General features: G+C 37.1%; 9 protein-coding genes across 10 annotated transcripts; 3 read left to right on the top strand and 6 right to left on the bottom strand.

Annotated features, from left to right (window-relative positions):
* Positions 1-1211: 1211 nt before the first annotated feature.
* On the bottom strand, positions 1212-2979 carry LOC128858499 (pleiotropic regulator 1). Its single transcript, XM_054094850.1, has 3 exons — positions 2732-2979; positions 2306-2670; positions 1212-2219 (listed from the first exon to the last, which is right to left on the bottom strand). Exons 1-3 carry the CDS (start codon positions 2842-2844, stop codon positions 1279-1281), a joined length of 1419 nt encoding a protein of 472 aa, XP_053950825.1. The 5' UTR covers positions 2845-2979; the 3' UTR covers positions 1212-1278.
* A 486-nt stretch (positions 2980-3465) lies between these two features.
* On the bottom strand, positions 3466-6896 carry LOC128858502 (LSM12 homolog A). The gene is made up of 5 exons (XM_054094854.1): positions 6045-6896; positions 4221-4354; positions 4024-4140; positions 3773-3904; positions 3466-3689 (listed from the first exon to the last, which is right to left on the bottom strand). Exons 1-5 carry the CDS (start codon positions 6163-6165, stop codon positions 3519-3521), a joined length of 675 nt encoding a protein of 224 aa, XP_053950829.1. The 5' UTR covers positions 6166-6896; the 3' UTR covers positions 3466-3518.
* Positions 6897-7038: 142 nt separating this feature from the next.
* On the top strand, positions 7039-8772 carry LOC128858500 (uncharacterized). Its single transcript, XM_054094852.1, has 3 exons — positions 7039-7899; positions 7961-8051; positions 8117-8772. The coding sequence occupies exons 1-3, from the start codon at positions 7502-7504 to the stop codon at positions 8480-8482; spliced, it is 855 nt and encodes a 284-aa protein (XP_053950827.1). The 5' UTR covers positions 7039-7501; the 3' UTR covers positions 8483-8772.
* On the bottom strand, positions 8684-9880 carry LOC128858501 (rhythmically expressed gene 2 protein). Its single transcript, XM_054094853.1, has one exon. It carries the CDS (start codon positions 9685-9687, stop codon positions 8923-8925), a length of 765 nt encoding a protein of 254 aa, XP_053950828.1. The 5' UTR covers positions 9688-9880; the 3' UTR covers positions 8684-8922.
* Positions 9881-10580: 700 nt separating this feature from the next.
* Positions 10581-11826, top strand: LOC128858503 (INO80 complex subunit C). Its single transcript, XM_054094855.1, has 2 exons — positions 10581-10878; positions 11082-11826. The coding sequence occupies exons 1-2, from the start codon at positions 10734-10736 to the stop codon at positions 11279-11281; spliced, it is 345 nt and encodes a 114-aa protein (XP_053950830.1). The 5' UTR covers positions 10581-10733; the 3' UTR covers positions 11282-11826.
* A 5826-nt stretch (positions 11827-17652) lies between these two features.
* On the top strand, positions 17653-20847 carry LOC128858504 (uncharacterized). The gene has a single exon (XM_054094856.1). The coding sequence runs from the start codon at positions 17937-17939 to the stop codon at positions 20400-20402; it is 2466 nt and encodes an 821-aa protein (XP_053950831.1). The 5' UTR covers positions 17653-17936; the 3' UTR covers positions 20403-20847.
* A 6528-nt stretch (positions 20848-27375) lies between these two features.
* LOC128856632 (NADH dehydrogenase [ubiquinone] 1 beta subcomplex subunit 1) lies at positions 27376-27657 on the bottom strand. The gene has a single exon (XM_054091943.1). It carries the CDS (start codon positions 27655-27657, stop codon positions 27490-27492), a length of 168 nt encoding a protein of 55 aa, XP_053947918.1. The 3' UTR covers positions 27376-27489.
* Positions 27658-27681: 24 nt separating this feature from the next.
* Positions 27682-28125, bottom strand: LOC128856633 (uncharacterized). 2 transcript variants are annotated; one of them, XM_054091944.1, is made up of 2 exons: positions 28022-28125; positions 27682-27839 (listed from the first exon to the last, which is right to left on the bottom strand). In XM_054091944.1, the coding sequence occupies exon 2, from the start codon at positions 27832-27834 to the stop codon at positions 27682-27684; it is 153 nt and encodes a 50-aa protein (XP_053947919.1). In that variant the 5' UTR covers positions 27835-27839; positions 28022-28125. The 2 variants fall into 2 exon arrangements, with proteins under 2 accessions (XP_053947919.1, XP_053947921.1); XM_054091946.1 differs by having other exon boundaries at positions 28012-28068.
* Positions 28126-32739: 4614 nt separating this feature from the next.
* On the bottom strand, positions 32740-47815 carry LOC128858505 (very-long-chain 3-oxoacyl-CoA reductase). The gene is made up of 5 exons (XM_054094857.1): positions 47147-47815; positions 45138-45184; positions 35414-35489; positions 33281-33621; positions 32740-33214 (listed from the first exon to the last, which is right to left on the bottom strand). Exons 1-5 carry the CDS (start codon positions 47301-47303, stop codon positions 32879-32881), a joined length of 957 nt encoding a protein of 318 aa, XP_053950832.1. The 5' UTR covers positions 47304-47815; the 3' UTR covers positions 32740-32878.
* Positions 47816-71062: the final 23247 nt, after the last annotated feature.

A 71062-nucleotide genomic window follows, 5' to 3' on the forward strand; every position in this document is an offset into this window, starting at 1 on the left:
TAAAAATATCTGCCGTTCGGAGTCGGCTTGGAACTGTAGGTCCCTCCATTTGTGGAACAACATCAAGACGCACACCATAAATAGGAGGAGGAGCCTGGCCAAACACCTAACAGAAGTGTACGCGCCAATTATTTATTTTTGTTTTTTTTTATATCCCGAGCCTATACAGATGGCTGCGCAATCAGCAGTAACCTTGAGTATATCATCTCAAGTGGGAGCCTGAGTCAAGTGAGTCTGCAGTCAACGATTCCGTATTCTTGAATAAGATCACTTTTTGTTTACCAAAAGCTTTGCTAGTCATATTAAGCAGTGTCAGCTCGAACACCAGCTCCATCGCAGCTGTTGAGCAAGGTTAAAACCATAGGATTTTCGTACTAAATTTTTGCACCATGAAGGGCTTAGTTGCTAGATTCTTAATGCGAATATCGAGCAAACAATTTGTGAGATACAATGCTTAAACAGATTTATCTGGAAACTACTTACTTCATCACGGCGAGAGGAAACTACTATTCATGCGAATAATATTAAATTTAAATTCATATGTTTTTCAGTTCACGAGTAGCTATGACCGATATCGCAAAAAAAAACATTTTATTTTATTAATAAATTACTTTTCCCCCAATGGAAAATAGTCTGTTCGGTATTCATAGTTGAAGAACGCTATTCTGTGGCACTTTTCTCTTTCTACACTCATGTACTCGTATAAAAGATTAATATTGTTTTATTTTCCAGATACGTGAGATGTTATCTTCATTTTAAGTATTCTAATGTAGCTACAAAGATTAAATAAGTTTAATTAATTTTGTGTATCTTCAATCAGAACAAATCATATAAATCCCTTAAATCCATGGGTGTGAAGTGAATGGATCTCCTTAAGAGTAACATCTTCAATATGAGGATGTAATGCCCTCGGCGAATGACTAAGAGATTATCCCAACTTCTACCTGACTATCAGCGCAACGCCACTGTACCACTTAAGGAGGCATCTCAGCCAACTGGTGAGAGACATAAGGCAGCACTTTAAAACTTGCCGAGCGGCTAATCATATCTAGAGATAATGACAAATACTAGTCGCAAGACGCCATTTACGTAATTCGATAGAAAAATTCCTAATCCGCTCTGCACTTTACTTTACCAGAGCCCAACAAGCGTTTTGTTTTTCTTTTTCCTTCATAGTCGGTTCCATTAATGAAAAACATGACTTTAGTCCATTTGCTTAACATAAAATTTCTTTACTTCATATCTGCTCATAAAACCAAAAATAATAACAGATTTTCTTTAGAATTTTCTGCGCTTTAGTATCTCAGGTCGCCAATTGACCGGATGTGTCTCTTCGCTTGCCTCTTCATCTTCCTTGTAAATTTTGATTGTTTTATCTGCTTCGGCGGTAATCAATCGCGAACCGGACTGATCAAAGCACATAGCAAAAATACCAGCTTCACTGTCCATTGAGCCGGGTTGTACAGGAGCTTGGAAACGTTGGAAATTGTAGCCAGTGCGCCAGTCCCAAAAGAACATTGTACCATTGTCACCACCGGACACCAATACTCCATCCGCGTTTACAGCCATGCAGTTAACGATAGCATTGTGACCAGAGATGTTTTGAACAAAATTGCCCTCCGGACAGCGCCATTGTTTAATATTATCTGGCGATGCAGAGGCAAACATATAGAGCGTGGGATGTAGCACAATGCTGCGCACAGATTTTTTGTGATTCGTCAGCGTACAAACACTTTTGCCTGCGGCCAAATCCCACAAGCGCACCGTCGAGTCATGTGAACCGGTTATAATCTGCGGATTGACAGCTTGCGCAACTACACTAGCCACAGTGTTTGTGTGTCCGGTGAGTGTATGTATGTTCGCCTTAGTACGCATATCCCAAATACGAGCGGTGGAGTCACGGCCACAAGTAGCAAGTACATCAATTGTTGGATGCAGCGCCATAGAGTACACAGCTGACAAGTGACCGTGATAATGGCGTATAACTTTATTGTATTCGAGATCCCAGCATTTTACCTGACGGTCTTCGCCACAACTGAATAGGTATGGATGTTTAGCGCTCACCGCTAGGCCGCGTACTGTGCTTACATGGCCAGTAAGTGAGAGCTTCAGCTTGCCACTGGCCAGATCCCAGATTTTTATAACGCGATCACCGGCGCCCGTTGCGAACCATTCGTTGCCTGGTTCTACAGCTATGCAACGTACCCAACCCAAGTGACCTAAAAAATTAAAACAAAAGAAAAAAGTGAAAGTACTTGGAAGGCGTAAATTATTTTTAAGATGCTCACTAATGCGTGACACTTACCGGAAATAACACGTGACAACTTCCAGGGAGCGTGCCAACTCGGTTTGGGGATAGTAGGCGCTTTCTTTGGTATCAGTTGAACATTACTGCCGGTTGTGCCAGTGCGTACACCTGAGCCGACCACGAGAGATGTACTACCATTGGCCTGTTCCATTCCAACACCTCCATCTTTGTCATTTGCCATCACCATAGCGTTGTGCTCTCCAACTAAGCTTCCATCTGTAATGGCAAGTGGACGCTCTGGTCCTTCTAGCGCGCCAACTGCCAATGCTGCTGCTAGTTTCTTTGTCTCAGCAGCTTTAGAGACGCGGTCAAACACGAGTCCGTATGTGTCTTTTGCCTTGATGGATTTTCGTATTTTCAGCCTGAAATGCATTCAGTATATAGTATTGCAGTGGAATTAAATGTTTATTATTATTTATTTACAGCTTCTCGTCAATTTCCGGCAATGCGCTTTGGTTCGAAACAAACATGTCGTGCGTACGCTTTAACGATCGAAATATAAGTGTGTGCACACTGTGACGTTGTACTTCCTCCATGATTAAGCTTACTCTTAAGTCGTTAGAAGTACTATTTATTTAAAGACACAGTTTCTTATTATAATAAATAATTATTTCAGATAAAAAGAAATCACACAACTTTCAATGCATTGCATGGGAAAATACACAAATATTTGAGAGGGGCTGCAAAAGGAAATGTCAAAAATAAATTCAGACAGGGTTGCACCTAACATACGTTTGTTGATTTAACCCTTGGAAGCATTGAAAAAAATTTAATTTACTAAACACGCCATCTTAAACGTAGTTCTGATCTCGTTAACAAACTATTTATAAGCATATATAGGAATTTCTTACATAGTTCGAAAACTATCCCGAAAATCATAAACATACTTTAACGAAATTTGTTAAAACCCGATAAAAAAACCGACTTTCCACACATTTTATTCGAAATTACCCATAGTATTCAAGATCTCGAAATTCCAAATTAAACTTTAAATAAATCTACATTGACTAAGAAATACTATTACCAAATACTAATTAATAAAGGCAACAAACCAAAATTATATAACAGAATATAGTACATCGTAACTGTAGTTCCAAAGGATTCACTCCACCCCAATATTATCATGAAGGTATCCAAGACAAAAAAACGAAAGGGAATTTAGTGATTTTTTAGTATATATATTTTTTAAACGATTTTGTGGTCTTTTCTATTAATTTGCTGGCACAGGTGAACCTGCAGCCGCATTACTCGACGAAGATGTGCCTACTGAAGCTGAGGGTGCTGACGATGACAACGACGAAGATGTGGACGAAGAAGCTGATGATGTACCCGCAGCAGCTGAGCTGTTGTCCTGTGATGCGCTCTCGAAGAATTTTTCGATCTTAACAAGTATGAAAGGAGAACGAGCATATACAATTTAGTGAATAATTAGCGCCACTTTTTCCAATATAAAGAAATTCTTACCATTTTCTTGATGTAATTGCATAAAGTCTTGTTATTAGAAGTAGTAATGACATTTTCCACTCGATACGGTGGGGAAACAGTGACTTCATTAAATATTTGAATGTTAGTTCCCTGCCAGGATACTTCATTAGACTGGAAAACAAGAACGAAACATGCATGTTGTTCATTAATCAATTTTAAAGCATAGCATATTCTGCAGAACTACAAAAAAGCAAATACTTCATACGACTTGTGTAAGTTATATAATATACCTTGAATTGCTTTGCAATTGTTCTGTAGAGCTCTTGTGCCTCCAGGCTAACGTCTGCATTTCTCGACTTCAGATACGTCTGTCGCTGCTGAACTGTATTGCGTAGTCGAATTTTTATCTGAAATGTGTTCGATTTTCAATGTTTCTTATTCATACTCTAGTATTTTTTTCAACAAAGTAGTTGTCTGGCATTTATACCTGCTCCAAATTCAACTTTTGTGGATCCTCAACGAAGTTGCCATTACACTCCTTGATTACTTGAACATTGCTGCATAGCGACAAATTCAACACGTACACATCATTTAGTTGCTCTGAGTTTTTTGAACGACATTCTGTTTTAAATAGTTATTACATTTATAGGAAAACTTTTGGGCTGGAACTAATTTAACAAATTAACGCTATTATTGTAAAATATTTAGCAATTCTGCCTGATAGGCAGCCCTTGTCCCTAACAAGATCAGGCCATTCAGTGAACGAAGTTTTACTGTTATGAACGAAACACAAGGAAACCTATGTTAAACACATCTCATAAACTTAATGCATCGGCAGTTTGTGGCATCAAGAGCAAGCAAAGGAAACTCAGCTAAGTAAAAATTATTGCTATTATTATTACGTTAACAATTTTTTCATTAAATTCAATGAAATTAATAATTATTTTAATTATACGTAGCCCATATGCATTTAGGATTTTTCATAAAATTTAATTATAAAACATTAAAAGTTTTTGTATTTACTTATTGTTAACCCCCATAATTTGTTATAATAAAAAACAATAATGACCTAAGCTGTTTGTACTCTATTTCATCCATTAAGCACTGTATTTTATACTGTTTAATAAATAATAATAATAAAAAAGAAAACAATAAACATTCAATAAAAGCAACCGCATTTTTTCTTAATTTCTTTCGACCGCCACTGTACATTTTGCAGTTATTAAAACAATTTGAATATTATTATTAATCTTACCACAACAGACAATAGTCTAGAGTCGTGTTAGATTTGGATAATATTGATCTTGCCCTACATATAAGGTACCTACATATACTACAGCTTTATACATGTAATTTGTCCTGTTCAAGTAGTTTAAAACCTTGATATTGCAAGACACTAACCACTCCTTAATAACATTTTGAATACGTTTAATTATTTTCAGTATTACTCGTACTAAGACCGTTTCCAAATGATTGTACGTAGCTACCATTCGGTTGGACACAGTGGACTTTCCTCGACAGGCAATGGCGAACCTGGATGACCATTTCTGGCACTAAAAAGGCCTCGCAACCTCTCAAAGCCCCTATATTTTTATGATAATATCCAGGAACACATCACATATTGAAGGAATATATATATATATATATATCCTTCATATATATATATATTATATTTATACATATGTAAACGTTACGTTAAACGTATATAAATGTCATAACGAGGACTGAGTAGCTTAACTTAGTTTTAATATAACTTTTAGTACGAGCAAGAACTAAACAGGTGTTTATGTAAACAACTATACCAATACCAACATAACACATACTTAAGTATTCATTTTACTCAAAAGTTGCATCGGATGATTGACCTCAACAAAATTATAAGCGATGCAGCTTTCTCTTATTCTGCGACAGTTTGATTCTCAAGCTGAGCGAATGCAGCAGAAATTACGACAAATGAAGTTAAAAGATAAACCAAATAGTTTTAATAAAGTCTATACATTTAACGGGTTCTATTTCTTAAGTACTGCTCTATTTTCAAAATAAACTCTCAAATCATCGTGGAAACAATTGAAAGGATATACAACTGCTCTTAGCTGCCGTTTGTTTTACGAGACAAATTTATTTTTTCTGTTTAAACAGAATACCTGCTTGTTGAAAACATATCATCTGCCCATTGCTGATTGATTTGGAAATTACACTTTACATATACCTAAATGTAAATAATAAACAATATACTTTTGTTTATGATATATAAACATTTTTAAATTTAATGTTTTCCAAAGGTTTGTAATAATTATCTTGAAAAGGATACTTAGTATGAGCATTTTTGTGTTGTGATCAAATGCGAGCACTTCGCCTTCCACCTCCTCATTGAAACAGGTCGTGCAAAGCACAGATGATCCAATACTGAAGCAATCATTTACCGCAGCCATTTTTAACGAAAGCCGCCACACAACGCAGCAATGATAACGCGAATTTATAAAAACTCTATTCTTTTGTTTTGTCAATTACAAATTAACAGTATTATATATACTCTGTCGATAGGTTTGTGAATTGTAATATTTAATTATAAACAATTCGCAGATGCTTTTTCTAATGCAACAAATTGTGGTCGTGTCGCTTTTTTGACTTCTTGCTGGTGTTCCGTTGCATACGTTGATTCGCGGAAGTATTTGTCTTTTGTTATTTCTGCCAGCCGTTTAGATTATTGGCACTTTTTTAGAGCGCACGCCGCCAGCAAAATTTCAACAATAATTGAGCATCAATTCGCAACAAAAGTACGAAAAGTGTTAACGGTGGCCGTAATTTTCTATGTGTTTCTTTTTATAATTATTTTATGTACTTTTTACCGACACTACTACTGCTGGCGCCGCTGCTCCTATTACTGCCGCGCTGCACTATTGCCTTTTTCCACTTTACTTATGAAGTAATTTTATTGGTTCTTGCTTTTGCGATTCCACTAATTAATTGCTCGCGCACTTTATGCAACTTTCCTATTTGTAAGTTAAATGCAATCTGCAGTGTAATTTGCGAAAGTTATTTTGTTTTTCACACAGTGAAAAATAATAGTAAACAGCAAACGCAGACGTTATCCAAAAATTTTTTGGTTAAAGCACTAAAAAACGAGCGGATCAAAAGGAAGGAGATGGCAAATCGAAAAACTCAATCCAAGTTTTCTTTGTGCAGCATATTCTTCCACATACACACACACGTACACCAGCGCGTGGCGAATGACCAAAAAGAGAACTGTCAGAGTGACAGTTAACCTCCGTTCGAAATTAATATTGGTTTAAAAAAAAAACTAATAATTTTAAGTTATATGATTAGAATGTGTTCTAATAATAAAAATTATTTCTTATATAAAATTTAAAAACTTTTACTGCAATCCTTAAAACATTAATTCCAGTCGAATATTTCGAAAAGTAAAAAGATAACCTAATAGCAACTCTGTGATCAAATACAAATGTAAACAAAAAACCCGCCGGCTGGTTATAAACAACACACCGTCGAAATCGTTATCAAGTAGGGAACCTTCGTTTGCGTTCCTATCGTTAAATAATCAAACTTGACGGTTCAATTACCACCGATGGCTAGCAGCCAAACAACCAAATACATTTTCTACAGATATACGCGAGAAAGTTCCAAATGTTCTGAAATTAAATAGACTTACCAGTCAGCAGTGCCTTTTAATTGTTGTAAGTGGTTACCACGCCCTAACTAGTTTCTCATGAGCAGTAGATTTTCTCAGCTTGAAGTACTTTGCCATTAATGTACCTGCAACGCCAAAGATCAATGTTTGTACTAGTGCTGCACTTGCTTCTGCATCACATATCCATTTCAGTATATGGCATTAATCATTGGATTGTGCAGAATGATGGCCGTATTACACAAAAAATTGATTCGCCTTTTCTACTGCGTGAACCGCATAATCTAGTAGCATTTCTAGACCAGATACGACGCAACGATTACGTAGAGCAATCTTATCTAAAACTTAGACGTCAACGTGAATTAATTGCAGAGCATTTGCGTTATTCGAAACAATTCAGTGAAGATCTGGTTGTGCAGGCGGAGCGCTTGCAACCACATTTAGGGGCTCAGACTCAACCAATGCAAAACTTGATAAACTCGTTGGAAGCTCTCACAAAGCAAACAGCCAAAATGTATAGGTAGGTAAATTTAGAATAACTGTGTCTAAATATATGCCTGAATATTTGTATATATTATCAGCTATCTGGAGTTTGTAAAAGATGAATTGAAAGAGTTCAGAAAATTGAAAATGCAAATAACACAACATCATGAAAAGCTAATACAACAACAGGTTAAACATAAAAACTATATTTTTTATTATTGAATAGTTCGCTAAATGGCTAACTTATACTGCAGGTCCCACTTGCGTCTCGCCAATTAGATGAAAAGACTAATAACGAGGATTTACTCAAGCGGGGTCAATACTGCAGTACGCGGACACTTTCTAGCACTGAAGATCCGGTTTTATTTTGTGACTTTTACTCTGATATGCAAATGCGTTTAGAAGACAAGGATGTTGATCCTGAAGCATTAGAGCGTGACTGGCAGCTGACGAGTGAGTCTGTGCTAAATCACGTGACTAATCTTAATATACAACAACGCATGAATCTGGAGCAAATAAAAACAATGCGATCACAAAAGCCTACAGCTGCATCAAGCGTCAAGAATAAAAAAACACAAGCATCGTCCATAACTTCAGATGGTACTGGTAAAGATACATGATTCAGATACTTTTGTGAAAAGTTTGGTGTCTTCGGTTAGGTCTCTTGTATAAGGTTTTGTTTTTAATCTTTGCTTAGCAATAAATCATAAAGTATTTCTGAAGTTTCAAGCAGTTTTTAGGCTTATCGTCATACTTACTATTATGTGTGCATGTCGTTGAACTTAAGACTAAATATTTAAGAAAACTCCCTTTGTATTTTTCGATAAGATATTTCGAAATTTTACAAGTTTCTTTTATGTTTACATTTTTTACATTATACAAATAAAAAATGCATAAGATTTTATACTATCATTGAAACAAAAAATGTAAAAATGTTGTTTCGTGTTTTTAACAATAAGATTACAATTTCAACAAAATCCAAAGTTGATATACATAGATACATTTTCCACTTAACTTCAGTCTCAAGATTTTCAGCTTAGGCACACTTTCCCTATTATGTTTACCACTGGATGTCGGTTGTTTCTAGTGCAGTATGCATTTCTTTTAAACTGGCATACACATGAGTAGGTTTCGCTCGTTTCATTTCAGTGAGCGACTGTGTTATTAGTAAACTGCTCCAACCAGCATTAATGGCGCCTAAATAATCCTTATCATATAGATTGCCAATATGCAACGCTTCATGGGGATACACATTACATTTCTCCAGCGGTTTTTCAAATGCAGCTTGATGGGGTTTTTCAACACCTAGATCATATGAGGTGTACACGAAGTCAAAGTTTTGTCTAATATTCATATCACTCAATACACGTTCCAATCCTGGATCACTATTGGAGATGACACCAACATATTTGCAACTGCCGCGTATCTTTTCCAATAATTCTAAGTTACCGTCAATATGCACATAACATTCATTAGAACGGTATTGCTCAAAGAGTTTTTCACTAATGCGACGTATTTGAGGATGCGGCAATTTATCGTCTATTCGTTTAAATACATTGTCCACCAACTGCACCCACCACTCTTGCCAAGTTATTTCTTTAGAATTGCTGCCGTAATTTGGGTACTTCCTTGCCATAGCTTTGAATTCATCACGAAATATATTTTGTAAACGAACTGGGTCAAGATTCTTTACACCCATCAACGCCGCCGTCTCAGCATATTGTACTCCTGGAGACTTGCGAAACTTTAGCAAAGTATCTGTGATATCAAATGTCACTAGTCGAAAACGTTTCAAATTTTTAACAAGCTGAGCTTGTCGTGGCATTATACCAAAGGTAGACTCACTGTTAATGATGTTTGTGTGTCTGATTTTGCTTTTATTTTGTTTGGTTGATAAGTCAATGGAAGAAAGGTACACCTTGCCTTGGATGGTAGCAATTGCTACTTATGTTTGCTTATTGATAAACTGAAAGATTATCTAATGGATAAAAGATAAGAGCATATTGCAGTATTTTAAGCAATTCGCCATGGTTTTAAGTGTGAAATGCACCAGTCAAGGCGAATTTATATAAGGTGGTGGCATTCGAGCAATAACAACAGTTTTAATATTAGAAATGTGAAAAGAAAGATAATAGAAGACAAATAGATAATATTAGTTTCGCTCAGTCTGCTGCGCTTAGTCGCGCACTCACAACACAACAACAGCTTCCCGTCATTTCGTTTTACTAGCATTATTAAATTAAAAGCGAATTGAAAAAGAACAAATAAAGCCTTCTTAGACATGGCTTATGCCGACAGTTACTTTATTTTTTGCGATTTTGTCAAGTCTAAAGTTAGGCTCCTTTCCAACACAAAACAAACAAACAAAAGGAGGAGAAGTTACATGTTTGTGAAAATTCAGTCACGCAAGCTATAACATTGTGATTTGTGAGGTTTACACTACACGAAGTGGCGTGAGTTAAATTGTGAAAGCTCAAATTAATATAAAGCCTCCAAATGCTTTTTTATTTGATGATTGATTTTCTGACACAAGAATGTAATATTTGTATTCATTTTATTGTTTGCAATTTTTATTAGTCCCACGATTGTCACTATCTTGTAATCTTTTATTCTTGGTACATGTATATAATTTTTGCAGTTTGGAAGCTTGATTGTCAACATCTCAATAAGAATGTAAACAAAAAATAAGCAAAACAAAGAAGTAGCCCACCCTGGTATTCAAAATCAGCTGTTATAGCGAAGTCACCTTGTGTGGATTCGCCTTCTAGAAACATATGTAATATTTAGTGCTCTTTCAAATCATCTATCTATAAACCAGAAAAATTGTAAACTTGTTGTAACTAATTGTAAATATGCCCTGAATGCGTCGATATGTCCGAAGAACCGCCAAAAATACGTTTTAAAAATACGCAATATAGCTATATTGAGCTAGGTGGAAAGAAACACATATTCAAATCACTGAAACAAATACTTTCTGTGGAGAAGACACAACAGTGGCCAGAGGGAACAATGTCTTGTAAGTACAATCGTGCGTTTTTTTATCTTCAAGTTATTATTCTAGGCTACGATGTAGAGACGTGTAGCTTTCAAATAAATCATAACGATAAATGAACTGATAAAAATCAAAACGCCGCGAAAGTTTAATTTGGTGTTATAATTCCAGAATCTTTTTTGTTTGTTTGTTATTTATACATATTAACTTTTTCTTATTTCGTTTAGATTCGTCGTTTAATGCTCCACCCTCTTTGCGGCCACCTAAAAAGTATTCGGACATTTCCGGTTTGATTGCACCGTACACTGATCCGCACACCAAACTACGCTACGCCAACTCCGAAGAATATACCATTGTAAAAACACTACCATCTGATATTGTCGCAGGTTACTTAGCATTGCGCGGTGCGAGCAGTATTGTGGGCTAAAATTTATAGAATTTAAATATATTTGCATAATGATTAGATTAAATAGAAATGTTAAGCTACTGTTTAAGAAACAATCATACGTATTTTCAAAACTATAATGTATCTGAATACGACAGATCGAAGCTAAGAATATTCCAAAATACATACATTTGCTACTATCAAAATCAAATCAACTTTTGCAAGATAAGTAAAAATCAATTTATTGTTATTGATTTTCGCAAGCTTTATTATTTTTATATGAGTTACATATGTGTGCAATGTGTAATAGTGATATGAACGTCTGCCGGAGCACTCTGCGATAGAGGTTTGCGGGATGGTTACAAATATGGCAAATGACAAAGAGAAAATAATAGTATGCCACCATTGTATACATATTGACGAATTTCGACCATTACTATTCGTAACTATTTATCCATATCACACTGATCAGTAGAATCATCTGTTTCGATCAATATAATATAATGGGACTCCTCAAGGATCACCTTTATCTGTGATCCTCTTCACTATAGCGTTTGATGAGTTGAGTATGATTTTATCGAAATTTAGCACTGTTGAAGACCAGCTTACGCTGACGACGTACTCATATTTTCAAAAAAGTCTAATAATACAGATATCATAAGAACGTACACAGAAATTCTACATCAAATTGATACCTAGTCCAAAACTTCAGGCGCTTCAATTTCTCCCGATAAGTGCAAATTACTACATATATGTAAAAAATTAAATTGCGATGTACCCTCACTTACTTTTTACAACATTAATATAAACTGTACCAATAGCCTTAAGTTCTTAGGTTTAATATTAGATAAAAAGTACACTTTTACAGAACACTGTCATTATATAAGAAGTAAACTAAGTTCTAGATTAGAAGTTATTAAGTACCTGTCCACAAAGCGCTCATTTATCGGCTCGGCATTGTTGATAAACGTCACAAAGGCTCTTATCACGTCAACTTATCAGTACGGCTTGGAGATTTACGGACATAATGCTAAAATTAAATTAAAGCTACTCTCGGCTCCCTACCATACAGCCCTGAGAAGATCTCTACGAGCATTTCCAACAACTCCTCTGAAGAATATTTTTGCGGAAACTGGACTAACTTCTATCGCAGATAACGCAGAAGACTGTATTGGTAAACTTTACGCTAAACTTATAACAACATCGAACAACGCACTTCGAAAAGATGTACAGCTTGCTACACTTCGAAAGCGTATTCCTAAGATACCGTCAACCATCCACCTCTGTCTAAAATTTGCTAAAGATAGCAACCTACCGCTGCAAAGGGTTCACATCAGTAAACATCGAAACCCACCCTGGCTACTTAAAGAGGCGTCCTTTATTAACAATTTAGCACTAAAACGTAAAGCGAATATATCTCGTGAAGAATATAAATCCTTTTTTTCTGAAATCGCAGCGAATTACAGAGCCATGGGCTGGAAGCTGATCTATAGCGACGGGTCTAAGACAGAACAGACTTCATATGCTGTCGTAAAAGAGCAAAAAGAAATAATAACTTATGGTCTCTTATTCCCATTCTGCTCGATATTTACAGCGGAAGCAGTTGCAATTTCTAACGCTTTTTTGTATGCAATCCAAAACAAGGGCAAATTCATAGTGTGCACTGATAGCTTATTGTGCTTTTCGGCCATCCAGAACTACAACAACTCTAACTACATAATTGATTTCATAAGAGAGGCACTAACTACCAAACCTCAAAAAATCAAAATTATGTGGATTCCTGGCCACGCAGATATTAATGGTAATACACATGCTGACCAAATTGCTAAACAAATGAGGATCACCCCTACCATTACAACCAATATCATCTTTAAACATGACATCTACAGTTTCATAAAACACCAAAGGCAAAGTGACCTCCTACGCGAGTGGAGTAATTATAACCATCCCTACTCCTTAGTTAATCCTAAGCGTGTAAAACCAGGTTTTAGTGAGTCAATCCCAACGAACATGGTCACACCACACATACGCCTTCGACTAGGCCACACAATACTTACACACGCCCATATACTTCAAAGCATTCCACCCAATCTATGCCCGTTTTGCAACTCCACTCTGAGTATAAATCACCTTCTGTCTTCATGCCCTAACCTTGCATCGACTAAACATCATTACTTTCGGAGCATTGACCCTCTTGAAATATTAAAAAACCCAACTGAAGCCAACATATCTATATTATATATATTAACTATCTCAAAGATACTGATCTACTTCGTCGGATCTAATCGAGCCATAATCAACCTGCCTGCCGAAAGCCTCCGATGCTAGCGCTGCACTACTTTCAGTTTGTATAATAATTTTATTGTTATGTAAACCTTTATAAAATAAAATAAAAAAAAAAAAAATTTTGAAATTCCTAAATATTCGAAATAACAATTCTTTACTACATAAATATTTATATGTAATTTGCTAACGGCTAGATTTTTATAACGCCAAGATTTTCTTGTGAGATTGATTGATATATCATTGATGGATTTCGGCAATTGATCTCTTTCGTACCGTATGATTGTATATCATCTCAATTCTCCCATAGCCATAGTCGGCTATGAGGGATAACCATGCCTCCAAAAATGTGCAATATACGCGGTTCATTGTAATTTTGCAGCTCTGCTTTGCAAGGGGGTAATACTGCTCCATCAAAATATTTTGCGTTGGTCCGGAAGATTTCGTCACTCTAATTTAAGTTATATGTTTTCATAAAAACAGCTACATGAAACTCATTGACTTCATCCACATACCTATATGATAAATTGATTTTCCCATCATCTCCTAGATAAAACGTCAGTTTTTTTTGTACAGTTTGATTAACTACTTCATATTTATAAAAATACCTAAAGTTTAAGTACATAATTTTTTTCTCAATAAACGGTAAGTAGCTGATAGATTGATGATGATTCAATATTTAATGCTCTGTAAGAATTCCTGTGATGATTCTGAAATTATTCTTATATAATTCCATACAATATGTAAATCGGTTTAGGTTGATGCTACCTATAATTGATTTTGATTGCGAAAACTCGGGTAGATTGCCCCAGTATGGTCTTTACTTCTGCTCCTCTACTTCCTGAATAAGGGAGAAGAGGTTACCTTTCGCCCTTTCTTGGCTAATTTATCTGCGATTTCGTTCCCATTAATTGCTATGTGCCCTGGAATCCATAGGATACGTACTGTTCTCTTCTATGAAATGGTTGGATATATTTTTTGATATATACGTGATGATGTTGATTGTCCCTTGGTTCTCAACAGGATTTTCTTTAATTTCCTTACCATATGGGGAGCGAGTAGCGATTATAAGCACGTCAAATTATCATATACAAATTGCTTATAGTATCCTTTTGGATATATATACAGTGAAACCTCCCACAAGCGGACACTTACGGTTCCACAATTTTCGTCCGCTTATGGGGGTTGAAAAAAAACTCTAAGTTAAAATTACTATCCCACCTCTTTAAACAATTTTTTTATGTTTTTTTATGGTACGTTCAGTTTTTTTCATATTTATTGAAAAATATATATGTATGTATGTACATTTTTATATTGAGAACAATGAATATATTTACGCATTTGAATATACATACGTATTTCATTGACCATATTTATATTTTAGGCTTCAAAAATTCATATACCGTAGTCTGTCGTAGATTTTCCCGTTTATGTTTCAGAAAAAGGTTTTCAAGATGACATTCTAAAGTCTTGGCGTATTGGAATCCAGTAATATCGTCTCTTAGAAATTGTTTAATGCGACGCAGTTGTTCTAATGCTTCAGGATATGACTTGATCTGACATTCATCCTGGACACATACATGATTTGAGCCTTCGCTTTTTCCGTCAGATAATTCTTCAGCATTAATTTCGTCAATGACAACGTAACTATTATTGTCTTCTGTATTAACAACTTCGTCGATTAACAAAAACTCTTCTGTATACTGCCCTTGCTGATTTTCATTTAAAATCTTTATCAAAGCCGCTAGTGTCGATATGGGAATATCATCCTCTGCCTCGAAGTCCGAACATTCAAGTGGAGCTTTTTGAAACCCGGCTTTCGAAAAACAATTCTTAATTGTTTCTGCCGTTACGTTGTCCCATGAAGATTCAATAAAAAAAACAGCCTCCAAAATGTCAAAAGTTTTTGAAAGTCTGTCCATTGGAATGTCTCCTAATTTTGTCAAAATATGTTTGATTATATGGCATCTGTAATGTCACTTAAAATTTTGTATTATACCCTGATCGAGGGGCTGACAAACGGATGTTGTATTAGCAGGTAAAAAGATCAACTTTATGTTACCTAGTTTAATATCTCGAGGTTAAATTCTCTTCTGGCAGCCCATTTTGTATCAAGCATTTCTAGCCACTCACACATAATTTCACGAGACTTCCAAGCTTTCCGGTTTGACTTCCATTCCACTGGCAAACTTCCGATATTGCCTCTTTTAAAGGCGTGTGGGCATGCTGCTTTTCCGATAACCAATGGCTTTTCTTTATCTCCAACCATATTGGCACACAATAGCACAGTTAATCTTTCTTTTGATAACGTACCGCCCACGCATTTTTCATTCTTCAGAGCAAGAGTTTTATTGGGCAAAGTACTGAAAAATAGTCCAGTTTCATCCGCGTTGTAAATATCTTTTGGGCTGTAGCCTAATAAAGTATTTGGTAGTTTTTGTTTAAATTGCTGCACATCCTCGAAATTAACCTCGGAAGATTCCCCACATATTCTTTTGAAAGTCACATTATGACGCCTACGCCATTTCTCCAACCATCCATTTGACTCACAAAAGTGTTTTGCCTTTGCTTTTGACTAGTATTGGAGTATAAAGACAGTGCAGTTCACTTGATTAGAGACAAGCTGTTTAATATTTCGTATGAGACCATTATTTTTGGGAACAGCCTTTAAGCGTCTCGGCATTGATTTTACCAACTGTGGACGAAATCCGGTGGGTATTTTCTCCCATTCCTTGCAGCGCAGCCTTACTTTTAAATGAAATTTTGTTTTCCCGTACTTTATCCTCGAGATAAGTTAAAATATTTTCAATATATTTTATGCCAGGACGTTGGGGAGATGTTTGCAAATACTGTTAAAAAGTATCCACATTTTAACATCATATGCTGTATGTGTGGGATCGGTATAGGGTTGAAATAAAAATTCGTTCCTTGACATACCCATTTTTTGTGATCTGGAATGTATATTTTCTTTGAGAATAGGGATATAAAGATGCTCATCCATTTTGGTATGTATAAAAACTAGTTTTCCGACTCCCTGAGCTGACATACAAACCCAAAGTATGACAGAACCTCTTCCGTTTATTGAAGGTTTTTATTTTGCCGTTCTTCACTAGCCTGCGCCATACGATACGACGATCATCCAAGCCTACCGTTAGATGAGTTAGACGAGTACGATCGGTGAGTCCACTGCACTGACAGGGTCTAGTAAACTGCTACAACACCAACAGCCATCCAATCCAAAAATTCCAAAATTCAAGCTTTTGTTTCATTGGTGTTGGCGAATAAAAGTCGCTTTTCTTTATTTATTTTTATATGACCGGCTTTTTCCGTGCTACGCGACCGAGTATGTTGTTACTCCCGAGTATACTGCTACAATAGTCGTCATCAGATATTTATTAATATTTATTAATATTAATTTAATATTTGGCGTACTTCTCTGACTGTCAGTAACTTTGATCGACCACTACGTGTTTTATTTTCTAAATGATCATTTCCTTTGCACCGTTTCATTACTGACTACTTATGCTCAACCATCACAATGAGCATTTAAAAAAGTAAATTCATATACTTGATACATATAAGAAATGTAAAACGTGTGCATACAAGGGACTATGCAAAATATTTCTGTAAGCCACTGTACATTCATATGTACATTTACACATAATATATACTGACCGCAAACAAGAAAAACAACTACATTCATACCTACATATATTGTCAACAGTAATTAGGTTTCGAAAGCAAGTAAATAAAGAAATGTGGAAAATTGATATACCAATCCCAGCATAACAATTTATTGCTATCCCACACCATGCTAATTGAAAAGGCAGGCGTGCTGTGCCCAATTGCTGAAAGATCACGTCCAACGGTTTATGTTTTGTACACAAAAACCATGCATGTTATATCCAAAATGGAAATTGAGAATGCACGAAATGATCCGCAAAGAGATTGAGTGAACAGCATTAACACTCTTTAGTTTGAACAGGAAATTTGTGTACCTGCTGCCTGAGCGCACAAAAATACTTCCACAAACTCACCTACACAAGAGTTGACAGGACGCCATACATGCGATGCAAATCTTCCGGGAAGTTGTCTGTGTTTGTTACACGATTATGGCAAGATTAGTGCACGCAGCAGCAAAATTCTGCCTACAATGTGAACATGTATCTGTTGTAGAAGCGTTGAAGCTGAGATTTCCAAACCCGTTTGCCAACATACATACGTTTGTGGGTTTTTGAGCAGCGAGTGCTCTTGCACAGGTCGTTGAGCACTGATCAATTGATGATATCCACAGTCCTCAATAAGTCTCACATTCGAATGCTTCTTGTGCGCGAAGCGGTGTGCAATTCGGAGAATCTTAAAATAAGCAATAACCGTTTTAACGCTTTAAAACGCAGGCAATATTAGCACAAACATGTCTGCAACAACAAGTAGTGGCGGCAGTAGCGCGAGTGACGATTCGGTAACGGATGGCGATGCCAGTTTTAAGTTTGCTAATAAAACTTTGCAAGATTATGAAGTTGTGTCGGTCATTGGCAACGGAACCTTTGGTACGTGCTTCAAAGTTCGCGACAAGCAAACCGGTGAGCTGTATGCGTGGAAGGGTATTGACTATGATGAGTTGAGTGAGTCTAAAAAAGCTTCGTTGGTGTCGGAGATACGGGTGCTGCGCCAGCTGCAACATCCTAATATCGTGCAATACTTTCATCATTTGGTCAATCATGAGGCTAAGTCGATATTTATTGTCATGGAGTGCTGTGAAGGTGGCGATCTGGCGCAGCTTATAAATCGCGCACACACGGAACGTAAGCGCTTCGAAGAGCGTTATATATGGCGCGTACTCTTTCAGGTGTGTAAAGCGCTGCAGGTGTGTCACAACAAGATAAGAAAGGGGACTATTTTACATCGCGATATTAAGCCAGCAAACATATTTCTTGATGCACAAGGTAATGCTAAGCTAGGAGATTTTGGCTTGGCGCGTATTCTGCGCAAGAATCAGGATTTCACTGCCACTTTTGTCGGCACGCCGTACTATATGAGTCCGGAAATCGTTAAGGGCTCGAAGTATGATCGCAAGTCGGATGTATGGGCTATGGGTTGCCTTGCCTACGAAATGTGCGCCTTGCGTACACCCTTTCAGGCACCAAAATTCGATGAGCTTTCTTCAAATATTTCCAATGGAAAATTCAGTCATCTACCTTTTGTGTACTCTAGCGATCTACAGGAGATTATTGCGTATATGCTCTCGGTGGATTCTGAGCAGCGTCCCAGCATTGAAGTGATAACACGTCACCCAACCGTTGTGCGTAACATAACCGAACTAGGTAACGAATTTCCAACGTTGATAAAAGCTGAGCCCGATTTTTTTGTTTATGAAGAAAAACCCGATGTCTGTTGTAAGCTACAATACAGCCCCTTTATAGATCTTTCCAGCACTATGTATACGGAACAAAACAGTTTTAATGTCGAATATGGACAACGCCGTTTAAGCGGTGGCTTTACACCTGACTTACGCGCCGAACTCTTTTCTTCTGTCAAACGTCCTTTGCATCCTACATGTATGCTACAGCGATCGGATCCTGAGCTCTATGAAAGTATAAAGCACGAATACTATATGGGCGTAAATGATGAGACAACACTGAGACCACCAATACCACCTCCGAAGCCATATTCACATACGCGGGTGCCAGCCAAATCGACCATGGATGAGCTCAAATGTCCTGCCATGATAACGGAGAATGTCTTTAATGAGGCTCTACAAGAACGCTTACGTGCAATACGTGCACAGGAGTCTCTGTTGCAACAAAGAGGGCTCAGCTTAGATACGCGCACGCAGGAATTAAATGAGAGAGAAAAGCGGTTGCAACAGTTAGAAATTACGTTACATAAACGAGAACTGGAATTGGAAGTGAAGGAAAAAGCCGTGACCGCTGAAGCGACTCGTATTGCAGCAGAAAGTCGAAGCGCTCAAATCTCTGCGCCTCCTCCGATACCGCCCCGAAAGTCCAGCATTAACAAACATGACGGAACTTATTGCAGCATCGATGACACCCAATTGGAATCACCTACAATAGCAAAGCTAAGTTTGCCCTTCGCCAAGTCGCTTCCTACCCTTCGTCGGGTTACCTTCCAGTCACCGAAAAAGTTTATAAATTATAATATCGAAAATATTCCTATCGACACTGCTCAAGTGATGAATGTGAAATCGACAAAGGTGAACACTAAAGACCAGCCTACACAACTTCAAAGCAGCGTTTCCAGCAAGGATAGTCGGGATTCAGTTGATAGTGGGATCGTCACCAACTCTACAACAAAAGCGGTAGCAAAACCTACACAAACACGACGCCGCTCAATATTATCCACCATATTTGGTCTACATCGGAGTAGCAAAGACTCATCAAAGCCAGACAGCAGCAACCATATTGGAAATGCTAGTGATTCAATAATAAACAAAAACAGTAACCAACTTCCGCATCCATGTTTATCCACAGGCAAAGCCCACACGCCATTCGCACCACGTGACGGCCAGGTACTGGCCAAGTGCGAGACATCCGAGCTTAGTAATATTTGGACTATGGAACACAAACGCGCAGCCTTTGACATGTTGGCCGCAATGAATGCCGGTCAAAACGGCGCTGGTGCAGCGCAAACAGGTGTTGTGCAATACACTAGGCTCTCCTCAAACACTGTCACCACCGTTGGACGCCAAAAATTCAGACAATCCACTCGTGAACGCCATAGCGCCACTTTGCGACGTCATCATCAGATCCGGCGTTCGTTAATGGTACCTTCGCAGTCAAGCGTGCATGCGGCAGCAGCCAGTGCCGGTGCGGTTTCCACTACACGCAGCAATGGCAGTCGCGAGAAAATGCTTGTTTAGAAAATAATTCTCAGTGTTGCTTAAGCGGTAATGAAGAATTCTGAAACTATTTCCAGAATTTATTCAAAACGTTGTATACCATATGTGCATATGTGTATAGGCTGCCGTGACGGGCACTCTGTCTAAGCGACAAATACAAATGTATATGTAAACGTGCAAGTAGTCCGGAGGTCGTGGCACTTCGGATATTAAAGATTAGAATGAAGCAATAAATGTTTCCTTCCCCAAGGAAAATGAAGATGCGCACCATAAAATGTCGAAACTTATCAGAAACCTGCCGAGATTGGTTTAATCCTATTATAAGAAATTTAGAAATTGTGATGCGGAATAAGTTCCCTTTGTCTTTAAGATTTGTAAAATTTGTTTAATGTACATATGTAAATAAATTATTGTAATTAGCGGTTAAATAAATACTTTCAATATTGCATAAAAAAAGCAAAGTTTACATTTTCCAAATAATAAAAATAAATGAATAAATACTTTTTTCTAAAGTAAACTTCCAGAAAAGAATTTAGGTTTAAATAAAAAGGTATCACCAGCTGCAAAAATGTACGTTTAGTATGAATATTAATCTCTTCTGAAAGCTTCGAAACATTTATATATACAAGGCGCATACTTTGATCTTGACTTAAGCGCGGTATGAGCGAAAAATTTTAGAGGTACCTAAACTCGTGATTTGTCTTTTTGGCTACGTATGTATGTACATGTGATTGTACGTATAAACAAGTATCTAAAGTAAAATATGCTCATCTTTCTCATCCTTTGAACCATCGTCACGAATTCTAAACAATTATTTTGCGTTGTTATTATTGTTGCACTTTCGACCTATTCTCTCAATACCAACTGTGTAGTTCACGTTTCAACACAAGGGAAGCGAACGTTACTTGTCGAAGAGGACGAGGCTCGTTAGGAAATCCAATTCGAAATTGAATATGCACACATAGATGTCTACATTTATATATACATATGTATAGGTATGTGGACATATACAGTGTTGGCCAGTACTTTAGCACCCCATCAGGAAATATTTTTCATGGACCAAAAATAACAGTTAACTCGATATTACAAATTGAAAACTATCCCAAATTCTGAATTTTAACGAAGAAGTTGTTTCATTATAGTTATTAGATGAAAAATACTTTTTCCGTTACCAATAAGAGTTATTTTCCAACATTTACTTTTTACGTTGCCAATGTACATCCATTCGTTCGATTGTCAATTTCGAACTTTGCGAGCGAGTGGTACATTGAGTGCTGAGATTGTGGCTCCATGATATTGTTATTCCATGGTTCAAGTAAGAGATAAAATTAAATGAAACTGAATAAGAGAGTAAAATATGCTAAGTGATAAACATCTGTGTTATAGAGACAAGGGGATTATATAAAGATTACATAGTTTACTACTAATTTACTACTATTTCCAAAGCTTCTCACTCCATGTTGATTTTCAAGAGGTCAGGAAATTGGGTAGGCTAATAAAGAACTTTTTTTATTGCTCTGAAGCTAGGCTTTCCACACTTTACAGACATTTTTTTGGATAGTTGTCCTGTTGGAGTCTCTCTTTTAAAATATATTTCTTCATCTACATACATTAAATTTTTAATGATATGTGGCACACAATAACATTTTTTAAGCAAGAGCTATTGCATTCGAGAGAAAAGCTATGAATTACTCAGTTTTATAATAGACTAAAATACTTGCTCTTTCCATTGTTCTTATCTTATAGAAAACTTTAAGGCAATTTGTGGCTCGAAAACTTATAAGAATAAAAACGAAAATTGCCTACATCAAATGATACCGCACATATGCATATCCTTACATATCCTTTTCAAGTTTCTTCAGTAAAATATATGTATATGTATATTAGGGCGGGTCGATTTGAAAATCGCTCATTGCTCTGTGAAAATCGTATTCTAGGGATCAAAATAAGAAACTTTGCCGAGGGAACCATACCTCTAAAACGAATTCTGATGTCCCCCAATTTGGGTCGAACGATAAATCCCACTTTGACCCATTTAGAGTGCTACAATCGAATCCAAATGTATGACCGACCTCCACTAACTTTGGGCGGCCGATCCCCCCATGCCAGTGGCACACCCCCTGGAACTCCCCTGGGGGGTTCCCCATACAATCATTTCAAAATATCACCATTTTTGGCCTTTACATGAGAAAAGAAACTAAAAAGTTCGACCCAAATTGGGGGACATCAGAATTCGTTTTAAAGGTATGGTTCCTTCGGCAAAGTTTCTTATTTTGATCTCTAGAATATGATTTTCACAGAGCAATAGGCGATTTTTTTGCCTCCCCACAAATCAACCCGGCCTAATGTATATAATTAGTGCTTACTTAGTAAAGGGTTATTGCATGTTTGGCGGTGTGCGTCTTGATGTTGGAGGGACCTGCAGTTTCAAGCCGACTTCTAACGTCAGATGGTTTTTTATGAGGAGCTGTTTCATGGGAGAAATACACTCCGAGGTTTGCCATTGCCTGCCGAGGGCCGACCGCTATTAGAAAAAAACTTTCTATCATTTGGTGATTCATGCTCGGAATTTCGAGACTGTGCACTACCGGATGATAGTCACAACCAACCCATTCGGGTACTGCGGCCGTCGTAAATTGCTCCGGAAAAATACCGAGTGTCAACCTGACATTTACTATATGCATGAAATCCTTATATTAACCTCTGCTTTAGCTTCTACCAGTAACGTACATACATATGTATGGCTGTAAGCAGTAGTCTTGAAAAAATTTTATTTGCCAATAGCAATCATTTGGTTAAGGGGTTACATGGGTTTCGTTGGATCAAAAAATCGATAGATTTTTCTTTGGCTTAGAAATTAATCTACAACATCTCAGGTATATTACAATATCTTAAATTTTCAAGTCGATCCGAATAATAAATTCGGAGATGCAGCCTTTGGAAGGTGTGCGCTCCAAGCCATATTTATTGTTACTCAAAACTTTAAACGCGTTTTTCTCGGAACTGTGTTTTCAAAGTCGGTTGTCAAATGTTCGAAAACTACTAAACCGATCTTGATGAAATTTTACACAGGTGTTCGAAATACAATTTACTCGTGCTTGAACGAAGGATTTTTTTTTTTTTTTTCAAATAAAACTATTTAAAAAAAACAAAATGTCAAGCAAATTTGACCGAGATTTTAATTTTTTTGGAAAAATGTCTACCAAAACTCCAATTTTTACTTTTTTTTCTTTTTTATTTCGTTCAAGCACGAGTTTATGGCCTTAACTAAAGCACTTATTTTTGTTTTTTTCATTTTTGATGATCCTGTCAGGAGTTATGCTGACAACGCGGACGAACCTTTTTTCGAGCGGTCACCGGAAATGACGTCACAATGGAGGAGGTTTAAGTTTTTTTTTGAAAATTTCAGAAATTATTCTTTAAATATGTATCTATAAGAGAGAAAAAAGTTTGAATTAAATAAATAATTTTTTACATAGAGAAAAAAATATTGAAAATAGGCCTTTTTTACCCGACGAAACCCATGGAACCCCATAAAAAATTTAGTACATATAATTTAATAACATACATAGATTTCATTTAGAATTTTCTACATACATATGTTTGTATGATATGTTGAAAAAATTTCTAAAGGGGTTCTTAAGTATTGGCCAGTACTGCCAATACACATATATTCGTATATTCATGCACACATGCATATATATACGCACAAACAAGTTTTATTTGAGGCACTAACGGCTGGTTTGCGGGCTGCAGGTCATAAATCAGAAGGCACTTGTGAAAGGTTGAGACGAAAGAATTTGGATGCTCTGGTCAAAATTGCAATGCGCTTGTGGCAATGGTCCAGCTTATGACCGTATAACAACGCTGCAGCAGCGCTACATCTCTATATTATAGTTTTACATATGTGCCCATATACACATTCACACATACATATGTAATATGGATTAAAGCAGTGTTATAAACTAAACAAAATCTTGGTATTTTCTATAACTTTGACCACAGATAAGTAACCAGTGCGTGCTATATCCAAAATATTTGTGTATGGGTTCTTAACCTTTTAAGCACATATTTATGTCCAACGGGTAATACATTTATGTACTTATATACTTACATATTTGTTTAATTCTTCTCTTGCTGCTACTTTTCCTAATTTTCGTCACTTGTAACACCTTCTTAACATATTATGGAAAGCTGAAGTAAAAAGGAAATCAAATATTCACAAGTCCTGATATTCTGAACAAAAGGGTTTTAAGAAAAGTCGTTAAGAGTTGTGTTAAAATGCCAATTTGAATGGTACTTCTCCTTAGTTTGATTGGTTAGGAAGGAAATAATGGATCTTAGGTGATATGTTTACATATTTATATATTTGCAATCAGTCATATTTATATATTATATTTGCAATTAGTCTCAAAACTAATTCTAAAATTACGTTCACATATGCAGTAATTAGCAATAAATCCACAAAATTAATCTACCCGTTCACATATGGCAGATTAACTCCAAAATTGACAATCAGCTGCTAATACTGCTTTGAAATGTTTTTCTTCATAGAAATAGCTTTGCTGGAATATTTTGGTTTGTTTAATTATTATTAACGATATGAAGAAAAGGACAAGGAGAAGAAATAGTTAATTTAATTGCGGAATTGGCTACCACTAATAAACAGTTGGAGAAAATCCGTAAATGACGTTTACTGAGGTTTCAAAAAATTAGGGCAGCAATACGCATGCGAAATACGATATTACATTTTATAATAAGTAATAAGGGGACAAAGCGTTTATGGACACCCGCTTTTTTCTGTTATATTAATGCATAATTAATAATACCTAAAAAAATTTTTATTAGAATTATGTCTCCAAACCTGTTTTCTTTGCCGACATCCAAATTTTTTAGTTTTTACTTTGACGCTCCTCTTTACGATCGTAAAAATAATTATCTATAATACGGAAAATACAGGGTTGTATGTAAACAAGTTGGTGACAATCTAGGATTATTTTATAATCTCAGATTTCGGGAGAGAAATTTTGTATGGGTAATCTCGCTTTTTAATTACGGATTGGGAGTTAAGCACGAACAAGTAGATAATCTACTTATATGTATTATAAAGGCTTACTTACGCCGTATGCTGAAATTAGTATAATCGATGCCAAAAATCTGCTTTGATATGTTTTCAGGTCCCATTAAAGCATTAAAATTCTATTTAAAAAAATCATCTGACGGACTACACAGCCAGCTATTTGTCTGCGATGGATGGTGTATTGTATTCTGTATATCGTGCAAACAATATTTATGTAAAGAGCAATCTCCCACAGAATCATTTGATATATTAATTTAACTTAAACCTCTCCGTTTATTTAAATATGCGTTTTATTCTTTTATCTGTTTTACTGGTTATTTTATAGTACATGCACATTTAGCAAAAATTGTAATGTTCTAACAAACATTTAATGTTCACATACGTATTTGGTTTAATAAGTTCAAAATTGGATTTTGTATTACAGTACACTATTACTACTACTACTTTTTCTAAAATTTCTACAGTAAACCTTTGGTTTTTATAATATCATTTAAAAAAATACTTCAAATAATGAATTTTATCTCTTAACTTCATAAGAAGTTATTGGATCAAAATTTTTGGTTCAACGATATTGAAATAGAGTAATCTTAAAGATTGTTTAAAGTAAAATCAAAGTTTCGAAGATCGGGGAAAAAGGGTTTTTTGCTAAAACCTCGGAGAGTTTCTTTCATAGTTTTGCATATTCTTTAGGGGCATTATCCAGGAAACGGCCGCAATTCCAAAACAATTTTTACCGACTCGTTTAGCCGCATTTCTTTTGTTTCTAATTCCTCGATGCTCTTGCTTCTGTTAGAATATTTTTAACAAAATTGGTGACATAAAAAAGAGTGTTCAATCAATTACTCCATCGTGTTGGCACTAGGTTTGGTAGCAAGGGCCATTAACCATAATTTCTTTATAAATGAAAATTCTGGCAACAGATTTTAGCAATGCCATTTTCATTGCAAAACTAAATTTGTTCACTTCTCTGCAAACGGGCAGATTTTTTATGGAACTCTTTGGATAAAATTTGGATGAAACATGTAAAATAGATTCAAATAATTCGCTAAATACATGCAAATACGCACATATGTCTCCTTTATTTTCCATGAAACGGGTTTCTGTCCCATACGTCTTGGATGATAACCAAAAATATCCAATTTCAAAGAATTTCGATGTCTAATAATAACTACCAAAGAAATTCCTGCTGCTCATTTTATTAAGCACACTAAATCTTCGTTCCAAAGAATTTATGGACATATAAATTTGTGAGCTAATAATGATTTATATGAAAGCTTTATATATCCTGGCACTTATATATATGTTTATGTTGTTGTTATAGCAGTATAAATATATAAGGTTTGGCAATGTTGCTGAAGGGCAGTCCTAGATCGGATATAATTCCGGGTCGTTCGGGTGACGTAGAACCAACTCTCACTTGTATATAACTGATCAAGTGCGCCTTCTTAAAGTCTTTGGAAACTATTCAAAAAGAGCTGTTGCTTACGGATTTTATAAACCCCAAATTTAATTTCGTTCTCGGAAAATTGGCTTTAGTGCCTCAACTTAACTTTTTCTATCTAACGAGGTTTTGATAACGTCTAACAAAAGGGACACGAAGGTGCAGAAGTGCAAAGAAGTCCCAGTAAGAGAAACACATAACTTCAACCGTACTGCTTAAGCCTGTACATGCGAACAAACAAACAGTCAATGCTTTCATTGAATTTACAGCGTAAACTAACTTAATTTACCCCTGTAAATTTGCTTTTTTTAATCTTTAATATTTTTAGGAATTCCAATATTAGTAAATGACCTTAGCTTTAGCTTTAACGCCATTGCTCAATATATGCGTATCATTTTTTAGCAAATATAATTATGATGGCATTTTTCTCCAATTTCAACCGGCTCCATTTAGCATTGATAACAGTGCACGTGTTTCGTTTATACCATTTGTATTTATTTACCATACAAGTTCGCTTATTTCACATTATTTTAAATGGTACCTCAAATAGACATTCTTCACTTATATTCCATTAAAAAAAAAAATCATTACCAAGATGGGGCCCTGCCCTCGGAGCCTTCCGGGCGGCCGAAGAGCGCGCTTTTATCTCGAAACAAAGTCATACGTTCGGTTTCCTTTTTATCAAGGAAATGCCCAATTGCAAAACCAATAATGGGTAGCACACCCAGAATGTAGTTTTTGCCTGAGCCAAGCATCTTGCTGTTGGTTATGCTGTATTTCTAATCCGTTAACAATTCACTTTCCTTCGCAAGTTTGCGTTGTTGTTTTTTCCAGGCTTGAGTGTGCGTCCAGTCGGCCAAAATTGTTGTCACAGTAAATGTGGGGAAGAATATAACAGCTCCGTACTTTCTCGCAAAGCGGGCAACAGTCATAACACCTGAAAGGAAAGATGTCAGCAATGAAAATTACGTAAGTCCGTTCACAAAGAGTTTTTAGAGCTTGACTGCAAATGTTTGCTGTATTTTACAGGACAGATTTAATAATGAATTGCTATTATTTAAAAAGCAACATTAAAAATAAGGTTTATGTATATATTAAAAGATTTTTACAATTGCTTACACTTTATTAGATGCTGCTTGCGCTACACATGAACAGAAAACAGAAACATGAAATGTCAGTTGGGTGTCTGAAGTGAAGTAATCAGCTGTGTGTACAGTTGATCCGAACTGTTTTCATACAATTTTTTAGTACAACCAGAAAATCTAAGCAAAGGAAGAAACATAATGTTTGCTCTTTGCAAATAGATTATAAGTAATAAAGAAACATAAATGAACTTATTTGTTACTTGTAAACTACTTGTACAATTACAATTACTTGTAAACTATGAAATTCTATATAAATATTATATAAAACATATATGAAGTTTTCATTTTGGAAGGAATACTCATCTATTAACGCTTAACCAAACGACAAAAATTTATAAATTAAGTGCAAATTCTGCTGATTATATTTTATGACATCAGAAGTACTGAAAGGCTCGACAAAGTTGAGGTTTTTTAAAAATAAATGCAAATATATGGGCATATTTAAAAGTATTTTCGTTTGCCCTGAAGTTGTACTAATTCAGCACCTCGGCATCGAGTTGAAATTTTTAACACCTGCCTCGTTTTTAACAAATGTATTATGGAAATTCAAAAATCGCTTCTGAAAACCTTAAAGCACAGCTACTTCTAAAATTCGGTTGCTCGGCTAATTTTCGAGTAAATTCTATCCTGATATGAAATTCTGTCGAATTGTTTTCTGATCTTTCTCAAAGAGAAACATATCGTCCCCTTAGTATAACAATAGCCTATGTGCTAGGCTATTATTTTTTTATTGAATTTTTGGATTCTCCATCGTCGATTTTATATGTGGTCAAAATTTTGTCAAATTCTAGTTCCACAAAGTGGGTCAAAACGTCAGTCAAAAAATAATAAATATTTACAGACATAACGAGATTTGAGTGAGAGCTATTTTCGACAAAAAGTTTGAAATTCATTTTCTCAAAACATCAAAAAAATTTATAGGCTATTTTAATACTAAGGGGACGATATTTAGAATAATCAAATTTCACAAACTGTTGTTATTTTATTGGAATTGAGATAATTATAGGTGAAATAAAAAATGGAGTTTCATTCTGTAGAGTCTAAAAGAAAATTTACTTCTTCCATATCTACGAGTATAAGTAGATTCTTTATCAACTCTATTCTGAATACTCCCGGGTTTCTGTTTGTTTGTTCTCCGGGAATATCAAAGATTTTAGAATAGTAGTGGAAGAATTAGCTTCTTAATAAGAGCAGTAATTTGAACGATATTATTTTTAATTCATAAATGATAATGTTCAATGTTCAATCTTCAAAATAAAAAAAAAAGTTGAGTAGTTTTTTTTTATAGTCAATTCAATATTTAACATGGCCCACCCTATATTATACATTTTTTTCTCTGGCAGAGTTGGGCATTTGCTCCGAAATATGTACTTTACCAAAATTCAACGAGAATTCTTAGCAACTTCAAACTTTCACTAAATTTTATTATAGTTGCACGGATTATAAAACTCTATACTGAACAGAGTTAAACGCATCTACATGTGCTCCTTGCACCCTAATAGATGCACTCGAAGACGACAACCCTTTATTTTCATCAGATTCAAGCTTTTAGGTTGGAGAAAATGGATGGACCACCAGTGCCTTGGACTAAAAAGAAAAACGCAGAAATTGATTAATTTGAAAAATCTGCAAACCAGCAGACCTGCTGTGTTTAGTTCTCAGTGTCCCGCCACAATCGACTAGCTTCTTCTTTGTTGAATTTATGAAGTCACGAGCTTTATCAGGTTTGGCTTTCATTAAAGTTAATAAAATTTGTAATTCCTACATGTTTCTTTTTTTTCTACAACTATAAATAGAAAATGAAACATTTATATTTAAACGAATTAGATTTAAGAAGGGAATTACTTACATTTTTGTATTAGGTTCCATTCAAATAATTAATTAATTTAATGGCATTCATGATGCCTACATTTTTACCTGGATACAATATCCCGCTTTCGAAGTTCGTTTCTGATAAGTGGGAAGGGAAAAGAGAAAAAATTCCTTGAAAATTTTATTCATGATAGTAGGAAAGGGAAAGTCTGCATATTAACCTTCTTTGAAGACAAATGAAATGTTCTGATTTGCTTAATTGGTAACGATCAGCTTTGTTTCCTGCTGGTAAATATTTTTCCTGCAGAAACTATTAGCTTCCCTTCAAATTGAAATATCACTTTGCTTTCTCAATTTGCTGGAGTTTTGTGTACGCAAAGGCCAAATAACTAAGCCGGTCAGCGTTTTCTAGTTTGTATGATGATTTTTTTTTTTTACATAAGGTTTGTTAAAATAAAATAAATCTATCTCAAAATTATTAGCTTCGCGAACGCAACTAATATAAAATTCTTAGGCGTCCGCTAATACTGGTTTGTCCCGATATTTGGATTGAAAAAAAATCGATATTCCACTCGCAATGTTTCCAATACGTTCAATAATAATCGCTTTAGTATGAACATAATTTTTGTGCTGTGTAGTTGGAAAAGTAAAAGACTTTCTAATGTTAAAATGACTTTGTTTGTCATCGTCGACACGGATGGCTAAATAAATTTGCTCTCTATGTTAAAAATGTTTAAATATTTTGCGATCCCGATCACTATGCATCAATATTTCACGCTACACGGTCAATAAATATCACGATCTAGTATTGCGTTTCAAATATGGTGATATTTAAAGGATTTGGGGATCAACGTTTGTGAGAATACAGAAGGATGCACATGCCGCGGCATCGTTACTTAAAGCACGTTCACATATGCAGTAATTAGCAATAAATCCACAAAACTAATCTACCCGTTCACATATGGCAAAATTAGCACTCAGCTGTCAATATTGGGTTAAAAGGTCTTTCTACATAGAAATTGCTTTGGTGGAATATTTTGGAGTTTTAGCTTATTTAATTATTATTAACGATATGAGGAAAAGACAAGGAGAAAGAATATCTAATTTAATTGCGCAATTGGTTGCTAGTAATAGACAGCACAAGGAGGATTACTGAGGTTGCAAAAAATTATGGCAACAATTCGCATGCAAAATTCGATATTACATTTTGTAATAAGCAATAACAGGCCAACGTGTCTATGAACACAGGCTTTTTTCTGTAAAATTAATAATATTTAAGAAAAATTTTAATAGAATTAGGTTTACAAACCTGCTTTTTTTGCCGGCGACCATTTTATTTAGTTTTTACTTGACGTGTCTCCTTACATTCGTAAAAATAATTATCGAAAATACAGGGTTGTATTTAAAAAAGTGTGGTAATAATCTAGGATTATTTTATAATCTCAGATTTGGGGAGAGAAATTTTGTATGGGTAATTTCGCTTTTTATTTACGGATTGGGAGTTAAGCACGAAAAAGTAGATCGCTTATACAGGGTGGGCCATATAGCGTTTGCTTTTAGAACCACCTATTTTTTTGAGAATGGTAACACAAATGACATGTGAAATGTGTTCATAATTTACTTAAAGGTTTGACATTTACGAAATGGGACGCTATACGCTTGAACAAAATTGGGAAATATTGAAAACCTATTTCCAAAATGGTGAGTCTTCTTCTTATCTGATTTTCACATCGATGGCTACGTCAATAAGCAAAATTGTCGGATTTGGGGCTCAGAAAATCCACACTTTACATTTTTGTTTTTTTCGAAAATGAGCGAGGAGCCGCGGTTACAGTAAATGGCGAGCGTTACCGTGACATGATCAACGAGTTGTTTCCAAAAATTGAAGAGGATGACATGGACGACATTTGGTTTCAACAGGACGGTGCAACTTGTCACACTGCCAAAGTTACACTCGAACTTTTGGCTACCGTTTTTGAATACCGAATAATCAGACGAAATTCCGATATCGATTGGCCGCCTCGGAGCTGTGATTTAAGCCCGTTGGACTATTTTTTGTGGGGATCCGTTAAGGACAAATGCTATGCGAACCATCCAGAGACGATTGATGCTTTAAAACACGAAATCGAAGTTGCCATTCATGGAATTGGAGCCCAAACAATCGAAAGTGTGCTTAAAAATTGGGTTGATCGAATGGCCTACTGTAAAGCCAGTCGTGGCAGTCATACGTAAGTATGTATTCCATATTTTTTGATTTCACATTATGTCATGTCCGACCCATTGAGAAGACTGACGTAGTTTTGAGAATTACAAAAAATAACAAGGCCAATCCTCAGAAGATGACTTCGCTATAGCAGTTGATTTGATTTTTGGTTCCTGTGGTTTGCTGGTTGGAATTTCAAAGTGCCCCGCTTCTGGGTTGCTGCCTTATTTGTTTGTTCATATTCTCATTGACGATTCGACAATCGAATGATCAAAATTGCAGATACAAAATACATGTAAATGTTTTTTTTGTGTGTCCTACTTTGTGTGTCCTTACTTTCTATGAATTCACCGACTCCGAACGGTAAATATTTTTTATGAGTTTTTTCATGGCAGAAATACACTCAGAGGTTTGCCATTGTCTGCCGAGGGGCGACCGCTATTAGAAAAACTTTTTCTTTATTTTGGTGCCTCGCGGAGATTCGAACCTTCGTTCTCTCTGAATTCCGAATGGTAGTCACGCACCAATCTATTCGGCTATAGGAGGCTTTATTAGTTGGAATTTAGAACTAATAAATCTATCATCGTTCATAAGCATTTTACCTTTATATCCATCTGTTTAAACCTTTTATAAAAGCATACGTCAGGTCTGAATTAGTAAAAGTAAACCCCTTTACATGAATGAAAATGATGATCAGATAAGGTTTTTTATTACGCGTGGCATTGACACATCGTATTGATATAATTGAACATACGTTATAATTCACTAAAAAATTTCCAAGCATACATACATATATCCCTCTACATATATTCCCCTCTATTTATTCTGCTTCACATTACGCAAGGCGCGCTTGCGAATATTCAACAATTGTTTGAAGACAAAGTCCGTAGTGAAGGGTTCACAGATAATATCGTTCATGGCTTTCAAAGCCACCTGTAGAAATGTATGTGGCAAATAGGCTGCAGTTTTGGTAGTATATCCCAAAATATTAAGAGCAGCGGCGACATAGGTATCGGGCGATGGGGTCATAGCGTTCGTCTTTTTCATTTTGCTCATATTGGTGGCAACAAAGCCCGGTTGAACACATTGCACAGTGATGCCTTTACTGCGGTACTCCGTTTGCAAGTCCACGCTAAATTTGTCAACAAAAGCCTGTAAAATTCGAAACAATCAGTTGAGAGTGAAAAGCTAAGATGAAGTAAAACACATTTCATTTACCTTCGAGCCACTATAAACGCTTAGTAATGGGTTTGGTATAACGGCAGCAGTTGAAGATACATTTATGATCACACCTTTCTTTCTGTTCACCATAACCGGCAAAATCAGAGCACACATGTGCGTCACAGAGTGTACATTGACTGAAATAATGTCCTGTAAGAATTTGGGATTTTGTTCGTAGCTCTCTAAGAAATATTCTGGGTAGGGATATGAAACGCCAACATTATTGACGAGCACACCAATATAGAGACCTTCAATGCCTGCTTTGATTTTGTCATAAATATCCACGCCGTTTGTGAAATCGACATCGATGATTTTGGTATCGACCTTGAAGTCTTCGCCTTAAAATTGGTAAACAAAAAAATGAATTTCAAAGTAATAGTTAATAATTTGTTTTACAGCAAAGGTGTTCAAAGAGGCTATTTGTTTTATTACTCATGGCCTATTATTCTATTCTCTTTTGTTGAATTAATTTAATTTAATTTAATTTTATTTTTTAGTTTATTTTCTTCTCAATTTAATTTAACTCCATTTAGTTTAACTTAATATTTTGTTAACCCCCAGGTTTAGGAAGTTAGGATTTGGCGTGGTAACGGATGCCTATCGTAAGAGGCGCCTCACCACACATCAGCCTGCTACTTATGAGAAATAACTCAACGCTAATAGGCTGAACGAAGCAGGTGGATTTGTGACGATAGGAAACTGTCGTCATTGTACTAAAATTTATTGAGGAGGTTGGACTCAGATAAATACTTTGAATCTATGAAGGCGGCTTAATAGATTCTTAGATAGGCATAACGTTGCAGTACTAAATTTCCCCATAACAATAATGACATATATATAGGTATATTAGGCCGGGTCGATTTGTGGGGAGGTAAAAAAATCGCCCATTGCTCTGTGAAAATCATATTCTAGGGATCAAAATAAGAAACTTTGCCGAAGAAACCATACCTCTAAAACGAATCCTGATGTCCCCCAATTTGGGTCGAACTTTTTAGTTTCTTTTCTCATGTAAAGGCCAAAAATGGTGATATTTTGAAAAGATTGTATGGGGAACCCCCCAGGGGAGTTCCAGGGGGTGTGCCACTGGCATGGGTGGATCGGTTGTCCAAAGTTAGTGGGGGTCGGTCATACATTTGGACTCGATTGGAGCACTCTAAATGGGTCAAAGTGGGATTTTTCGTTCGACCCAAATTGGGGGACATCAGAATTCGTTTTAGAGGTATGGTTCCTTCGGCAAAGTTTCTTATTTTGATCCCTAGAATACGATTTTCACAGAGCAATGAGCGATTTTTAAACCGACCCGCCCTAATATATATACTACATATACATATGTACATATGGCGCATTCGCCCTTTGTTGGGTCTTTGGCTAAGTTCCTCCTCCTATTTGTGGGGTGCGTCTTGATGGTTTTCCACAATTGAAGATACCTACAGTTTTATGCCGCCTCCGAACGGCATATGGTTTTTATGAGGCATGACAGAAATACACTTGGAGGGTTGCCATTACCTGCCGAGGGCCGACCGTTATTAGAAAAAAAATGTTTTTATCATTTGGTGTTTCATGCCCGGAGTACTACTGAATAATGTTTACACACCAACTCGTTCGGCTACGTCGGCCGTCATTATTTAATTTCATGGTAGTCACGCACCAACCCGTTCGGCTACGTCGGCCGTACTTTATTATATTATATAATATTAATTTTTTTTTATTTTATATCACTTTATTTCAAATGATTTAATGTTATTTTTAAATATTATCTTATTTTGTTTTATTTTCAATTAAATTAAATTTATTTTTATTTCTTAAAAGACCCTTGAAATAGTCTTAAAAATTTCAAAGGAATTTTTTTTAAGGAAACCTCCTAAGATTCTTCTGTAGTAATTAAATACATAATTAATTATAAACTGAGTATTATTTTTAGCGGTTTGACAGCTGTTCATTGCCAACATTGGGGGTTTGTTATAGAGAATTTGATTTAATGTATCATTTATCGGATATTCTACTCCGCACCAACCCTCTATGTACACACTCTTTATTACAAAAACTGGCAAATTAAATGCTAAAATAAGCAGAGAGTGTTTTCAAATTTTAAAATAGATAGTTTCAGTGGTTTGACCTGTATATACTTACCGATTTTCTTTGCTACGTTTTCTAGCTTGGGCAACGAACGACTGATCAATACCAAGTTAAATCCCTTTTTAGCAAGCTAAATTAGAAAAAATGTAAATATGTTTTTTAGATCGAAAACTAATCGAACTATAAAAAGTAATATAATATACTATTATTTATTTACTAATACATACAATAATTAAGACTGCATATTGGGCTGCTCAAATGACTTGGCTTCAGACTAATGACTTTTCTTTAGTAATCTTCAATGTACCTGCGAAGTGCTGTGTATTGTGTATATCCATATGTATGTATGTATGTATGCTCATTCAAATACGATTATGTGTGTGTGTAGGCAAATAGAGTCTACTGTGATTTCTTCTTATTTCATTGGCTGTGTTAATTGCATTACACTTTTTTGCCCATTTGTGGGGGTTATGCGCTTGCATTTGTGATACAATGCAATTTTTGCGTTGTCAGGGTATTTACGTAAAATTTTTGTTATGCTAATAATTGCCCAAGTAACTGCGCTTTTCTGTGTTTGTTCATTGTGAACTCTCATTGGCACTTGACATTGAATATTTTTGTTTGAGATTTGCAAATACTTTGCAACTTTGCATAATTTTTAGTTGAATGAAAAGCAAAAATGTCAATATTGGGATTTGACTAGAAGTGAAATAAACAATTTACAAATTGCTAAATATAATTTATTCTATCAGGCGCCTGATTGAAATTTTACCATGAGTTTTAATAAAAAAAAATATTTACTAGATTTATAAATAACTGTTTTGATTTTTTAGGCCAAACTACGGAGTATAAAATAATGTGTGGCGACGTATGTAAGTAGCATACGCCTTCTTTCTAATACATCTTAATCTCTTAGCCCATTTATATTAATAAAAATAATTGTCGTGATATCCGCAGTATTAATTTTCGAGAATATGGTGACAATATACAAAATGTATGTAAACTTCAATGTTTTATTTCATGAAGTTAAAACTTCATGTGGGCTTCTGCTTGGCCACCGTCGCGAGAAATCTCCGTCGAATAATCCCTGCTGCCTCCCATTAAACTAAAAAACTCAATCAGCAGGGTTCTCTTTACGACCTTAAAACTATTCCACTAAGTAGAAGACTGATTACTTTAGTCGCACACTTCGATGCACTGGTTTTGAATTGAAGGCTAATTTAGTCGTATCTCTTGATACCTTTTAGCCGTTTTTTTGGAAGATAACATTTTACCTCAATACTCCTATATCATTATATAGGACTTTTTAATAGGAACTCGTTGATGTTCACAGGCTGTGGCGGTCATACCATTTTGTTTTGGCAACGTCTGCCAAATTTTTAGTTTATTATTCAGTCATTGAAAATTGGATCACTTGAATCTGTGCTACCATTCGAAGTCGCGGTGGACATATAAACGATGCTATTTTCCATTCATAATAGCGTACATGCCTTTCAAATAAAAAAGGATTTCGTTAGTACCCCATACTCTAATTTTTTAATACTATTTAAGCACACCCTAATTGGAGGACGCCTTCGTTTTACCTGGAGCGAGCTATCTACCTTGATAGCACCTTGAGGGCCTTCTCTTAATAAGAAAATATCAAAAATCACGAAGGCGAAAAATTGGAAGGGGAGAATATGTGAGTATTTTGTGGTATACGAGTGAATTAATGTGAAGAACTGTACATATTGTCGACAATGGGTATAGGCAAGCGATGAAATGATTTGCTTGTAAGATGGCATTATCATAATGTTAGCAAGATCTTGTCTAGAACTTCGCATGCAGCGCACATAATTTGATTTATGCGTTTCTCTACTTCCTTCAGAATGACTCCGCTATATAATGAATTATAATAACTACCTCGCACACTGCCTAACGGAATCGTGTTGGATAAAATGTTCAGAATGGTGAGATAAAACAGTTTAGCAATGCTTGACTGTCTGTCCGTCCATTCGCGTAAGGATTCGTATATATGTATACTAGGGTCGATTTAAAAATCGCTCATTGCTCTGTGAAAATCGTATTCTAGGGATCAAAATAAGAAACTTTGCCGAAGGAACCATACCTCTAAAACGAATTCTGATGCTCCCCGATTTGGGTCGAACGAAAAATCCCACTTTGACTCCAATCGAGTGCAAATGTATGACCGACCCCCACTAACTTTGGACGGCCGATCCACCCATGCCAGTGGCACACCCACTGGAACTCGCCTGGGGGGTTCCCCATACAATCAATTCAAAATATCACAATTTTTGGCCTTTACATGAGAAAAGAAACTAAAAAGTTCGACCCAAATTGGGGGACATCAGAATTCGTTTTAGAGGTGTGGTTCCTTCGGCAAAGTTTCTTATTTGGATCCCTAGAATATGATTTTCACAGAGCAATGGGCGATTTTTTTGCCTTCCCACAAAAGACACTAAAAGCTCGACCCAAATTGGGGGATATCAGAATTCGTTTTAGGGGTATGGTTCCTTCGGCAAAGTTTCTTATTTTGATCGCTAGAATATGATTTTCACAGAGCAATGGGTGATTTTTTTTGCCTCCCCACAAATCGGCCCGGCCTAATGTATACTCATGTATCTTAACGAAATTTTAGGTATACGTTATTCTAGGGCAGGGATTGATTGGTGTTGAAAATAAAAAATATATAAAAAAAGCGATACTGCTCAAGAATTTTTTTTTTTAATTTGGTACGAGTATAAGCATTGATCACAAAAAAATAAATATAATTGAAAATAAAGTTCGGTTGCCTCAAGTTTAGACATTGCCTTATCAAATCTAATTCAAAACGCAATAATCGATCACCCTAATATATATGCACATACATGCATGTTTTTATTAAGCAAGCAAAATTCAGCCCACCATTGCTCGTAACTGATTAAGCAAATGCAGTCGACAATTTAAATTGATGAATAAAAATTCTTCCCTTCCATACATTTACTTGCACTGAATGTAAATACACACATACTCACATATACTTCTGTGTATGTGGTAAGCTAACAGACGAAGTCCACTATGTAGACTGCTGTTTTTGATGGCTCAACGATTGCCAATAATAATGTTTCCTGAGTGTTGTTTTTATATTTCTTTTTTGATTTTAGTATTATTTGAACTTGGAGGCCTAAATAGTAATTTTATGCACGTCGCATAGGTGCTACTGTTACGTTTTTGCTGTTTTAGCTGTTGTAGTCGCTTTATTTGTACTCGTACGCTTACCTACATTCGTCCCCTACGTGTCGAATATGGAAAATGAATTATAATAAAATATTAACATTAAGAAAACAGTTCCAACGTTTTACTACTTAGTAGATATATAGATAGCAAAATTTAGCTCGGGAATGCAGAGAGGAGGTTATCTATTGGGTGTGTAAAGTTATTCCAACTGAAGACAGATTTTTCACCTAAAGTGGTGTCTTGAAGTCCACAGCTTTTCATCAAAATACCCAACAAAAGTTTAGAATATGAATATTTTATATGACGTTTGGTGTTGATATCGCCAAAGACATGATTTCTGAGGCTGAATCGGACCGAACATTCATCAAACGAAATATTACTAGAGACTAGGATACGTTTGCGTGACGTAATTCGCCAAAAAAAGGATTTTTGGGTAAACCACTCGTGGATTTCGCACCATGATAACCCACTGTCGCTCGGTGCTATCATTATTTGTGAATTTTGTTCAAGAATGAATCGCATGCCATCCAACAGCCATCGAATTCACCCAATATGGCTCCCTGCGATTTTTTTCTATTTGATCCAGTCAAAAAAAAAAAGATAAAACCACTACGGGAACGCGTTTTAACAGCTGAAACGAAGTAATGGAAAAATCGAAGACGGCTCTAATGGCTATATTGAGGATAGAGTTTCAGAAATGTTTCGAGAGCTGGATCAAGCGCTGGCATAAGTGCGTTGCAGTTGAAGTGGAGTACTTTGAAGGCATAATATCACTTTTGTGGAATTAACTGGTATTTTTTATTTTCTGAATATATTCGGGGAAGCTTTTGATCAATGTGGTTGTATGGCGCGGAAATTCTGTGCTAGGTATGTATGCGGTCGAGCTTCTCCTCCATTTTTGCTGTGCCTGTCTTGGCCATCGCGGATATTGATGTATGTATTACTTGTGAAATATTCTAGAGAATTCTAAAAAATCATTTGATTAGTTAGATCTTAGATATAATTATTTTCGTCATAATTAGAAAAGCACAAGTGAAATACTTAATTTTGATGTGGCTTAATAAAGTTTAACAACAGATAATCCTAGCTACCTAAAATCGTAACTGAACATTCAACGCTTGTGAATATGATGACGATACACTTTCTCGCAAACCAGACTTATCACCACCCCCTGGGACTTTAATCGAGCTTCTAAAATAAAGTTGAACTAATTTTATTCCTTTTTTTTGTAATAGAAAAACTAAAAAAAAATAATTCCGTTTTAGTTGTCGTATACACTTACATAAGTAATATATATTAATTTTACTTTGAATTGAAAGATTATTCGCTGTTCTTGCATAGTTTCTGGGCAGCACTTTTTCAGCGGAGTATTGAAATATTTTTTTTAACTCAATGATAATAATTTATTAAAAAACAGATAGCCGTTCCGTAAAAAAGGATCAGGAGTTTATAACTTAAAAAACCGGTTTCAAATGATTGTCTAAATTAAAAAGAGGCCAGAGAGAAAAAAAGTTCCAAAACCGTTTACCTGAGGCTGTTCTCGCTGACTTTTCCTTTTTCCATCCCTCAAATTATGATTACACCCGTTTTCAGTAAATAGAGATACGAATAAAAGCAAATTCCCGAATTACTGAAGTTGTTTTCGGAAAATGTGTTTAAGAAATGTTTTGGTTGCATTATTCTTTGTCTGCCATTTCGGAATGGTCATCCTTCAAGGTGAGACAATAAATTTGAATGAACAATAATTGTTATTTTAATTGCATTTTTTAACAGGATCGACACAGCATAAGAGAAGAGCTAGTGGTAATGTTTTTTTCGAAGATTTGGGGCTTTATTGTGAAAAACCGGTACAAAATATTTTATTTGAAGTATTGGCCATCGCTAGCTACAACTTTCGCCCATCTTTCGGGCAATTTTCGGATGCCGTTTCTCCAAAATTCTGGCCGCTGCTTGGCTATCCATGACTCAACCCATATTTTGGTAGCTTCGTACGAGGAGAACCGCTGGTCCACCAAATCGAGACTCATATGCCGGAACAAATGATAATCGGAGGGAGCTATGTCTGGACTATACGGCGGGTGGGGTAACACTTCCCAGCCAAGCGTTCCAAGGTATTTTTTGACAGGTTGAGCAACATGTGGCCGAGCGTTGTCATGTTGCAAAATAACCTTGTTGTGCCTTTTTACCGTTTCCGGCCGTTTTTCTTTCAATGCCCGGCTTAAACGCATCAATTGCAGTCGGTAACGATCCCCCGTGATTGTTTCGCCCGGTTGGAGCAGCTCAAAATATACGACGCCGACCTAATCCCACCAAATGCAGAGCATGATTTTCTTGCCGTGAATATTCTGCTTGGCCGTCGACGTTGATGCGTGGCCGGGCAAACCCCATGATTTTTTGCGTTTTGGGTTATCGTAGTGGATCCATTTTTCGTCGCCAGTCACCACCCGATGCAAAAAACCCTTCCGATTTTGTCGCTCGATCAGCAATTCGCACGTAAAAAGTCGTCGTTCGACGTCGCGCAGCTTCAACTCGTACGGGACCCAATGTCCTTGCTTTTGGATCATTCCCATCGCTTTTAGACGCTTGCAAACGGTTGATTTATCAACGCCCAATGATTCAGCAAGCTCTTCTTGGGTTGGGCACGAGTCCTCGTTTACCAATTCCCCCAATTCCGCGTCCTCGAACTTTTTGGGCTGGCCAAGACGCTCCTTGTCTTCGGTGTGAAAATCACCACTTTTGAATCGTCGAAACCAGTACTCACATGTTGAAATCGACGGAGTATGGTCTGGGTAGGCCTCCTGCAGCAATTCACGGGCTTGGGCTGTATTTTTTTTTCAAATTGAAGCAGAAAAGCAAAGCTTCCCGCAAATTGCGTTTCGACGGCACGAAAGTTGACATACTCGGAGCACGAAAACACTGCGTTGTTTATACTTCAGCGAAATGACAGATACTGATAAACAAAGCCTAGGGATGAGGCTTTGTCATGAATATATATTCAGTATTGCCAACGCGATAAAGTGATAAATAGCGCCATCTGTGTGTCACCTTTAAAACTAATTCAACCTCCCAATATAACAACCCTTTTGCAATAAACCTGCAAATTGTGTCACTCAGACAAAATTTCGCACACATGATTAAAATGTTTAAAACAATTAAAAAGACAAAAAACTATAACACCGCGTTACACACCTTCTGTCCTATGAACCAAATATACTTTTTCGGAAAGGGGATAAAAAATAAAAATACACGTGTATCGGCGATTTTCATGTACACGTCACAATTTTTTTTTTGTATTTTATAACTTTAAACGAGCAATTCTTGTATGCATATCTGTATAGACACACGATCTCAGAATTAGCTTAACGGATTTGAATCAAATTGGGCACACAGATAGTGTATCACATTTATAAACTTTTCACCTAGGTGTTGCCACTGACAATGCTTCACAGGGTTGCCACCTGTTCGAAAAAAAAAAAAAATTCCATGAGGTATGCCGATGTGGGTATCAAAAGAAAGGTATTTCACTCCGCATTACAATAGAGATATAGAACCCCGAATTTTTTTATTAATTTTATTATATTAAAATTAAAAATTGTTACATTAAAAATTTTAATGCTTTTAAAGAAACTTAGGCCTTTTATTTTTGCGTTTGTAAGCATTTGTGTCAGTAGCGCAACAAATAGACCAACAGTATTCGCCAAGCATATGCGTAATGTTTTGTCCTTTAAAGCGCTTTCGAGTCGGGCAGTGAATTTTTCGTAAGATGAAATATACAGAAAGACGTTTTCGCGCAACAGAACTTAAAACAATTGTCAAAGTATGCGTCTCCTAGTAGCGCAACTGTCAGATGATCGGAACTTCCGGAACTGTAACAAACACACAAACAGCACAGAGTGTGTTGTATGAAATAATAAATTAAAGGTTAATAAGTTGTTTAAAAATTTGGAGTCCCTTCAAGTTATGCCGAAAATTTAGAAAATATTGTATCTTTTTTTAGAAAAAAAAAAAAAAATTCAAGAAAATCTGAGAATTGATAAAATATTCTTTTTTTAATTTTACATAATGAAAACATTCAAATTCAGCGCGATTGGATCACGGAAAAAGGGTTAAAAATTGATCCAAAGTATTTCACATAGGCGGCTACGAGCTCTATATTTTATACATAAAAAAAAAATTCTGACATGTACAAGAAAATCGCCGATACACGTGTATTTTTATTTTTTCTCCACTTTCCGAAAAAGTATATTTGGTTTAAAAAAAAATATTATAACTATAAAATTTCGGGATTTCTAACCTCATTGAGTATGTGCTTACATACATATGTACGTATATCTTTAAGAGTGGCAATAAAAATGACGTTAGAAATTATAGGCCTATTTCAAAGCTGTCAACTATTTTCAAAATTTTTGAGCACGCGGTCTATACAAAGCTGAGCTTTGTGGTTAAATCTTCAATTTGCCCTAATCAGCACGGGCTATTTCCAACAGATCTGCAGTATCTAATCTGGCTGTTTTCAGTAAATACTGCATTGATTCTTTCTCGGCTGGCTTCCAGGTCGATTGTATATATTTACACCGACTTTTCGAAAGCCTTCGACAAAGTTTCTCTTAGAATCTTAGTTAAAAAATTAGCTTGTTTTGGATTTCATTCTGCATTTCTGCAATGGATAAAGTCTTATTTGAGCAATAGATGCTGTGTTGTAACAATTGATGGTATTTCATCTACCCCCTTTGCTGCCACCTCTGGTGGTCCGCAAGGAAGTATCTTGTGACCGCTTTTATTTGTGTTATTTATTAATGACATCAAAAGTTGTTTCTCATATGCTAAAATTTTGGTTTATGCTGATGACCTTAAAATCTTCTCAGCGATCAAGACTCAAGAGGATGCCATTAAACTTCAAGCCGATATGAATAGGCTTTACTTGTGGTGCCAGAATCCACGACTTTCCCTGAACTTATCTACAGAAGTGCTTTCAAATATTCGAAAACATCTAACATTTTGTGCACTAAGTACAGTATCTCGACATGTGACCTGCAGTGTGTTAGCGAGTTTACGGACCTTGGCGTTATCTTTGATAACAAATTCTATTTTAATAACCATATAAATTATATTACAGTAGATTCTGTTTTTATGCGGTATATACGTTCCGCAAGAAACAGCATAAAAAAAGCTACCAGATCTATAATAAAACTATAGATATGTTTCAAAAGTGCTAAGAACCGCATGAATCTGAAATAATTAATATAAATAAAATCGCATAAACAAAAAATTTATTTTCGAAAATTATATCTTCATTTAAGAAATGTCAGAATCGAAAAAAAATGTACATCGTCAGAAATAGAATCAGACAATACCCGCATGTTGCGTATTCGTTTAGGATTTGGTGTAAAACCAATTCCGTCACTTGAGGAAATGTACACGTCTGGTCTAGATGGTGATGCAGGCGGTTCCATACTTGTAGGGTTAGCATTTCTGATGTAATCTGTGATGAGTTTTTGCTTAGCTGGTTTAGAATCTTGTTTATACAATTCCCGATAGGTCAACATGCATTTTTTAATTTTTTTAAAAACCGCACTATTTCAAAACCGCATAAAAACAGAAACTACTGTACTTCAAAATCTTGTTCGATGTTGGGCTTCGTCAGACGGAACGCCACTAAGTTCTCTGATCCCTACACTATGAAGTTACTCTATACATCTTTTGTTAGGTCTCATTTAGAATATGCTGTGTTTATTTGGAGACCTTGCAGTCAGCAGGCAATATGCAATATGGCAATATGGGCAATATGCCCTTCGGTCTCTGAATTTTATTGATCCCATCCCGTCATATTCTGCTCGTCTCATGCTTTTAAGTCTCAAGTCCTTAGAAATTCGTAGGTCTATACTGTCTCTGTCTTTTACTTATAATATTATTACTGGAGTAATTGATTGTCCCTACTTGTTGGAAAGGATTCGATTTAATGTTCCCCAGCGATCTCTTAGGAGCTTCTACCCTTTTTATGGCGGACACTTTAAAACTAAGTAAGCCAGTAATGCTCCCATTACTCGTGCTTTACGGGAATTAAATTCCGTTCATAATGATATTGTTCTCTATTTTTCGCTTTCAAGAGTAGCATTTTTAAATCTCCTGAATTCTATATTATAGTTGTTTTTAAATACATGTAAGTATATCTGTAGTTTAGTCTAAGCAAGCAGTAATCTCTGTAAGGATTTAATTCATAGACTTAAATAAATAAATAAATATCAAATAAGTGCCATGCGATTTTCATTACGAGTATGTGAGCCTAGGACACATGTGGTCCTAGGATAAGTTATTTTTTTTAGAACGGTTTAATTTTTTGATTGCGTTGTTAATCTTCAACGGCCGTCACATTCAGTATATCATTTAAGCCAAAAAGTCTTTGTTAGGGATTTGCATTCCACATTTTTATGTCGCTCAGAATTATGTGTCCTGTTATATCTTCAAACCTACCACTATGATTGTTTTGAAAACCCATTATTCTTGGATTTTAGATTACGTTTGTACCTTCCTACTATTCTTTCTTTTACATTGCATGACATACCGCATTCGCATAAGCTTTCCCAATACCATCAGTTGCGCCAGTGATCACTATAAAGGCAAAGGGAAAAAAGCTCAGTAATAATATTGATAAGAAGTACGGAATTCAGAAATATATTTTCACACATACGCACTTAAATATGGATCCGTAATGCATATAGATAAGAATATACAGTACAATGCGCTTAAATGCACCAATATTTTATTGCACATTCAATTGCCAAAAATTAAAGTTTTTTGCATTGCATACTGTTTAATTTAATTGCATAGTGGCTATTTGCACATTTAGTTTTGATTTGATTAGCTTATTTCGGCTGGTCAAATGCTTTGTTTTTGTAAATATAACTTAAATGCACAACCTGCCTTCTACATTTTTTTATCACAAAATGTAAAGATGTTATTAAAACAAAATATTAAATATCTGGTGTGTTTTTAAGCTGCATGAAAACTATCGATATCGATAGCTATGGTTTGACATTTGAGAATGGTAAACCGTGTTGACATTTCTGTTCAAAAAGGTTTGGTAAGTCACCATGAATCGTTTAACGTCAGAACAATGCTTCCAAATTTACTTTGAAAAAAAAAAATCTGTTTGCGAAGTTCATAGAGCCCAGACCGCATCATCCCACTTTTTTTCGAAATAAGGAAGGAGGTGCCGTTACGGAGAATGGCGAGCGCTATCGTGCCATGCCGACTGAATTTTTGTTTCCGGCTAAACATCGACGACACTTGGTTCCAACAAGACGGTGCATCTTGCCACACAGCGCGCTTAAAAATCGATTTATTGCAATATTCAAACCATCATTGACGCCATATTTGTTAGAAAAAGTAGTCAAAAATTGTTGTGATCAGATGGACCATGTAACTCGTAGCCGCGGTGGACATATCGCACCCTAAATACAAAAGGGTCACAACTCAAAATTTTCCACACTCCAGCTCGACTTGTTTACAGTAGCACAGAAAACAAACTATGTGACATATCACGCTGAAATTTGCCATATAAGCTTATAACAGTCCTACCAAAAAACAAAAAATTTATTTTTGCCATATGTCATCCGCGGACCGTTTTATTGATAACGTCTCGTTCATATTTAAGCAGAAGGTACATTTTGAGTTGTGACCCTTTTGTATTTAGGGTGCGATATGCCGGATGTCATATTCAAAAAATAAATGCAATGAAATTATCTACCAGATTATAGAAAAAAAAAAATCATTCCAACAATACTTCTGTTCCGCATTATCATTTGAAGTTTTCAAGCTCTTAAAAAACACCCGATACTTTATAAAACTACACGTTTACTATTATAATTTATGCATAAGTAAGCATAGTCATATTGTATGAAGTTAAAACGAACATTGAAAATATTCTTTATGCAAAATTTTAATTTTTTTACTTAAGTGCACATAGGCGATAAGTGCATAATTTACTTTTTGAGCGGGGTGTGCAATTAGGCACATTACACTGTATATATGCACATTACAGTAAATATTTAAAGTTTGTCCCGTTTACCGGCATTACTTAATCCTTTGCACTCGGAGACCATTTTTACATTTCCTTCCAACAACTCGATAATGATATATATATTTTATCATCAAAAATGTTGTTGTTGTTGTTGTTATCATCAAAAGCGTTTTAGTTAAAAAAATAAAACATTAAAATATATAATTTTTACATGAATTTATTGAGAAAACTTATAAAATTTCACATCTTATAGTTTTCTAGAGTCTGCATTTCGAATTACCGAAATAAATGCTCATGCCAGCAGTGCTGACATTCCGAGTGCAAAGGGTTAACGATTCGTTGTTATGGAATTCTCTTCAAAAATATTAAATTTCTCAGTTAAAGGCTACATGCAATTGCAATTTACAAAATTAGACTATTTTGCCACAAATTCCGTATATACATATACATACATACAAACGTATTATGTATGCATGTAAATTTGTTGTACATAAATGAGTAGTAATTCCATGATGCTTATCAGAACGCTTAACACATGATTCACAACTAACCAGCCCAGCCGCCCATGCGACGTATGTCGAGTTTTGGCCCAAAGAACTTCGGCCCAATGATATTCACGTAAAGCCACGGCAGGACGGTGTGCACGAATTTATAGACCACAGCCGCAAGGGCCAAACTGCCACACAACTGAAATGCAGAAATCGTCATTTTGCGCTGAGACGGCGTATTTTTGTGCGGCGAAATGTTGGCCTTTTGAATTTGTTTGCCTCAGCAATCTATTTGTACTAGGTTTTTTCTAAACTTGTCGTTCTTCGACAGCAGTGGTCTCTAGGTGCAAATATGTCCCGTTTTGTGAATTCGCTAAAACACTTTTCACCGCTGGAAACACTTTTCTGCATGCGCGTTTGTCAATGTGCGATACTGTAATGTTATGTATTCTCCTCCGGCTCTGTGTAGCTCGGAAAAAATCGATGATAACGAGTAGTGAAAAGTTATAAGCACAAAGTTCGTTTTTCACCTTTATAAGCACATACTTAATACAATTTTCGTGATTCTCTTCATATAATTTGTAGTTCCTTTGTGGATTGTCGATCAAAATTCAATGAACACCACATATGCTTTGCCGGCGTACTCAATTACATATCTCAGGCGTTTGCCGCTTCTGTTCAATTGTATGCTTTGCTGTGAACGTATCTGCGGGAATTGGACGAAAGTCGCATTTGTGTGCGTTTGCCAGCCGCGACGTTTGTTGACTCGCCCAACGTTGCTTCTCTTCTTTCGGCCGTCCCTTAGCCGGGTGGGTAATTGTTTTCATTGATGTTTGTTTTCGAGGCGCGTAAATTTTCTGCACTCGCCAGTAAATCCATATCGCACCACTATCGGCACACACATACACAACTATTTATGCGCATGTGTATTTTGAATCCACCCCACAGTGGCGTGTCTCCGAGCATATTCATATCGCGTACTAATTTATGCACAGTCACTCACATAATTAATCATAAAAAATGTGTGAACTTAATACTAAACATAGAGAGAGAACTTATTCTTATCTACATGTACTAATATTTTTTGATATATTGTTTCTTTATTATTCTGCTTATTGATATCACTCTCATAGTAAAAAAATAAAAAAATGCGTGACCAAAATGATAGAACAAGTTTTTCCTAATAGTGATCTCCCATCGTAATGCAATGGCAAACCTCTGAGAGTATTTCTGCCATGAAAAATCTCCTCATAAAACAAACATTTGCCCATTGGAGTCGGCTTAAAACTGTAGGTCCCTCCATTGTGGAGCAACAGTTTCCTTTGCATACGTACATATTTGTTATACAAGTACATTAGGCCGGGTCGATTTGTGGGGAGGCAAAAAAATCGCCCATTGCTCTGTGAAAATCATATTCTAGGGATCAAAATAAGAAACTTTGCCGAAGGAACCATACCTCTAAAACGAATTCTGATGCCCCCCAATTTGGATCTAACTTTTAGTGTCTTTTGTGGGGAGGCAAAAAAATCGCCCATTGCTCTGTGAAAATCATATTCTAGGGATCAAAATAAGAAACTTTGCCGAAGGAACCATACCTCTAAAACGAATTCTGATGTCCCCCAATTTGGGTCGAACTTTTTAGTTTCTTTTCTCATGTAAAGGCCAATAATGGTGATATTTTGAAATGATTGTATGGGGAACCCCCCAGGGGAGTGCCAGGGGGTGTGCTACTGGCATGGGTGGATCGGCCGTCCAAAGTTAGGGGTCGGTCATACATTTGGACTCGATTGGAGCACTCTAAATGGGTCAAAGTGGGAATTTTCGTTCGACCCAAATTGGGGGGCATCAGAATTCGTTTAAGAGGTATGGTTCCTTCGGCAAAGTTTCTATTTTGATCCCTACAATACAATTTCACAGAGCAATGAGCGATTTTTAAATCGACCCGCCCTAAAGTACATGCATACCTATTTCTGCAAATTGTGTATAAAAACTGAAATGCAATTCCCTTATAAATAATTCATAACAAGAATTTAGAATACGCTTTGGATTTCTTTTTTTATACTTGCACTCTGAACTGCACCCATGAATTCCGTGTAGTATTTACCCAAATTTCAAAAGAACAAAAAAGAAATTGCCTCGCGTTCCTCTTTTTGTACGCCCTTGAAGGTGAATCAATTACACTTTTGTAATTGAAATGTGATCGCTCTGACTTTGTATGCTTTTTTGTGCATTATTTTACGGTCAATTTTATATTTTTTTGGCATTATAGTTCCGGTGGGTGACGCCAAATGCCATTATACGTTCTAGTATAGGAGGTATAACGGTATAATGCTTCTTCGCAAACAGATAACCCGTGATATATCATTCACTATTCTCTTCCTAAAACGTTTTGTCGTGTCCAGTTCAGATAGCAGCTGCACTCCAATACACTACTCTAGCATTTTTACAATACAAAAATGAAAAGTGGCATAGAATTGATTGCAGTTTCTCCGACGATACACGGGAATTTCACTAGATATTACTTGTCTAGGGCATATCTGATCTGCAACAATCTTCCGCTACAAAGCTCAGCCCTGCATCTGAGTATAAGCGTATATTTCAAAATGTTTTCATATCCTTACCTAAGTTTCAATGAGAAGAGTAAGGTTTCAGTTTCAATGCACATTTTTGTGGCTCACTGTTGCTCGTGTGTGTTTATTAGTAGTACAAGTGGTGTACATTTATATGTGTTGCAATACACATAATATATGGATGTACATATAAATATTTCTACATATGAAGTTGCATTGACAATACGAATTTGCCCCACATAAAGCAGCTACAAACTTTGAAGCCTTTGAAATATTGCATATAAAAATATCTTTAAAACTTTTCAAGTTGAAGTTGTGCTTCGTTTAGCACATTTTTTATGCTTAAACATCCAGGAGAGTAAAAGTTCTTTTCGAAGTTCGCCACATTTAAACGTCCATGAAAAACTAGCCCTGAGAAACTGTATTGTAATATAAAATGTTCTTCAATTCGTTTTCAAACTCAGCAGAAAATATGCTCAAACTAACGACCTTTTCAATGGCTACCCTGCAAGTATGCAACGCAACTCGCTGTTTGCGACGAGCGCACAGTTGGAGACACACTGTATTTGTTCAGTGGTCCTTTAACGCATTTACTGTGGTGGCTAATAATCAACACAATTAAGAACCAAGAAATACAGATTTGATTTATTCAGCCTATGACTTATGTATGCATGGATGGGAACGTTTAGGTATTGATCAGTCTCATGGACTAGGAATAGTGTGAATTGTCAAAAATGAGAACGGCGAAGCCAATGTTACCACACCCTGATCGACAGGAAAGGTCGAAAAAAAGAAAATAGACAAATTTAGCGTCAGTATGCAATATTTTCTATATTAAATATGCAAGTACATACATATGTATAATATGTGACAATTAAGCAAAGCGCTGACGCTGAAGCTTTAATTCATTTATTGTTATACAGTCGAACTTCGATAACTCGAACTATGACACGTATGACACATATGTACATACATACATAAAAATCCATAAACAAAATAAAACCTGATGGAAAAATAAAACAATCCATAAAACTTAAGGGTTAGCAAACAATTTTATTGATAAAACAGTCCATGCTTCAAATTATGTATAGTTGCTATATAATATTGTATGTGATATTTTAAAATTATATATACATAATTAGGAACATTGTATAGCTTTCATTCGTTTAAAGTAATAGGACTATGAATAAGTTCGTGCGGTTTTACAACAGATGGCGTAACTTGATTATTATTCCATCGATCCACATTTCCAAACATTCATTGGAGAGCTACTGTCGTAAGGCACAAACGTCAGTATAAGTTTTTTATTTGAAGCGTAAACAACAATATTTTTACCACACTTGAAAATGTCGAATTTCGTGCCAAATAATGTGTTTTTGCGGGGAATTCTTCTTCATTATTTTAATATGAAGAAAAAAGCAGCCGAAAGTCATCGTATCTTGGTGGAAGTTTATGGTGAGCATGCTCTATCTGAGCGAACGTGCCAGAAGTGGTTTGCACGCTTTAAAAGTGGTGATTTTGGCTTGGAAGACGAAGAACGCGAGGGTGCGCCGCCAAAGTTCATGGATACCGAATTGGAGGAATTGCTCGATCAAGATCCGGCTCAAACGCAAGAAGAGGTTGCAAAAACTTTGGGAGTTGATCAATCAACCATTTCCAAACGTTTAAAAGCCATGGGAATGATCCGAAAGGTAGGCCATTGGGTGCCGTATGAATTGAAGCCAAGAGACGTTGAACGCCGTTTTATGGCCTGCGAACAACTGCTTCAACGGCACAAAAGAAAGGGTTTTTTGCATCGAATTGTGACTGGCGATGAAAAGTGGGTCCATTACGACAATCCAAAACGTCGGGCAACGTATGGATACCCTGGCCATGCTTCAACATCGACGTCGGCGCAGAATATTCATGGCCTGAAGGTTATGCTGTGTATCTGGTGGGACCAGCTGGGTGTTGTGTATTATGAGCTACTGAAACCGAATGAAACGATTACGGGGGATGTCTACCGACGACAATTGATGCGTTTGAGCCGAGCACTGCGAGAAAAACGGCCGCAATACGCCGATAGACACGACAAAGTTATTTTGCAACATGACAATGCTCGGCCACATGTTGCACAAGTGGTCAAAACATACTTAGAAACGCTCAAATGGGATGTCCTACCCCACCCGCCGTATAGTCCAGACCTTGCGCCATCCGATTACTATCTCTTCCGATCGATGCAACATGGCCTGGCTGATCAGCACTTCCGTAATTACGATGAAGTCAAAAAATGGATCGATTCGTGGATTGCGGCAAAACCGACCGAATTTTTCACAAAGGGAATCCGTGAATTGCCAGAAAGATGGGAAAAAGTAGTAGTAAGCGATGGACAATATTTTGAATATTAAATTTGTAACCATTTTACGTCAATAAAGTTTCAAATTTCGAAAAAAAACCGCACGAACTTATTCATAGTTAGTTAGTTAGTTATTCAAAAGTCAGTTATTTGGGATTGACGAGAGGATTTTTTATTATGATCTTCAAAAAAACCTTGTTCATTGGTTTTTAAATATGACCGCAAAATCTTGAAAGAATTTGCAACTAGCTTGTTTGAAACTGGTTGCAGCATATCATCTTGCAAATCATCTTCTATATCACTTTCGCTATCATGCTCAAATTCGGATTTAGATCCCAATAGCATCACAATATCTTCATCTGTGGGAAACTCTGAAGTAACAATATCGTCATCCACATACATAAAATCATTAAAGGTGACACCTTCTGTACCTTTGGTATTTTGCCAAGCTTCATATTCATTCTACAGTTGAATTTCTTCCTTACTCCTTTCTTTTATGCGTTCGCTTATAAAAACCAAAGGAATGCCATCTTCTTCATCCCATTCAGAATATTGACCGAAGCCGGCTTTTCTAAAACAATTAGAGATGGTTTCAGGCTTAACATCGATATTCCATGCATTAGTTATTTCATCAACACAGTCCATTAATGAAATGTTAAGATTTTTGTTTACTTCAAGGCATTTTATAGTATTTTTTAAAATTCTGCGACGATAATGACATTTTAAATTTTGTATGACACCTTGATCGAGTGGTTGTAATTTTGATGTCATATTCGGGGAAAAATGCTAGTTTGATAAACTTTAATCTCTGTTGGATGTCTTTAGGATGGGCTGGGCAGTTGCCAATAAAAAGTAGAATATTTCTTCCGGCTTTTCCAAATTGCTTGTCTAAGTTAAGAAGCCATTCTTCAAAAAAGGCTCCCGTCATCCACGCCTTTGAATTTGCTTTATAGTCGAGAGGTAACCATTTAACACCTCTAAAACAGCGGGGTTGATTACTTTTACCTATCAAGAGTAATTTCAATTTTTTCTGATCTATCCATGTTCGCGGCAATCATCAACGTAACTCTCTGTTTACTGTGCTTTCCTCCATGGCATTTCTGGTTTTTAAAAGTTAAGGTGTTATCTGGAAGACATTTAAAGAATAAGCCCGTCTCGTCTGCATTGAATACGTCCCGTGCTTGATAACCTTCTAATAAAGGAGGTAAAACATCACGTTGCCATTTCATACAATCTTCTTCGCTTACATCATTACTCTCACCACACGCCTTTTATGACATATACTAGATCTTAGAAAAAAAATAACTTTAGGTGCCATCTTGCACATTTATTTTATGACTGTACATATTTTCGTTTCCAATTATCGGGCCAATCAGTGCTTGCCTTGAAATTCGGTTGTTCTATATTAATTTTTGACTAAATTCCAATGCTTTTTCTTTAAGTAATCCTCCAGATATAGGCAAATTCCGTGTTCTTGCCGATTTCAACCATTCTAATAGGACTATGAATAAGTTCGTTTCGGTTTTACAACAGATGGCGTAACTTGATTATTATTCCATCGATCCACATTTCCAAACATTCATTGGAGAGCTACTGTCGTAAGGCACAAACGTCAGTATAAGTTTTTTATTTGAAGCGTAAACAACAATATTTTTACCACACTTGAAAATGTCGAATTTCGTGCCAAATAATGTGTTTTTGCGGGGAATTCTTCTTCATTATTTTAATATGAAGAAAAAAGCAGCCGAAAGTCATCGTATCTTGGTGGAAGTTTATGGTGAGCATGCTCTATCTGAGCGAACGTGCCAGAAGTGGTTTGCACGCTTTAAAAGTGGTGATTTTGGCTTGGAAGACGAAGAACGCGAGGGTGCGCCGCCAAAGTTCATGGATACCGAATTGGAGGAATTGCTCGATCAAGATCCGGCTCAAACGCAAGAAGAGGTTGCAAAAACTTTGGGAGTTGATCAATCAACCATTTCCAAACGTTTAAAAGCCATGGGAATGATCCGAAAGGTAGGCCATTGGGTGCCGTATGAATTGAAGCCAAGAGACGTTGAACGCCGTTTTATGGCATGCGAACAACTGCTTCAACGGCACAAAAGAAAGGGTTTTTTGCATCGAATTGTGACTGGCGATGAAAAGTGGGTCCATTACGACAATCCAAAACGTCGGGCAACGTATGGATACCCTGGCCATGCTTCAACATCGACGTCGGCGCAGAATATTCATGGCCTGAAGGTTATGCTGTGTATCTGGTGGGACCAGCTGGGTGTTGTGTATTATGAGCTACTGAAACCGAATGAAACGATTACGGGGGATGTCTACCGACGACAATTGATGCGTTTGAGCCGAGCACTGCGAGAAAAACGGCCGCAATACGCCGATAGACACGACAAAGTTATTTTGCAACATGACAATGCTCGGCCACATGTTGCACAAGTGGTCAAAACATACTTAGAAACGCTCAAATGGGATGTCCTACCCCACCCGCCGTATAGTCCAGACCTTGCGCCATCCGATTACTATCTCTTCCGATCGATGCAACATGGCCTGGCTGACCAGCACTTCCGTAATTACGATGAAGTTGTAATTGTTGTTGCTTTCCACGTGATTCGAAATTTTCGTAGTGTTCTCTAAGAGGTCGAATGCAAAAAGAATGTAGCAAATAATGCGCATAATCATAATGCTGGCAATAAATTTCTTAACGGGTATGCAAATCTGTGATTGCAGGTAACAACCATCGCTACTTTTCCCATTTGAAATAAAAAAGAAGTAGTAGAAGGGAATAGATCGCTCCCTATGCAGCTGGTGTTGCAGGCCATGTGCGTAGATACATATGTATGTATGTATGTATGTACATATGTGGGTGAAAATTGTTACTGTTAAATGGAAATGTTTATTTTTTTAAGCATAGGCTATCTTGAATAGACATGATAAAATCGCTTTAACGGGGCCGCATGCTTGGCAATATTGGCATTGGCATGGTGTGCACAGTGGCATTAGTAACAACAAAAATATAAACAATTGGACAGCAAGTGGTGTAACGTTGGCATCGTACACAGACGCAACATTTTCAAGGATACTGGCAGTCAATGTTGATCCAGAATACAAAGTAACGGTAGAAGCAGTGAGAAGAGCAGTGAATGGGCAACAGCGCCAGGTTAAATCTCAGGTAGAAAGCTGATCTCAGCATTTGTTTCAGTTCGCCCATGGATTAGCCACACTATCCTACGATTTGTTTGTTTATGAGTTTGTATGATTGTACAACATATACTCGTACATATGTATGTGTGTATATATAAATGTAGCTACATATTTAGATTCAAGTAGGCCTTCTATCCTTTTTATTTGATTGTATGCAAAACGGCTTCTGTGTGCAGTTGTAGTTATGATTCCGTCACTCTTATCCGCTAATGCCCCGGTTCTTGTTTCTGCTAGTGGCAATTAACTCTAATTAGCCATTTTGTACTTATAGACGCATTTTATATCGCACTCGTAATTCAATTTTTATGTTTTAAGCTCCAATATCGTAATTTAGAACGCCTACTTACTTACTTACTTAGGTGGCCATAACAACCCGTTACCGAGTTACGGCCGACCTCACTAGCTCTCTCCAGGCGCCTCTGCTCCGCGCGCGCCTTCTCCAATTCTGTACACCAAGCGAGCATAGGGTTTCCTCCACCAGGCGTTGGATGGCGATGCGTTGAACTATGTCAATGTCGGCGTAGAGCTCATATAGCTCGTGGTTCATTCTTGAACGGTAGTCTTCGCCAACGTGCACAGGACCGAAGATTTACGAAGAACTTTTCCTCCGAACACCCCAAGAGCGGCTGCATCGCTTTGTGACACTACCCATGCCTCTGCGCCATAAAGCAACACGGGTATGATGAGCGTCTTGTAAAGTGTCAGTTTGGTCATGCGAGAGAGGGCTCGACTACTCAATTGCTTACTTAGCCCATAGTAACCCCTATTAGCAAGAGTGATTCTCCGTTTGATCTCCAGGCTGATATCGTTGTTGCTGTTAAGGGCGGTGCCAAGATAAATAAATTCTGGAACAACTTCGAAAGTATAGTTGTCCGCAATGACGTGCGTTCCTACACGCCGTGTGTTCCGCGTTGTAGACAGCATATACTTCGTTTTACCCTCGTTCACGGCCAGACCCACTCGTGATGATTCCTTCTCGATAGCAGAAAACGCAGCCGTGGCATCTCGCTTACAGCGGCCGATAATGTCAATGCCATCGGCGTACGCAAGAAGCTGGACACATTTGTAGAAAATAGTGCCATTACGATGCACACCTGCTTTTCGGAGCACCCCTTCCATCATGAAGTTGAAGAGGTTGCATGACAGTGGATCGCCTTGTCTGAAACCTCAAACGGTACTGAATGGCTCGGAGAGGTTGTTTCCTACCTTGACGGAGCTGGTTGTGTTGCTCAACGTCATTCTGCAAAGCCGTATGAGCTTCGCTGGTATACCGAACTCAGACATGGTGGCATACAGACAATCCCTTATCGGGCTATCGAACGCAGCTTTATAGTCGACTAAGAGGTGATGGGTGTCGACTTGCTTTTCATGGGTCTTTTCCAGGATTTGGCGTAATGTGAAAATCTGGTCGATGAGGGACTTACCACTTATGAAGCCGCACTGATAAGGCCCGATCAGTGTGTTGGCAAACGGCTTAAGTCTTCCGTATAGGACGCTAGACAGGACCTTATAAGCGATGGTTAGAAGACTGATGCCCCGGTAGTTGGTGCAGATCGTCGGGTCACCCTTCTTCAGTACAGGACAAAGGACACTGAGATTCCAATCGTCGGGCATGATTTCTGCTAGCCATATTTTCCAGATGAGCTGATGCATGCTCCCTATCAGCACATCGCCGCCAGTCTTGAACAATTCAGCGGGCAAGCCGTCAGCGCCAGTCGCTTTGTTATTCTTGAGCCACTGAATGGCAACTCTGTCTTCGGCATGACTAGGTGGTGGAACGTCCAGATTATCGTCGATTGGCGGTATCGGGTCATCTTCTACTGGGTTGGAATTGTGTGCGTCATCGCCAGCAAGTAAATTGCAGAAGTGTTCCCTCCATATGCCCAGTGTGGACTGTGTATCCATAACCAGATTTCCGTTTTTATCTCTGCAGGCTGATACTCCGGTCTTGAAACCTTGTGTCAGACGCTTGACTTGCTGATAGAACTTTCGAGCATCATTCCTGCCCCTGTACTCCTCTAGCAGCTCACGCTCACGCTTCTCCTGTTCTCGTTTCTTGCGTCTGAAGAGGCGCCTCTCTTCCGATCTCTTTTCCCTGTAGTTATCTCACACGGCCTGCATTGCAGCTGACTGCAGAGTTCTTTTGTAAGCTGCGTTCTTCGCTGTAGTAGCTTCGCGACACTCTTCGTCGTACCATTGGTTTCGTTTAGGTGGGCGTTGGAACCCAATGGTTTTTTCAGCGGCAGCTCGCATAGAGCGGGATATATGTGCCCAAAGTCCGCCTGCGTCTGTAGGTAGAGTACGCCTACATTGTGCCAAAATCGCATCAGTCCCTACGAGCCGCAGAAGGAGAATTTCATAATAGAGGAGTAAATGTGGAATACTGCCAAAACAAATTCCAGCGTTCGGCTGGAACTCCGCAGCAATAATTCTACTCTCATATCCGGTGCTTGTGAAATGAGTCAAACCCACGGCGAAGCTGAACTAATGAAAGGCATTTTCTTTTCGGCATGATTTCACCAATTGCTTAGAATTGTTTAAATAAAAAGACTGCCCCGTTCTATGGGTAGCAAAAGCCAAATGCTACTGAAAAATCGAAATATGTTCGAAAATGGTTGTAAGCTTCCTTTATTTGTTATTTAGGCTTCCTTAATATTCGAGCCACAATAATTATTCAATTATTTTCATTTTCGCAGCCCTTCAGAAATAAAGTTCTATGTACGCTGAAGGATTTAATGATCTTTGTCTCAATTTCGGCAACACCGGATTGGGTGGCTAAAAATTTCCGAAATCATGGCCGCCTAACTCCCGAGATTTTCATCCTCTGGATTACTACGTATGGGGAGTAGTTGAACGTGAAACCAATAAGCGTCCTTATAACTCCAGTTGTTCTCTAAAAGTTACAATTAATACCGTTATGGTCAGTATGAATAAAGAGCATTTGATTCGGGCACGCAATCATTTCCGGACACGGATCGAGGAAATTATTGCAGTTAATGGAGTTTGTATTGAATGATATATGGATATATTATGGATATAGATAAGTTCCATTTCATTTCTACTCTTTAGTACAACTCTGTTGGTTGTCGGTTGTCGATTGAAAACCAACGTTGCGCACTCAATATTCTCCGTATTCTTTTGTATTTATGTATACATATTTCCTTTTGATTTTTAAATCAAAATGGTCATTCAAGAAGACAGGGTGCAAAACTGCAGTAAGTTTTCTCAACTAAAATGTGCATACATATTATATGTATGTATGTATAAACATTCATTCATTTGTAAAAGCTTAACGCAACCTGTTTCTTTAGCCGAGTCGTAGCCGCGACATATAGGGTGATTAATTTTGAGCCACTTTGTACATTTGTTTGCGTGCATACATATATATACACATATATGAGTTGTATGTATATGGTACCATTAAATAACCATTTTGCGTATTTACTCTTGAATTCTTGTATACAGATATGCGAATACGACATGTCGTGGCGTATATCTGTTTGTAGGTATATATACAGTCGAACCTCAATAAGTCGAATCTCGAATCAAATTGCTTAGCAATGGCGTTTAGAACTTCTATTACTCGAATATCTTGATAACTCGAACAGAATATTTGGCGCCAGCTTTGATAAGTCGAATTTCCGGGGGAATCCCCTTATTACGTGTTGCTTATTTTATAGCAAACAGATGTCAGCAGTTGGGTCGCTGCACTGTTTAAGTCCACAGGTATTTTATTAGTAGTTCTTACGCGAAAATAAACTCTGTTGACATGTCATCAAAACGTTGTTTAAAAACTTTATCTATTGATGAAAAATTTAAACTAATAAAGGAAGTAGAAATGGGTGCGCGAAAAAAAGATGTAGCAAATACAGTGTCAACTATTATATTTTAAAAATAAACAAACGGTTATTACTATTGTACAATCGCAGTTTTAATAGGACTATGAATAAGTTCGTGCGGTTTTTTTTCGAAATTTGAAACTTTATTGACGTAAAATGGTTACAAATTTAATATTCGAAATATTGTCCATCGCTTACTACTACTTTTTCCCATCTTTCTGGCAATTCACGGATTCCCTTTGTGAAAAATTCGGTCGGTTTTGCCGCAATCCACGAATCGATCCATTTTTTGACTTCATCGTAATTACGGAAGTGCTGGTCAGCCAGGCCATGTTGCATCGATCGGAAGAGATAGTAATCGGATGGCGCAAGGTCTGGACTATACGGCGGGTGGGGTAGGACATCCCATTTGAGCGTTTCTAAGTATGTTTTGACCACTTGTGCAACATGTGGCCGAGCATTGTCATGTTGCAAAATAACTTTGTCGTGTCTATCGGCGTATTGCGGCCGTTTTTCTCGCAGTGCTCGGCTCAAACGCATCAATTGTCGTCGGTAGACATCCCCCGTAATCGTTTCATTCGGTTTCAGTAGCTCATAATACACAACACCCAGCTGGTCCCACCAGATACACAGCATAACCTTCAGGCCATGAATATTCTGCGCCGACGTCGATGTTGAAGCATGGCCAGGGTATCCATACGTTGCCCGACGTTTTGGATTGTCGTAATGGACCCACTTTTCATCGCCAGTCACAATTCGATGCAAAAAACCCTTTCTTTTGTGCCGTTGAAGCAGTTGTTCGCATGCCATAAAACGGCGTTCAACGTCTCTTGGCTTCAATTCATACGGCACCCAATGGCCTACCTTTCGGATCATTCCCATGGCTTTTAAACGTTTGGAAATGGTTGATTGATCAACTCCCAAAGTTTTTGCAACCTCTTCTTGCGTTTGAGCCGGATCTTGATCGAGCAATTCCTCCAATTCGGTATCCATGAACTTTGGCGGCGCACCCTCGCGTTCTTCGTCTTCCAAGCCAAAATCACCACTTTTAAAGCGTGCAAACCACTTCTGGCACGTTCGCTCAGATAGAGCATGCTCACCATAAACTTCCACCAAGATACGATGACTTTCGGCTGCTTTTTTCTTCATATTAAAATAATGAAGAAGAATTCCCCGCAAAAACACATTATTTGGCACGAAATTCGACATTTTCAAGTGTGGTAAAAATATTGTTGTTTACGCTTCAAATAAAAAACTTATACTGACGTTTGTGCCTTACGACAGTAGCTCTCCAATGAATGTTTGGAAATGTGGATCGATGGAATAATAATCAAGTTACGCCATCTGTTGTAAAACCGCACGAACTTATTCATAGTCCTATTAATACATCCGACGCAAATTGATATAACCGGTTTGAATCATATACGACTGATTAATAGTGTTGTAAAGCTAAAAGATACTACTGTGAATGGGTTCCTGAAAAGTACTTGGGAAATTCCATCTTAGCGTAAAGCTGTTGGATACACACATAAAACCGAGGCGCATTTATATTATACTATTTATACTGATTTGTCGTTTTCTTGCGATTTCGTGGATTAATGACAAAGTGATCTGCGTTCTTGTTGTTGATTCGCTTGATTATTTACGTTTTGATTACAATTTTGACATTCAAACCAATAAATTGGAAAAAATAGGTGGAAAAATAACATACAATTGGTTTTGTACTACTGCTGTAACCTTGTATTGATTGGGCTTGGATGAAAAGAAACGTCCAACTGCTGGCTACTTACATACGAGGGGTGCCTTATATATTTCGGGATTAGAGAACAAAAACAAATTTTAATCATCGAAAATCACCTTATTGTTATTCAAAATTTTCTCCATGAAGACCTATACACTTTGACATGCGTTTGAACCAATTGTCGAAGCACTTTTGCCACTCTGAATGAGGTACCTCCAAAACATGCATTCTGAGTGCCGCAACCGCTTCTTCAGGTGTCGAAAAACGTTGACCTCTCAGTTTCTTTTTCACGTATGGGAATAAAAAGAAGTTATTCGGTGCAAAGTCAGGACTATACGGCGGATGACCCATAAATTTGATATTTTGGGTGCTGAAAAATGCAGTTGTTTGAGCCGATGTGTGAGAGCTCGCATTGTCCTGGTGAAGAGGGATCCGTCTTTGGCGATTGGTTTTCCTAATTTCTTGGAAGACAACTGGCAAACAAATGGTTGTGTACCACTCCGAATTTACTGTTCTGCGTTGTTCTAGTGGTACGGTTGTGACATGTCCAGTGTTTCTGAAAAAACAGGCGACCATTTGCTTGGAAGTGCTTCGTGTGCGAACAACTTTTGTTGGATTTGGCTCATCTTGAAACACCCATACAGTCGACTGCTGTTTACTTTCGGGCTCATACGCGTAAATCCATGATTCATCACCTGTCACGATGTCATAGACGTGTTTCGAAGCCCCGCGATCGTATTTTTTTGAGCATTTCCTTCGACCAATCGACACGAGCCTTTTTTTGAGCGATTGACAAATTGTGTGGGATCCAACGCGAATATATTTGCCTAAGAATGTCTCAATCTCACGATAGGTCACATGACGATCTTGCTATATCAGTTCGCGCACAGCATCAATGGTTTTCGGAACAACAACTGATTTTGGACGACCTTCACGAAATTCGTCTTGGAGTGAACTACGACCACGATTGAATTCACCATACCATCGATAAACACTGGTCCTTGATGGAGCTTCATCGCCAAAAAATGAATTAAGTTCATCCATGCAATATTGCTTAGTTAATCCACGTTGAAAGTTGTAAAAAATAATCGCACGAAAATGTTCACGATTTAATTCCATTTTTGGACCGAGATGAATCTTTTAAGTTACTGTAAACAACACAAATACAAAACAAAATAAATCAACTGTCAGTTAATGTGGAGGAAGGTTCCGTGTGTACAAGTTCATGCAAGTGGGAAAGTCTCTGATTGCCACTCGCCTGGCAGTAACCATAACGATTTTTCTGCAAACGGAGAAATGTTACCAGCATCCAAGAGATTTGATCTCCTCCTTACAGGAATTTACTAGTTTCGTTCTGCACCATGGTGTCGTCAGAGCCTTGATCGCGGCTTGCCTATCGAAGAAAATGTTAATATCTCCCTCGCTCCCGCGTTCCCTAAGCATTTTGCAAGCTTGAAGGACTTCTGTTTGCAAAACGCTGGCAGTATTCGGCAGTTTAAAGGAGATAGCTAAATTGGCTGATTCAGAGAAAACCCCTGCTCCGACTCCCGATTCCATCTTGGAACCATCAGTGCAGGCAGAGGTGCAAGCTTCGACCCTCAAACTCTAGTTTGTGGATAGAGATATCTGTTCGAAGTTCGGAGAAAAACGGTGGTAACTGCCCGAAAATGCTACCATGTCCCTTGAGAGATTGCCTCCGGAGGCCAACCTCTTTTAACCTGATTGCACTTTGAGCTGCGATGGAAATAACGTAAAAGTCGATGGAAAGTAAGTGCAAAATGACATTCAGGGCAGCATTGGGGCAAGTTTTACATGACCCGGTGATGCCTATGCATGTAATCCTTTGCTGCACCCTTCCCAGTTTAGCGATACCATAGCTCTTCCGAAGAGCTTCCCACCAAACCAGGCATTCGATGTGGTACCAGCACGAGAAAGAAACGACTGGTGTGATTTGTTAAACTCGACCAAAATCGCTTAAGCGGTTATCGCGCCAATCAAGAAGAAAAATTAAGTTACTGAAAAATATAACAGATTTCGTGCAGGTCGGAAGTAAAAGAATGAAGCAATTTTTACATATGGCACGTAATTTGTTCGCTTCTGCACCAAAAAACCCCTCGTTGGAGAACTGCGGCGCTAACTGAAACCTCGCTTGATAAAAAATGGCGAAAAGTTCTGCTTAATTTTATTCAGCTGGTGGTCATTTGGCATAGCGACTAGGCAACTTTTTTTCGAGCTGTTGAAAGTGATTTTAGAAGTGAATGTCGTTTTAGTTTTCATGGATATTTTTCGAATTTGAAACTACATATATATACACTGAAAAAGTCCAATAAGTCTATTGTATACTCGTATTGCAAAATTTCCTTTTTTATATTCATTTAATTAATTAACTGTTCGTATAGAAAAAAAAATTCTTCACCAACTTCTTTTTAAATATCTTGGCTATTTAAAGATAAATAAGTATGTCCATACGACCGTATGGGGAAAACTGGCAATTTGAGTAAGGGTGCATGAGGGTAATGCGTTTCCCGGCAGTCGTTTAGTGCGCAATTATCTACATAAAAGCGTTTTATTTTACCCTCTTAAGAAATCGCGTGCACTAGTATAAATTTGTGTATGGACATACGCATGTGTATATGTATGTATGTATGTATTGTATGTATGGATGCATAATATGTACATAAGCTTAAAAAAGTTATGTGTTTCTGTATGAAGGGGCGGAAATCAATTTACACGTCACAAGCACTTTTAAGTGTCAATAAGGTCCTTGGCGAATTGCAGAAAGTGGCAACGCAGCTGCGGCGATTAAATGCAATAATTACACATACATATGTATTTACTCAATATGGATGTGTGTACGTACACATACGTGCGTGGGTATTTAGAAGGGAGTCGCGGCTCGCCTGAAAAAATAAATTATTTTTTCTTTACCATTTGCGGTCATTCGTCAGATATGTCACATACATAATGTACGAATATACTTATGCGGATGTAAGTATGTACGAACGCTTGCATAGCTATAAATTAGTCACATTTTTCTACTTTTGAACATTTTCAATTAAAAATCCAATAAGCTAACAGGTTTATTAAAGAGATTAAGATCAATTAGTTACTCAAATTTATGTACATATATACATATGAATGTACTGTCTTAGTTATTTAGGGCCACAGAAATTTAGTTTTCTTTCTACACTCTTCAAACTTGCAAAATTTTTCGTGTGAAAGTGATTTACAATTACGTCAACTTTTGCCGGAAAATACTCATATAATACGTCACTTAAACTTGATTTTATTTAAAATTGTTTGTTTAAAATTTGTTTAAATTAAAATGAAATAATGTGCAGATACTGGTCCTAAGTCCAGTAAGTCCAATCAAATTGGTAACGGTAAATATCTCTGCATAAAGGTCATCCTTCACCTCAACAAAAATTTTTTACAGTGGGTTAAAGTTTCAATTTATTGATCTAATGCGCCTTTAATTTATTCGAAATATTAAGTATAGGGTGGGCCATGTAAAATTTGCATTTTGAATCGGCTATTAAGAAAATCTAATCAATATTTAAAAAATTTTTTTTTTTTATTTTGAAGATTGAACATTGTCATTTATGAATGAAAAATAATATCGTTTAAATGACTGCCACGACTGGCTTTACAGTAGGCCATTCGATTAATCCAATTTTTAAGCACATTTTCGATTGTTTGGGCTCCAATTTCATGAATGGCAACTTTTAGTTCGTGTTCTAAAGCAGTGTTCTCTGGATGGTTCGCATAGCATTTGCCCTTAACGACTCCCCACAAAAAATAGTCCAACGAGCGTATTTCACAGTTTCGAGGCGGCCAGTTGATATCGGAATTTCGGTTGATTATTCGGTTTTCAAAAACGGTAGCCAAAAGTTCGAGTGTAACTTTGGCGGTGTGACAAGTTGCACCGTGCTGTTGAAACCAAATGTCGTTCATGTTATCCTCTTCAATTTTTGGAAACAACTCGTTGAGCATGTTACGGTAACGCTCGCCATTTACTGTAACCGCGGCTCCTCGCTCATTTCCGAAAAAAATGGCCCGATGATGCCGCCAGACCAAAAACCGCACCAAACAGTGACTAGTTGTGGATGCATTTGCTTCTCTATAGTAATGTGTGGATTTTCTGAGCCCCAAATCCGACAATTTTGCTTATTGACGTAGCCACCTATGTGAAAATCAGAAAAGAAGAAGGAGACTCACCACTTTGGAAAGAGGTTTTCAATATTTCCCAATTTTGTTCAAGCGTACAGAGTCCCATTTCGTTAATGTCAAACCTTTAAGTAAATTTTGAACACATTTGACATGTCATTTGCGTTACCATTCTCAAAAAAATAGGTGGTTCAAAAAGCAAACGCTATGTGGCCCACCTTGTATAAAGCAAGTTAAGATGTCATTACCATCTTCAAATGCCTGCAATAAAGTTTAGCAAGAAATTTCTAACTCCTTAACTGCTTAAATTTTGCGGACTTTCACAATAATATCGCTTTTTCAGCAGTCTAACTTTTGCTTTCACAGTATGCGTGAATCGCAATTTATTCTCATTCATCCTGCATCTACTTTGATGATAACTATAATTTTTTTAACTTTTTATAACACTCACACTTTTTTCACACTCACCTTAATGCGTAGTAGTCATGGAATAATTTTCAATCGCAATCAGAGCAAGATCCCACGCTTTCCATGAAGCTGTCACTATATATTCCACGTCCCCGGATAAGCTTCATCAGGGCAGATCCCTTTTATTTTTGCACAAAATTTACTACTTTAATATCTATCTCTTACCCAAACTTTAATAATTAATTTGCCAGAGATATATAAGGTTGTCAAAAAAGTCTTGCGGCATTTTTATTGAATTTTCAATTGTTCATAAAATTGGTTATAATAATGCGATTTAAGTCAAATATGCGCCGTTTTGTTCGATGACGAGCTCCCAACGAGATGCCAACTTCATAATGCCCCTCTTATAGGAGCTCGCTTCCCTATTGTCAAAAAACTCGGAGAGCCACTAGAGATTTTCACAGGACTCTCTTGTGGACAACTTCCGACTACCAAGCCCGTTCGCCATGGACAGAAATAGGTGGTAATCACTTGGTGCGAGATGCGGACTATACGGTGGATGCAAAAGAACCTCCCATCCGAGCTCCCGGAGCTTCTGGCGCGTCACCAAAGATGTGTGTGGCCTGGCGTTGTCCTGATGGAAAACAATTCGGCCTATGTTGAGCAAAGATGGCCTCTTCTGCATGAGTGCTGCATTCAAGCGGTCCAGTTGTTGGCAGTACAGGTCCGAATTGAGCGTTTGGCCATAGGGGAGCAGCTCATAGTGAATGATTCCCTGCCAATCCCACCAAACACACAGAAGAACCTTCCTGGCCGTCAATCCAGGCTTGGCCACCGTCTGGGCAGCTTCACCGCTTTTCGACCACGACCGTTTGCGATTCACGTTGTCGTAAGTGACCCACTTTTCATCGCCAGTCACCATCCGCTTCAAAAACGGGTCGCTTTTGTTGCGATTCAGAAGCGATTCGCATGCATCCATACGGGCAAAAATGTTTTTTTGCGTCAAGTCGTGTGGCACCCATACATCGAGCTTCTTTTTGAATCCAAGCTTCTTCAAATGGTTTATAACGGTTTGATGACTCATGCCCAGCTCTTGGCCGATGCTACGGCTGTTACTATGCCGGTCTCTTTCAATCAATTCAGCGATTTTATCGCAATTTTCGACGACAGGCCTTCCGGACCGTGGCGCATCTTCGATCACCTCTGCACCAGAACGAAAACGTTGAAACCATCGTTGTGCGGTGGAAATGGAAACTGTATCGGGTCCATAAACTGCACAAATTTTATTGGCAGCATGAGATGGAATTTTGCCTTTATCGTAGTAAATAGTACTGTAAAATATGCCGTATTTTCTCTTTATTTTGCTCCATGTTTGCGACGCTATAACTCACGAACGACTAAAAGCAAACAACAATTAATCAAACACGTGTTAGCACGTGAAAAGAGCTTTCCAAAAAGCTCTAGCGTGAACCGATGCGACGAATACAACTAGAACTACGCGCTTGCAAAGACAAGCTTGCGGAAATACCGCAAGACTTTTTTGACAACCTTTATTAGCACTAAAGCAGATAATAATAATTAAGTGTTTTTCTTGTTTCTTTGAATGTTGTTACGTTTGTAACTTGAAACATCTATGAAAATTTAATGTTTAAAAATTGTAATTTAATTTTTCGTGGTCGCCGTAGCCGAATGGGTTGATGCGTGACTACCATTCGGAATTCACAGAGAGGACGTAGATTCGAATCTCGGTGAAACATCAGAAAAACATTTTTCTAGTAGCGGTCGCCTCTCGGCAGACAATGGCAAACCTCTGATTGTATTTCTGTCTGCCATGAAAAAGCTCCTCATAAAAATATCTGCCGTTCGGAGTCGGCTTGAAACTGTAGGTCCCTCCATTTGTGTAACAACATCAAGAAGCACATCACAAATAGGTGGAGGAGCTCGGCCAAATACCCAGAAAGGGTGTACGCGCGGGTAGATGTTGGAATGGAATAAAATGGCGTTTGCTGTATGGCACGTAGCGCCGTCCTGCTGGAACCACGTGTCGTCTAGGTCCATATGGTTCAATATGGGCCATAAGAAATTGGAAGGGCCACCACGTCTACCGAAAAATGGGCGCAATGCGCGCAACGTTTGCGTTAATGAACACTCATTTTGATAATAAAGTTTTATCATTTTAACGTGGTGTTCAATCGTGTAACTTGCCATGATGATTTGGCATAAACAACTGAATAATAAAGAAAATATTTGACAGATGTCACCAAAACAAAATGGCTGCCACAGGACGCCAAAATCGACCCGCGCCAATTGAAAAACCGTTTATAATGGGATTTGGTACAGATGGATTGTAAATCAATGCCTTAATAATTATGAACCGTTTTACAAATATTGCAGGATTTCGAAACTATTCAATACCAATGTTGTGATATTGCCGAAAAGTTATCGGGAATTGGTAAGTACTGAAAGAATCAGCCCAATCCTAAATAAAATTTCCGAACGAGTTTTTCCCCTTTCCGTAATCCTACTATCCTAAATAAATGTTTTTGCGGAATATCCCACTTTCCGCTTTCTTCCTATCCTAAACATCTTCGAAAAATTTCGAACACGAAAAGTAGGTATTTTGAACATGAAATAATTGCGGAAACTCTTCACATTCCGTTAGACATTTTTCATCTGTATTTTGAAAGGGAATTTGCAGCAAAAATGTGAGTATTTTAATAAATTGAGAGAAAAATACAAAATTTGTTTGTTTAGGGACGAAATCAACAAATAAAATGCAAATGGGAATGTTGGTAAATATGATGGAAGGTAATCCTGCTATTGCGCGGGGATTTTTTAAGGGAAGTAAGGAGGAGGCCGCCAGATTTTGGGAAAAGGTGAATGTGGAGCTGAATGCGGCAGGTCCCCCAATTAAAACAATAGTGGAATGGAAAAAGGTAACTTGAAGATTTATAAGTTCTTAGTGGCAATGATTCGTTAGTTGCCAATGTTTCAAATAGTTAATCAGTGTATGTGCCATGCAAAATTGGGAGAATAATTTGTAAATGCTTCAACTATACAAATGCGTACATTGTTTAATTGTTGAAACCTCTATTTAGGTATGTGCAGACCAGAAGAAATATGTTCGCCAAAAAGTGGCGAATAATATAAAAATGCAAAAAGGTACTGGGGGCGGCCCAAATATGGAGAAGGTACTTTCCCCCCTTGAAGAAGCAATTTTCAAATTGATGGGCATTAAGCAGTCAGTAGAGGGGCTGGCGGTTAAGAAGTTTGGAATTCAGGAGAACTTGGATATGTCCTGTGAAGAAAACTGCCCAGAAGTGGAGTCACTAAATCTGACCCAAACTGGCGCATTGGATGGATTTATGAACATCAGCGGAGTAAGTCCTATAAGTCCACCAGTTGTCTCTGTAGATTCGTTGGCGTTTACGAATGAATACCCCTCTGCAGATAAAAGCGAAGTGGCATCATCAAGTAAAAAAGCATATTCTAGCCAAAAGGCTTCGAAAAAAGAAAGTTCCTTATATGCACTAGAAGAGGAAATAAACATACAAAGGGAGATCAGCGCTAATATAAAGACTGCGGTTACAAACCAGGACGAGCAACGTGAAAACTTAAAAAAAATATACCAGAGGTTAATATTAATTTTACAAATATTTATAAGTAATTAAACATTTTCCTTCATGCAGGCTAGACAAATTATATGAGCTAAAGAAGACGCATTTGAAGGCAATCGAGACTATTAAAAAGAAGAAACTGTGGGAAATCAAAATTGCTAACGCTATCAAAAGATAAAAGCTGGAAGAAAATAAAAGGCATAACTATGTAATGGAATAAATGAGAAGCAAAGAGATTGAACACAAATTAGAAAAAAATAAAAGACTGCTTGGAATACAAGAACTGGAAACATGCAAACGCCAAAACAATTAATTAATTTAATAATGAGACTTATAAGCTAAGATTTTATGTAACTGAATTACCTGCGTTTTGTTTTTTATTTAATGTAATTTTTTATTTAACTGATTTTTTATTAGAACATAAGCATTTTACTTATAACTAAACTTACTAAAATTAAATGATCGAGCGTAGAAATAGCAAACATTTCTGTTCTTACATTTTAGTTATTCAGGGAATCACGGATATTATATCTATCCGCTTCGGCATCGGGTGTATCGGGTATATTCGCTCTGAAATGAATGCAGATGTTATGCAATCAACAAGTAACATTTACAATTTGTCCTGCTTTCTCTGGAGCGTAGTGTAGTTCTCGTCCACCAAGAATGCACCTCCATCGGTTCTTTAAAACACCATTAGTTCTTTCAATTATGTTGCGACATTTTGAATGCATTTCATTGAACTTAATTTCTGCTTGGTTCGGCGTCCGATAAGGAGTAATAAGCCATGGTTCTAACGGATATCCAGCATCACCTTAATAAATAATTGGAAATAGATTTTCTCGGTTAAGATACATTTATAAATATGTGAGTATACCTATAAATTTAGAAAATAAAATTCAATAAATAAACAATTTTTACAAATGTAAACTTTTACCTAACAACCAGAAAGTTCTTTGGTGGTTTGAAAATTGGGTCTCAAAATGTGAACGTAATTCGCTAACGTTCCAAATTAGCGAATCATGAGTAGCACCCGGATGAGAAGCGTCGACGTAGCGTATTTTAGGATGGCGCAATTATCTTAACTTGCGTTCCATCAACGCAACCGACAACAGATGGAATTTTATGCTTAATGTAAAAAGAAGTCGCAATTTTATTTTTTTCTTCGGCTGTCACTGGAAACTGTATCCACCTTGGACATAGATATTGTTCAAGATATTGGACGTCCACAAGTGCTTTGCAGAAACTGGACTGCGTTAGCTCCACGTCGTGGTCTTTTCCCACACCCGTTTGGTAACCGCCTTCCGCAAAGAATCGCAAACATGCGCTTAACTTTACTACTGGAGTAACAGCAAACTGCTAGCTAGGAAGGTTGTGTATGAGTCGTCACCACTTTCAGCAAGTACTCAAACGCTGGTTTATTCAACCTGAAATACTTCTGAAATCTGTTTAAACCATTAAAAAAAGTTGAATATTTAGTTATTTTAACACACTTTTCTTCACTTGTTTACTTACAAAGATTGAGGCATCTCCAAGGGGTTCATTAAGTCCCGGAGTTTCCTCCTCGCCACTCGTGGCCCGTTTAATTGCTCCCTTTCCTCTTCATTTATTTCACTCACTAACATATTTAATGCTAAGCTATTCATTTTTCAGTTTCCTATTTAAATGCAATTTATATTTCGCAGAAATAAACAATATTCTCATTTTAAACGCATTGCAAAATTGACAACAAAAATCCCTTTCCCTAAGGGTTTAAAATTGGAGGAATTTTTCTTAGGGGAATTAAAAATGCGGAAAGGAGAAATTCCGCGAGAATATTTAGGATTGGGCTGAATATAATTCACCAATAGTTTCGACCTGCACACTAATACCACGTGTTTTTAAATAAAATAAGTTTTTCTGCGAGTAAATAAATAACATAAATTTCTATAAAACACTTTTTCTCTTTAACTGCCTTTTTTAATTAACTTTCACGCAAGTTATTTGAAAGGAGGGTTAAAAACAAAATTAACTGATCGGCGCTTACATCCAAGGCTAGATTTACAGCCTCACACAGACTGTAGGTATACTGTCTGGTCCCAACGTTTATTGCCTGTTTCAG

The sequence above is a fragment of the Anastrepha ludens genome, chromosome 3, assembly GCF_028408465.1.
Source record: "Anastrepha ludens isolate Willacy chromosome 3, idAnaLude1.1, whole genome shotgun sequence".
NCBI classification, from domain to species: domain Eukaryota; kingdom Metazoa; phylum Arthropoda; class Insecta; order Diptera; family Tephritidae; genus Anastrepha; species Anastrepha ludens.

Excerpts from the sequence above, each read along its gene's own strand:
- LOC128858499 (XM_054094850.1), bottom strand. The coding sequence starts at position 2,844 with ATGGAGGAAGTACAACGTCACAGTGTGCACACACTTATATTTCGATCG. Across the intron at positions 2,671-2,731 it reads CCGGAAATTGACGAGAAGCT|GCTGAAAATACGAAAATCCA; the intron begins GTAAATAAATAA and ends AATGCATTTCAG. Across the intron at positions 2,220-2,305 it reads GTTGTCACGTGTTATTTCCG|GTCACTTGGGTTGGGTACGT; the intron begins GTAAGTGTCACG and ends TTAATTTTTTAG.
- LOC128858502 (XM_054094854.1), bottom strand. The coding sequence starts at position 6,165 with ATGGCTGCGGTAAATGATTGCTTCAGTATTGGATCATCTGTGCTTTGC. Across the intron at positions 4,355-6,044 it reads CACAAAAATGCTCATACTAA|AATGTCGTTCAAAAAACTCA; the intron begins GTATCCTTTTCA and ends TATTTAAAACAG. Across the intron at positions 3,690-3,772 it reads GCAATTACATCAAGAAAATG|ATCGAAAAATTCTTCGAGAG; the intron begins GTAAGAATTTCT and ends ATACTTGTTAAG.
- LOC128858500 (XM_054094852.1), top strand. The coding sequence starts at position 7,502 with ATGTACCTGCAACGCCAAAGATCAATGTTTGTACTAGTGCTGCACTTG. Across the intron at positions 7,900-7,960 it reads CAAACAGCCAAAATGTATAG|CTATCTGGAGTTTGTAAAAG; the intron begins GTAGGTAAATTT and ends ATATATTATCAG. Across the intron at positions 8,052-8,116 it reads AAAAGCTAATACAACAACAG|GTCCCACTTGCGTCTCGCCA; the intron begins GTTAAACATAAA and ends CTTATACTGCAG.
- LOC128858501 (XM_054094853.1), bottom strand. The coding sequence starts at position 9,687 with ATGCCACGACAAGCTCAGCTTGTTAAAAATTTGAAACGTTTTCGACTA.
- LOC128858503 (XM_054094855.1), top strand. The coding sequence starts at position 10,734 with ATGTCCGAAGAACCGCCAAAAATACGTTTTAAAAATACGCAATATAGC. Across the intron at positions 10,879-11,081 it reads GCCAGAGGGAACAATGTCTT|ATTCGTCGTTTAATGCTCCA; the intron begins GTAAGTACAATC and ends TATTTCGTTTAG.
- LOC128858504 (XM_054094856.1), top strand. The coding sequence starts at position 17,937 with ATGTCTGCAACAACAAGTAGTGGCGGCAGTAGCGCGAGTGACGATTCG.
- LOC128856632 (XM_054091943.1), bottom strand. The coding sequence starts at position 27,657 with ATGCTTGGCTCAGGCAAAAACTACATTCTGGGTGTGCTACCCATTATT.
- LOC128856633 (XM_054091944.1), bottom strand. The coding sequence starts at position 27,834 with ATGACTGTTGCCCGCTTTGCGAGAAAGTACGGAGCTGTTATATTCTTC.
- LOC128858505 (XM_054094857.1), bottom strand. The coding sequence starts at position 47,303 with ATGACGATTTCTGCATTTCAGTTGTGTGGCAGTTTGGCCCTTGCGGCT. Across the intron at positions 33,622-35,413 it reads AAACGTAGCAAAGAAAATCG|GCGAAGACTTCAAGGTCGAT; the intron begins GTAAGTATATAC and ends ACCAATTTTAAG. Across the intron at positions 33,215-33,280 it reads GCGTTTATAGTGGCTCGAAG|GCTTTTGTTGACAAATTTAG; the intron begins GTAAATGAAATG and ends CGAATTTTACAG.